Source organism: Pleurodeles waltl, chromosome 7 (assembly GCF_031143425.1).
Source record: "Pleurodeles waltl isolate 20211129_DDA chromosome 7, aPleWal1.hap1.20221129, whole genome shotgun sequence".
Taxonomy (NCBI): domain Eukaryota; kingdom Metazoa; phylum Chordata; class Amphibia; order Caudata; family Salamandridae; genus Pleurodeles; species Pleurodeles waltl.
The window spans coordinates 84,524,596-84,596,684 of NC_090446.1; the positions used below are offsets into that span (position 1 = coordinate 84,524,596).

At 46.6% G+C, this 72,089-nt stretch overlaps 2 protein-coding genes across 2 annotated transcripts; both read left to right on the plus strand.

Annotated features, from left to right (window-relative positions):
- Nucleotides 1-20,069: 20,069 nt before the first annotated feature.
- On the plus strand, nt 20,070-23,261 carry LOC138246848 (adenosine receptor A1-like). Its single transcript, XM_069201603.1, has 2 exons — nt 20,070-20,482; nt 22,640-23,261. Exons 1-2 carry the CDS (start codon nt 20,070-20,072, stop codon nt 23,259-23,261), a joined length of 1,035 nt encoding a protein of 344 aa, XP_069057704.1.
- A 4,301-nt stretch (nt 23,262-27,562) lies between these two features.
- On the plus strand, nt 27,563-51,776 carry LOC138246849 (adenosine receptor A1-like). Its single transcript, XM_069201605.1, has 2 exons — nt 27,563-27,969; nt 51,173-51,776. The coding sequence occupies exons 1-2, from the start codon at nt 27,563-27,565 to the stop codon at nt 51,774-51,776; spliced, it is 1,011 nt and encodes a 336-aa protein (XP_069057706.1).
- Nucleotides 51,777-72,089: the final 20,313 nt, after the last annotated feature.

Here is a 72,089-nt window from a genome sequence, read left to right on the forward strand (position 1 = left end):
AAACAAGGACCTCAGCTAAAACTGTAATTCACCCAGAGAATACCCTCCAGGTGGGGGTGTCGGAATTCCAAACTACAGTCCTCATTGCACAGACGCCTGGACAGATGGCTTCAGTGTGCTCTGCTCTTACTACCTGGCAAGAAGGAAAGAGTTAAGAAAGTTTAATTGAGGGTGAGGTTCATTGGTATTAGTAGTCAAGGGGAAGAATATTTGGAGGAATTGAGCTTGAGGAAAGGTAAGCATGCTTCAGAAACAAATTAGGGATCACAGGTTGAAGTAATGGTACTGAGTGAGGACAACTGCAAAGATGGAGCAGGATGAAAGAAGGTAAAAGTGAAGAAGGGCACAAAGAAGAAAGTTAGTAAAGAGGGAGGTCATAAAAAACATTGCCTTACATGGGCGTGACTAAACCATTGGAAGTCATTTAACAGCTACAAAAGAGAGAATGTGAAAGAGAGCATATGTTGAAGTATTTAAGTTGCTTCACAGGGACGACAGAGATAAGGAGGGGTCTGAAGAGATGAGTTCAAATTAGCCAGGCACCCTATGGTCCCACTTACCACAGAGAACTGGTCTGCAACGTTCTTGGTATACACAAGTGTATTTTGCAAAAACTACCCAGAGCATTGCGTTGTTTTTTTCAAATGCTTTGACAAATTGACAATTGTATTTTGCAAGTTTGCGCTGTTTTTGCGTAAAAAAATGACGCAAATGCGGCGCAAAAAAAGTATAAATATGGGCCATAGTGGCTACAAAAAGGAATTCTTCAATAGAGAACATTGCAGTTTTGGGCATGATTTCTCAAAATGCAGAGGTAAGCACCCCATTATGCACTGCACCAGTACACCACGAACAAGGCCGGGAGCACCAGGTGGGCCAAGGCTGGCTGATGTCATCGAAGGAGGTCAAGGCCTGATGGGAAGAGGTTCTTGAGTGAGTTAGGCCTGAGCAGGTAAGGCATTGGTTGCAATGGTATGATAAAGAAGAGGATGTGATTTTGTTATAGGAATGTTTTAATTTTGGATTCAGGTTGGGTTACAAAGGTCTTCAGTCAGTACATTGGGCAGCGAACTTATGATCGGCTAAAGAACTCTCAAGTGGTTAGGAATAAACTGATGGAAGAGGTGTAGGAAGTCAGGAACCAGCCCCGTTTGGCGTGGGGCCCTTGGAAAACGTGATTGTGTCACCAATAGAGGTGGTTCCCAAGAAAGAGAAGGGCGAGGTTGAGCTGATGCGGCACCTAGTCTTGTAGCCGGTGGGCTACCTAACAAATCACTTTATTTCAGAGGCGCCGGCACCCATGAAGTATACATAAACTTGATGTTGCTTTCGAGTTGGTGGCGAACGCTAGAGTGGGTGTGTACATGGCAAAGAGCGGTATAAAATCTGTATTTAGATTTCTTGTTAGTGGGTTCAACAGACCCTTCAGTGCCTACAAGGATGTTGGCGTGTTTTGAGGACTTGATGCAAGGCATAGGGCTGCTCGAAACTCTAGAGAAGAGGGTGGGGCCCAAGAGAATGCTAACACATTTTGGGAACTGAGATTGACTCGGTGGCAATGGAAGCAAAGTTGCCAGAAGAGGAGAGAAGAGAGTGTGGTCACAGCAAACGTTTGGAGGCGATGTTGGAAAAGTTCAATGGAAGGCGTGTGGAGGAAGCTGAATGGTTCATTCAATTTTATTTTGGCGCAGCCTGCGGCATTGTTTTTGTACTTTTTTTTACCAGGGGAATGGTGTGTAGACTTACGGATGAGTGGCCTGCTGCAAATAAAAGCGCGGGAGGGGGCAGAGCATCGATTTCATGGAATCATTCCAACTGGCGGTGGCTCTGGTTATATGGGGTGGTCATTTGAGGACAAAAAATATCCTTTAATGTGAAAAAAATGGCAGTGATGGACATTGTTAACTCAAAAACTGTGAGAGATGCCAATGTTTTGCAGTTCATGAGAGTTGGTGTGTTTTGTCGCTTGAATTACAGTATTACATTCCGAGCGAGGCATGTGCCAGGAGCTCCCAAGGATATCTCGGAGTGAAGGAGATTCTGCGGTCTTGCGCCGGGAGCGGAACTGGTGAGGACCCCAATGGCAGAGGGGCTATTGAAACAGGAGGTGGAGAATGGTCAGGTTCATTGAAGGGTCTTTGGCTCCGCCCACTAGGAGGTCATACTATCAATCATAGCAGGAGCTCTAGGCTTCAGTGGCAGAGCTGCGGGACTGGAGGGAGAGAGCGTAAAAAGCGCAGAGAAGACGTAGTTAATTTAATTATGCTGTTATTCTGAGAGGTTTGTCGACCGTGCCTGTTGGGAGTATGTTGGCAGGAATAGCATTTTAAAGTAAACTGGAGAAATTGTAAGGAAGATTTTCTAATGTTAGGTGAGTGACAGTGGTGGGAAAAAATGTTAAGGAGGCCAAAAAAGATGGCATTGTTGTGGTGGGTTGTGCAAGCACTTCAGAAGAGTGTGTGAACTATGAGTGCACAAAATGTGCATAATTTTCTTTTGCGTAATTGGGAAAATTACAACTGAATGTGCAAATTGCAAATTTATCACTTCACTCCATATTTTAGTATGAAATACATCCTTGCATCAATTTTAGTCATGAGGATGCATTCAAATAGCAGTATATCGAGCAACAATCACTCGCGCTTTATTGATCTTGTAAGTTTGTGATACATTTTTCCTGTGAATTACAGTGAATTTTGCCATTAACACTAAATTTGTATTGCAAGCAGTGCATTACTACGCGACATGGTGTAGAGGCATAATTAAAGAAATTTCATGTAGCAAGTTATAAACACTTAACATGAAGTTCCCCAAATTACAAAAATTATGCCAGCGTCATGTAAATTTCGCCCAGGCCTAGTGCGGATGAGACAGAACTTGTATTGTTTTCCAGTGTGGTTCTGTGGTTTCTCTGCTGGGTGTTTAGGGGTTGGATGCAGAGACAATGGATGGTTTGTGCAGGTCTGAGGTGAGGAGCAATGTGAATCAGGTTTGGGTGAGACTATTCAGGACAGATCAAAGGAAGAGAGTTTTGGTGGTAATGCTGAGGAAATACCCTGTTGTAGAGGTGTGTCCAGTTCAGTGGCAGTGGTTCAGAGATTTGGGTGAGACAAGAGGTGCTTGCGTTTCTAGGCACATGGACTGATCCAGATTGTTGAGTTGTCAGTTCATAGCAGGGTTTATGAAGGCTATGAGATAGTTGAACCGGCCGGTGGATGAATCTGGCACACATTCTTTTAGAAGAATGCTGCAGGCAGGTCGCTCCCCGCTCCGCCATCCGCGCCACCTCCATTCCGTTTTTCTTTCTTCTGTTTCCCCGCCACTGTGCCCCCTGCGGCCCCTCCCGCCTCCCCCCTACTCCTCACCGTCCTTTCTGCCTGGTTTTCCCGCTGCTGCGCCCCCTGCGGCCCCTCCCGCCTCCCCCCCTCCTCCTCACCGTCCTTTCTGGCTGGTTTTCCCGCCGCTGCGACCCCTGTGCCCCCTGCGGCCCCTCCAGCCTCCCCCCTCCTCCTCACTGTCCTTTCTGCCTGGTTTTCCCACCTCTGCGCCCCCTGCGCCCCCCTTCGGCCCCTCCCACCTCCCCCCTCCTCCTCACTGACCTTTCTGCCTGGTTTTCCCGCCGCTGCGCCCCCTGTGGCCCCTCCCGCCTCCCCCCTCCTCCTCCCCATCCTTTCTGCCTAGTTTTCCTGCCGCTGCGCCCCCTGCGGCCCCACCCCCCAGCCCTCTCATTCGTCAAGCCCTCCCTCTTCCCAGCTGCCACTCCCACCCTCCCCTCCTCTTATGGCAGTCGCGGCGCAATAGCAGGGAGCAACCTTTGACCCTGCTGCTGCAGGCAGGTCGCTCCCCGCTCCGCCATCCGCGCCACCTCCATTACGTTTTTCTTTCTCCTGTTTCCCCGCTGCTGCGCCCCCTGCAGCCCCTTCCGCCTCCCCCTCCTCCTCACCGTCCTTTCTGCCTGGTTTTCCGCCGCTGCGTCCCCTGCGGCCCCTCCAGCCTCCCCCCACCTCCTCACCGTCCTTTCTGCCTGGTTTTCCCGCCGCTGCGCCCCCTGCAGCCCCTCCCGCCTCACCCCCTCCTCCTCACCGTCCTTTCTGCCTGGTTTTCCCACCGCGGTGCCCCCTGCGGCCCCTCCCACCTCCCCCTCCTCCTCACCGTCCTTTCTGCCTGGTTTTCCTGCTGCTGCGCCCCCTGCGGCCCCTCCCCCAACCCTCTCATTCGTCAAGCCCTCTCTCCTCCCAGCTGCCACTCCCACCATCCCCTCCTCTTATGGCAGCCGCGGCGCAACCGCGCCGCTGGCGCGCCAAAGGCAAGCCCGTCTGCGCCTGTCCGTGCCAAGACCGCACCCGTCGCCAGTCCCCCTGGCCCTCTCAGACACACCTACTCCCCCCTCACCCTCACCCTCCACTCTCTCAACCCAGGCCCCCGCCCCACATGCACCCTGTCTAGCCCCACACACACTCATGGCCCCTTCACCTGCCACACCTGTCACTTCTCCTGCTCCTCATCCCTCACACCACACACCAACCATAGCGACCCCCCCTTCAAGAAACACAAAACCCCCAAAACTAGTCTCACCCACCCTGCCCCCACCAACCAACCCCGCAGCACACCAGCCCACAACCAGAACACACCCCGCAACAACATCCTCACGCACCACACCAACGGCACCCACCACAACCACCTCAACTGCCTGCTCCTCAACATCTGCTCCCTTCACAAACATGCCATAGAACTCTGGGACCTCATCACATCACACTCACCTGACATCGCCTTCCTCACGGAAACCTGGACCAACCCCTCCTCAGAACCCGACATAGCCATAGCCACCCCCAAGGGATACAAGCTCCAACACAAAGACCACCCCAACAGGCCAGGCGGTGGCATCGCCATCCTACACAGAGACACCATCAAAGTCACCACCAGCTCCCAAGACTCCTGGTGTGACTACTGTTTTTTCACACCAGCCTTGAAAGGTGGATGTAGCCGGATTAGTGGTCTTTCTTTTGTTTTATATATATATATATATATATATATATATATATATATATATATATATATATATATATGACATTATACGTTTTTGTTTCTGGTTGTTTTTGGGTGATGTGCCAAGACCACAGCTGGGCTTCCTTTCAGTGTGAATATGCAGACACTACGTACTTCATAAAATGGACAGCACGACAAGCAGGGCAAAGGTGTTTTGGGAGACAGTTCAGAATTAATGAATTGAAGGTGCACATAAAGTGGTATAGTAAAGGTGAGATCCGATTGGGCTAGTTATTAATTACACTGGCAAAGCTGCTAAAATGCTGCCTGTGCCCGGATGTGTTGCTGGTGCATTTGGGTTAAATTGATTTGGGGCAGTAAAGAATGTTGTCAAGAGGACTGGAGGGAGTGGAAAAGGTTGTGTTCTGAAACTTCACTAATGTAGACTTGATTCCAATGCGAGTGGCAAGAGACAAAAAGCCGGGAACGACTGTCAAAGCATGGAGGAAAGTGAACCATGAAATGATGCATTTCTGCAGGGCGGAAGGCATAACTAGGAGGGTGCAGTCTGAGATTAAGTTTGAGGAGAAGCAGTTTCTTGTGAGGGTACCTAAGGCTGATACCTGCACCTACCTCCAAGCAGTATGCTAGTCTCTTACACCATCTGCAGATGCCCTCCAGCCACGACAGCTTCTGGAGCCTTGAGACTCTGATATATAAATATATATATATATATATATATATATATATATATATATATATACCTATATAGAGAGAGAAAGAGACTCTATAGAGTCAGAGAAATCTCACTCTCTCATATATATATGTATATATTTAATATACATCTGTGTCTATATGTATATGTATGTTTATATATATTTATATACACATAAGGAGAGAGACACGCTCTCCCTATATATATGTATAGGTTTTATATATATATATATATATATATATATATATATATATATTAGCCAGCGGTTGTCTCGAGGCACGCATCTTCAAAGCAATCCACATACTCCAACTGATGCGTTTTGACCCTTGCTTTTAGGCAGCAATAAAAATGTCAAGATAACTCTTGTGATTATGTTCTTGCTAGGGAAAGAGATCAGACTTTTGTCTAGCAGCAGTTTTGATGCCATAAAGTAGTGCAGAAAGTTTACATGCCTGCTCCAGAGAACAAATCTGTATTTCATGTGAATAGCTGAGTGGATTAGTAAAGCCAGCCATTAAAACAAATTAGATGTTTGTGCGAGGGGGGCTATGGAGAGAAGAAGGGCACTTTTGCTGGTTGGTAGTGAGGGAATCCGAGAAGGTGGTCATGGGAGTGGGAGCACCAAAAATGATTGTTGGACTGGGCACAACAGGCGCTAAACACTGTGATGGTGGGAATGTGGCAAGGTGAAGTAATAGTGTGTCTTTTTTGTTTTTTCAGTGTCTTCAGAGAACCTGCTGATTGAGGGGAAAAGCGAAGGTAAGATGACTGACATTTACTATTGCACACATCACGCACACACACACATACACCAGCAATTTTGTGACCGTCTACGTAGGCTAGGGTTTTGGAGGGATAGTTTAGCCAGTAGCAGAGATGGCATCTTGTTGGATGACTGCTGCTCAAGCCGTCACTTGGTTATAGAGGACAGCTCTGACGTAGGATCAGAGACTGAGACAGCAGATACTGAGACAGCATCTGAGGGATAGGACAATGGCGCAGACTCTGGAAGTGATTTTTCAGTCGGAGGAGTCCCATTGGATAACTCCTCTTCCAGTGATTAAGAGGGAGGTGATGAAGACTGTCCCGCTGTCCCTTCTCAAGCACAGTTTTTCCAGCAGGAGAAATGCGGGTTAGCCCAACCCAGAAAGCAGGTGCATGCGGCAGCAAGCACAGACAGAGTGCTCTCTTGGCAGCCCTCTAATTTAGTTCAGCCAAAAATTCAACCTTTTACTGGTGACCCTGGATGAAAAGTCGATATGGCCAACTTTGTGCTAGTCGGCCAAGTCCATCTCTTTCTTCAGCAAATTGTGCAGCAAACAAATTTGCGTTCAGAACAATTTCTGCGGGATCATGGAGGCACTCTATGGCCCCGTTCTAGGGCACACCAGTGGATTCCCTCTTCGCTAGCCGAGTTGGAAGATATTTTTGGGCCTTATGCAGAAAATGTAGTTAGTGAAGAAACTTACTTTGCAGTCCTACTGGACAACTCGCGCACAATGGGGCACCCTCATCACTGGTCCGTGACAGGGAAGGGCCCAAATCGTATTGTGGAGACATCAAAATTATCTGTCACAAAACAACCTGGTTTTGTGAGGTGGGCACCTGCGTTTTTTGTCCTGGGCTCCGCAGCCACATAGGGAAACCTACCAAACCTAGACATTTCTGAAAAACAGACACCCGGGGAGTCCACGGAGGTGTGGCTTGTGTGGATTCCCAAAATGTTCTTACCCAGTATACCTTGCAAAGTTGAAACGTTGAATAAAATCTCTATTTTTCCTTGCATTTCTGTTACACAAACTACAGGAATATGCAGGGATCCACAAAATTCCTACCACCCAGGGTTTCTTCACTTGTCCTGAGGAAAACACTACACTAATTTTGTGCCTAGTGCCTGCATCAGGAATGGATTACCACAGGGTCAACACTAACCCTCATGTAAGGACCACCATTGACTGTTGTGTGATCCATTCATGTCACGGGCACTAAGCCAAGGCACACCAATGAGGTAGTATTTTTATTGGGTCAGGTTGGGGAACGCTGGTTGGTAAGCAGTTTGTAGATCCCTGCATATTCCTGTAGTTTACGTCACAGAAATGCAAGGAAAAGTAGTGCTTTTATTTAACGTTTTACCTTTGCAGGGCATTATGGGGGAAAAAACTTTGGAGAATCCTCACAAGTGATACCTCCCTGGACTCCCCCTGATGTCTACTTTTCAGAAATGTCTGGGTTTGATAGGTTTCCCTGAATGGTTCCCGGTCCCAGGACTAATTAGTACACTTACCTTAGTTATCATTATTGCCACAATACGTTTTGGGACCATCCCTGTCACGGGCACTAAGCCTACCCACACAAGTGAGGCACCATTTTTATTGGAGAAACCTGGGGGAGTGCTGGGTGGAAGGAAGTTTGTGACTCCTCTCAGATTCCAGAAGTCTGGATCGCTGCAATGTGAGGAAAATTCTTTTTTTTTTTTTTACACTTTTTGAGGTTAACAATGGTTTCTGGGTGACAGAACCTGGTGAGAGCCCCACAAGTCACCCCATTCTGGATTCCCCTAGGTGTCTAGTTTACAGAAATGTATAGGTTTGCTAGGCATTCCTAGGTGTCTGCTCGGCTAAGCGAGAGGCCAAAATTCACATCTAGGCACTTTGCCAAAATCAAGTCCGTTTTAGTGGAAAAATGTAATGTGGCCCTATTGCGTTTGGGGTTTCTTTGAGCGGGCAGTAGGCCTACTCACATAAGTGAGGTACCATTTTTATCGGGCGACTTAGAGGACCACAGAATAGAAGAACAAGTGTTATTGCCAATTGTCTTTCGCTACATTTGTGCCTTCCAAATGTAATGCAGCATGTAAGGAAGAAGTCATTTAGAGTAATGCCCTGTAATTCACATGCTATCATGGGTAACCTTGAATTCAGAGATGTGCAAATAACCACTGCTTCTAAACTCCATATCTTGTGCCCATTTCAGAAATACATATGTTTCCTTGATACCTGTTTTTCACTTTTTATATTTTACCAAGTGAATTGCTGTGTACCCGGTATACAGTGAAAAGCCATTGCAAGGTGCAGCTCATTTATTGGCTCTGGGTACCTTAGGTTCTTTACAAGCCCTATATATCCCCACAACTGGAAGGGTCCAGCCCACATAACAATATATTGCTTTCAAAAATCTGCTGTCGCTTGAAAAAGTTACAGAAGAAAATGTAGACGGAAATGGCTGGTTTTTAACTCAATTTCAATATTTTTTTATTTCACCTGTTACTTTCTATAGGAAAACCTTAAAGCATCTGCGCAAATGACCCCTTGCTGAATTCAACATTTTGTTTACTTTTCAGAAATGTTTAACTGTCCTGGATCCACTATTGGTTTCATGCCCATTTCTGTTCCTAACTGGAAGGAGGCTGAATGCACAAAAAATAGTAAAGATGGGGTATTTCTCAGTAAAATGGCAAAAAGGATGGAAAAAATTGGTTTTCTGATTCAAGTCCACCTGTTCCTGAAAGCTGGGAAGAAGGTGATTTAACACCACAAACCCTTTGTTGATCCCATTTGCAGGGAAAAAACAGATGCTTTCTTCTGAAGCATTTTATTCCCATCATTTTAGCTGTATTTTGGCTAATTTCTCAGTCTCCACCAGGGGAACCTACAAACGCTTGGTACCTTTAGAATCCTTGGGATGTTGGAAAAAAAGAATGCAAGTTTGGCTTGGATAGTTTACGTGGATAAAAAGTTATGGGAGCGTAAGGGTGAAATAACCAAAATAGCTCAAAAAGGGCTCAGAACTAGGGAGGAAAAAGGCCCAGCAGCTAAGGGGTTAATTTATGCATTATGAAGGGTTTTAGGTTAGTTCGTACGTGTTAGAAATGGGGTTTTTGGTTGGCAGTCAGATTGCCCTCTGTCCAAGCAAGAACCCTCACTCTAGTCAGGGTAAGTCACACACAATCCAAAATCAGCCTGTGCTCACCCTCCGATAGCTTGGCACGAGCAGTCAGGCTTAACTTAGAAGGCAATGTGTAAAGCATTTGTGCAATAAATCATACAACACCATAGCATAACACCACAAAAATACACCACACAGTATTTAGAAAATAAACAAAGTCTCTTTCAAACACAAAGTACCTGGTTTCTGGTGGAAAATCTCCTCAGAGGGCCACAGGAGAAGAGGTGCGTGGAAAACTGGTGTGTGCGTCGATTTCTCCTCAGCACACACGGACTTGCGTCGTTATTTTCCACGCGGGGGAGTCGGGCGTCGTTTTCCGGCGCGCGGACAGTCTCTTACTGTGGTTTGCGGGGAGTACCAGATGTCCCGGGTCTGTGCGTGGATTTTCCTGCTTGGTTTCCGGCTGCGCGTCGTTCTGCGGGGCTGCGCGTCGAAGTTTCGATCTCACGGCAGGCGTTGCATCGGTTTCTCCGGTGGAGTCGGGCGGCGTTGTCCTTGCGAGGCCGTGCGTCAAAGTTTTGATCTCACGGCAGGCGTCGCGTCGATTTCTCCTGGAAAGTCGGGCGGCGTTGTCCTTGCGAGGCCGTGCGTCAAAGTTTCGATCTCACGGCAGGCGTCGCGTCGATTTCTCCTGCGGAGTCGGGCGGCGTTGTCCTTGCGAGGCCGTGCTTCAAAGTTTCGGTCGTCCCGAAGACGTCGCGTTGATCAGCGTCGGTGTGCGGTTTTTCTTGCCGCGGAACAAGCTGTGCGTCGAAAAGTTCGGCGCACATAGCGTCCAAGAGGAAGAGAGAAGTCTTTTTGGTCCTGAGACTTCAAGGAACCGGAGGCAAGCTCTATCCAAGCCCTTGGAGAGCACTTTCACAGCCAGACAAGAGTTCAGCAAGGCAGCAGGGCAACAGCAAGGCAGCAGTCCTTTGTAGAAAGCAGACAGGTGAGTCCTTTGAGCAGCCAGGCAGTTCTTCTTGGCAGGATGTAGTTTCTGGTTCAGGTTTCTTCTCCAGCAAGTGTCTGATGAGGTAGGGCAGAGGCCCTGTTTTATACTAAGTTGTGCCTTTGAAGTGGGGGTGACTTCAAAGAGTCTCTAAGAAATGCACCAAGCCCCCTTTCAGCTCAATCCTGTCTGCCAGAGTCCCAGTAGGGGGTGTGGCAGTCCTTTGTGTGAGGGCAGGCCCTCCACCCTCCCAGCCCAGGAAGACCCATTCAAAATGCAGATGTATGCAAGTGAGGCTGAGTACCCTGTGTTTGGGGTGTGTCTGAGTGAATGCACAAGGAGCTGTCAACTAAACCTAGCCAGACGTGGATTGAAGGGCACAACAAGATTTTAGTGCAAAGAAATGCTCACTTTCTAAAAGTGGCATTTCTAGAATAGTAATATTAAATCCGACTTCGCCATTCAGCAGGATTTTATATTACCATTCTGGCCATACTAAATATGACCTTCCTGCTCCTTTCAGATCAGCAGCTGCCACTTCAACAATGTATGAGAGCAGCCCCAATGTTAGCCTATGAAGGGAGCAGGCCTCACAGTAGTGTGAAAACGAATTTAGGGGTTTTACACTACCAGGACATATAACCACACAAGTACATGTCCTGCCTTTTACCCACACAGCACCCTGCTCTAGGGGTTACCTAGGGCGGACATTAGGGGTGACTTATGTATAGAAAAAGGGGAGTTCTAGGCTTGGCAAATACCTTTAAATGCCAAGTCGAAGTGGCAGTGAAACTGCACACACAGGCCTTGCAATGGCAGGCCTGAGACAAGGTTAAGGGGCTACTGAGGTGGGTGGCACAACCAGTGCTGCAGGCCCACTAGTAGCATTTAATCTACCTGCCCTAGGCACATGTAGTGCACTCTACCAGGGACTTACAAGTAAATTAAATAGTCAATCATGGATAAACCAATCAGTAGTACAATTTACACAGAGAGCATATGCACTTTAGCACTGGTTAGCAGTGGTAAAGTGCCCAGAGGTCAAAAGCCAACAACAACAGGTCAGAAAAAATAGGAGGAAGGAGGCAAAAAGTTTGGGGATGTCCCTGTCAAAAAGCCAGGTCCAACATGACCCCCTACCAGCCTAAAGCCAGGGGAGAACAATAACTATCCTGATGTACTTCCCTGTTTGAGGCGACAGAACAAGGACCCAGGCCCACAACAGCAGGGGCATGCTCCAGTTCTTCGCCTTCCTGACTCCAATTGGATCACTCTGTCCATACTCTCAGGGCCCACTAAGCCAACCCATGGGGAACCTTTCTCCTTACCTGCGGATCCCATCTGTGCAGCACCTAACCTTACTTTGCTCACAGATGTATCCCAGGAGCAGGATAGTACCACCATGACCAACACAGTGGTGTTGCCCACTCTACCCCCGGGGTGTGACACTTGTCCCCTCCCCAGGGATAACTCTGTCCACCCGGACAGCAAGCCACAGTGATTACTGACAGCTGCCAGTGATGAGAGCCAGGCCCCAGGCCTCTCAAAGCTCTCCAACCACTGTGGCTGTGGAGAGTGGGGGGCGGTAGCCCCAGGTGCTGGGCACCCTTTAACCACTCTCCCTTCCACCAGGTCAGGGATGACAGCCTGAACCTGGTCCTCCCCTCTGGGGCTCTGTACCCTCCCTCCTGGAGCGGTACCCCCAGAGTCCAACATGGTCAGGGTGCTTACCGAAGTCGCCCTGTACCATTCCTCCACCAGTGCAGGGCTGTTAACCTGCAACTGGCCCTCCAACCTGGGGCCTGTACCTTCAGGTTGGACTAGGGCCCGGGGTGAGGCTTCCCTCCCCCTGCCCTCCCTTCTGGGGTCCAGCACCCTCCAACTAGGAGTGGCCTCCTCAGAAGACAACATGGTAGGGGCACTGTTATCAGTAGCCCCTCCCTCCAGGTCCAGGGGGACACCCTGAACCTGGTCTTCCAGCCCAGGGTCTGTACCCTCAGACTGGATCACTGCCTGGCAAACCAGGACTTCCTGGGGGGCACACCTACTCCCCACTAGGTCAGAGTTTAACCTCTGCACCTGACCATTCAACTCAGAGTCACCACCCTGAAGTTGAACAATTGCCTGGCAAGCCAGGACTTCCTGGAGGGCACACTGACCCTCCACCAGGTCAGAGTTTAACCTCTGAACTTGGCCATTCAACTCAGAGTCACCACCCTGAAGTTGAACAATTGCCTGGCACGCCAGGACTTCCGGGAGGGCACACTGACCCTCCACCAGGTCAGAGTTTAACCTCTGGACCTGGTTCTCCAACCTAGGGTCACCACCCTGAGGTTGGGCAACTGCCTGGCACGCCAGGGCTTTCTGGGGGGCACACCTACCCCCCCACCAGGTCAGAGTTTAACCTCTGAACCCGGTTATCCAACCCAGAGTCAGCACCCTGAGGTTGGACAACTGCCTGGTACACCAGGACTTCCAGGGAGGCACACCTACCTCCCACCAGGTCAGAGTTTAACCTCTGAACCTGGTGCCCCAACCCAGGGTCACCACCCTGAGGTTGGGCAATTGCCTGGCACGCCAGGACTTTCTGGGGGGCACACCTACCCCCCACCAGGTCAGAGTTTAACCTCTGAACCTGGGTATCCAATCCAGAGTCACCACCCTGAGGTTGGCCAACTGCCTGGCACACCAGGACTTTCTGGGAGGCACGCCTACCTCCCACCAGGTCAGAGGTTAACCTCTGAACCTGGTTCTCCAACCCAGGGTCACCACCCTGAGGTTGAACAATTCCCTGGCACGCCAGGACTTTCTGGGGAGCACACCTACCCCCCACCAGGTCAGAGTTTAACCTCTGAACCTGGTTCTCCAACCCAGAGTCAGCACTCTGCGGTTGGACCACTGCCTGGTACACCAGGACTTTCTGGGGGGCACACCTACCCCCCAACAGGTCAGAGTTTATCCCCTGAACCTGGTTAGCCAATCCAGAGTCACCACCCTGGAGTTGAACCATTGCCTGGCAGGCCAGGGCTTCCAGGGAGGCACACCTACCTCCCACCAGGTCAGAGTTTAACCTCTGAGCCTGGTTCCCCAACCCAGGGTCACCACCCTGAGGTTGGGCAATTGCCTGGCACGCCAGGACTTTCTGGGGGGCACACCTACCCCCCACCAGGTCAGAGTTTAACCTCTGAACCTGGTCATCCAACCCAGAGTCAACACCCTGAGGTTGGACAATTGCCTGGCACAGCAGGACTTCTTGGGAGGCACATCTACCTCCCACCAGGTCAGAGTTTAACCTCTGAACCTGGGTATCCAACCTAGAGTCACCACCCTGAGGTTGAATCTTTGCCTGGCATGCCAGGACTTCCTGGGGGGCACTCTCACCCCCCACAAGGGACATACCGTCCCCAAGGGTCACACAAGAGTCTGGTTGGCACAGGTCTCCCGACCTCTGCCCATCCGGCAGAGTCTGGGTTTCCCCCAAACCAGAAACGGTTTCACCTGGGTCATTCCTGGGGGGCTCTGCTCTCAGAGCTGTCCCCTGACTCTCAAGGTCCTCCACTGGGGTCTGCAACCCCCTCTCAACCCTATGTCTGGACTTCTGCACCCCCTCACTAGGAGGGGTACTGCCAGACACCAGAACTGTTGGGATGCTGGCTACAGTCACACCCCCAAGTTCTTCTGACACTGCGGGGCTTCCCTCAAAAGGTGGCCCTACGGTACAGGCTAGGCTTCCCTCCTGGTGTTCCCTCATGGAACCCTCTAGGACCTGGGACCTACCTGGGACACTACAATCCTTTCCCACCACACTCGGTTGGGAACCACCTAGACCACTCCCTTCAGGAGCACCCCCAAATGCCTCTTCAGACTCTCTGGTACTCACCCAGAAGTCTGCCTCCATTGTAAGTTCCCTGGGGTCAGAGAACTCACACTCCACCTGGTGTTGGCGTAGCTCTGGAAAATAAGGACCAGACATATGCTCTCCAGCAATTACATCATTCTGCCCTTCACATGTATTAACCACAGTACCCTTTACCCAACCACCCAGTAACTCAACCTTGGAAAAGCACTCTACTTCACCCTCCTGAGACTGGTGAGACAGTATCTGTCTGTCCCTGACACTCAACCCATACTCTTCTGGGATGTCTCTACACTCTATATCCAGGACGTCCACCAGGGGGGAACCCTTTTCTCTGTCACTCTCTGCTAGAGTCAGTAAAGTGTCCCTCCCCCCAGTAGGAATATGACTCCCTGTGCCAGTTCCCCAATCCTTCTCAGGGACCCTGTGCATAACGGGAACTACCTCATACCCTTGAACCGCCTGGGGTGTGTCAACTCCCTTCTTAAAGTTGGGCACCACATCTCTGGGCTTGTGCCCTTCTTCAGCAGTACTGGATGCAAGATTTTTGCTGCCACCATCTGAACTGGACTCAGCCCTTCCGGCCTCCAGTTTCAGCTCTTTACAGCTCAGCTCTTGAGCTGCAATCTTTTCTTCTTCCAGGGCTAAGAGACTTGCTGCCTCAGCCCTTTCAAGCTGCTCATCTAGCTCTTCCATACACCGCTGTAGAGCTAGGAGCCCTTCATCTCCCCCTAGTTCTCTTTCCTCATCTGAGTAGTCTTCCTCCTCGTGTGAGTAGTCCTCCTCCTCATCTGAGGGGTACTTAGTCATTTGGTTTCTTGCTGCCTCTCTCTCTGCCCATCTTTCTTCCCCCCAGACTATGTAGGCATGTAGCATCTCCGCCTTAGTAGATCTCCTTGCTACAGGAAGGCCCCATTTTCTGCAAAGCTTCCTTAGGTCAGCCTCAGTGAGGTGGTCAGTAGGCACAAAGAATGAGTAGGTAAGCAATCTCATTGCTGACAAAGTCTTACTGGCAAGAACCAAAATCCAAAGTCCAAAATATCAATAGTATATCCAGGAGGACATCAGAGAACCAAAAGCGAAAAAGATGAAAAATCAAGTTGACCTACAACTGTGGGTAGGTAGTGAAATACTTAGCTACTGTATGTCACTGCACAAACACAAGTCCTATCCTCACCGCTGATCACCAATGTTAGAAATGGGGTTTTTGGTTGGCAGTCAGATTGCCCTCTGTCCAAGCAAGAACCCTCACTCTAGTCAGGGTAAGTCACACACAATCCAAAATCAGCCTGTGCTCACCCTCCGGTAGCTTGGCACGAGCAGTCAGGCTTAACTTAGAAGGCAATGTGTAAAGCATTTGTGCAATAAATCATACAACACCATAGCATAACACCACAAAAATACACCACACAGTATTTAGAAAATAAACAAAGTCTCTTTCAAACAAAAGGACCTGGTTTCTGGTGGAAAATCTCCTCAGAGGGCCACAGGAGAAGAGGTGCGTGGAAAACTGGTGTGTGCGTCGATTTCTCCTCAGCACACACGGACTTGCGTCGTTATTTTCCACACGGGGAGTCGGGCGTCGTTTTCCGGCGCGCGGACAGTCTCTTACTGTGGTTTGCGGGGAGTACCAGATGTCCCGGGCCTGTGCGTGGATTTTCCTGCTTGTTTTCCGGCTGCGCGTCGTTCTGCGGGGCTGCGCGTCGAAGTTTCGATCTCACGGCAGGCGTCGCGTCGATTTCTCCGGCGGAGTCGGGCGGCGTTGTCCTTGCGAGGCCGTGCGTCAAAGTTTTGATCTCACGGCAGGCGTCGCGTCGATTTCTCCTGGAAAGTCGGGCGGCGTTGTCCTTGCGAGGCCGTGCGTCAAAGTTTCGGTCGTCCCGAAGACGTCGCGTTGATCAGCGTCGGTGTGCGGTGTTTTTCTTGCCGCGGAACAAGCTGTGCGTCGAAAAGTTCAGCGCACAGAGCGTCCAAGAGGAAGAGAGAAGTCTTTTTGGTCCTGAGACTTCAAGGAACCGGAGGCAAGCTCTATCCAAGCCCTTGGAGAGCACTTTCACAGCCAGACAAGAGTTCAGCAAGGCAGCAGGGCAACAGCAAGGCAGCAGTCCTTTGTAGAAAGCAGACAGGTGAGTTCTTTGAGCAGCCAGGCAGTTCTTCTTGGCAGGATGTAGTTTCTGGTTCAGGTTTCTTCTCCAGCAAGTGTCTGATGAGGTAGGGCAGAGGCCCTGTTTTATACTAAGTTGTGCCTTTGAAGTGGGGGTGACTTCAAAGAGTCTCTAAGAAATGCACCAAGCCCCCTTTCAGCTCAATCCTGTCTGCCAGAGTCCCAGTAGGGGGTGTGGCAGTCCTTTGTGTGAGGGCAGGCCCTCCACCCTCCCAGCCCAGGAAGACCCATTCAAAATGCAGATGTATGCAAGTGAGGCTGAGTACCCTGTGTTTGGGGTGTGTCTGAGTGAATGCACAAGGAGCTGTCAACTAAACCTAGCCAGACGTGGATTGAAGGGCACAACAAGATTTTAGTGCAAAGAAATGCTCACTTTCTAAAAGTGGCATTTCTAGAATAGTAATATTAAATCCGACTTCACCATTCAGCAGGATTTTATATTACCATTCTGGCCATACTAAATATGACCTTCCTGCTCCTTTCAGATCAGCAGCTGCCACTTCAACAATGTATGAGAGCAGCCCCAATGTCAGCCTATGAAGGGAGCAGGCCTCACAGTAGTGTGAAAACGAATTTAGGGGTTTTACACTACCAGGACATATAACCACACAAGTACATGTCCTGCCTTTTACCCACACAGCACCCTGCTCTAGGGGTTACCTACGGCGCACATTAGGGGTGACTTATGTATAGAAAAAGGGGAGTTCTAGGCTTGGCAAATACCTTTAAATGCCAAGTCGAAGTGGCAGTGAAACTGCACACACAGGCCTTGCAATGGCAGGCCTGAGACAAGGTTAAGGGGCTACTGAGGTGGGTGGCACAACCAGTGCTGCAGGCCCACTAGTAGCATTTAATCTACCTGCCCTAGGCACATGTAGTGCACTCTACCAGGGACTTACAAGTAAATTAAATAGTCAATCATGGATAAACCAATCAGTAGTACAATTTACACAGAGAGCATATGCACTTTAGCACTGTTTAGCAGTGGTAAAGTGCCCAGAGGTCAAAAGCCAACAACAACAGGTCAGAAAAAATAGGAGGAAGGAGGCAAAAAGTTTGGGGATGTCCCTGTCAAAAAGCCAGGTCCAACAGTACGCATGCACCAAGTGTTGTGATATGCACCTACTTCATGATAGCAGGGTCTGGAATCGAGGCGGCATCAAAGAGCTTGTGATGGCTCCTCTGCAGCAGAGTTCCTATTTTCCACTCTTCACCCTGACACTCGTGCAAAGACGATGACAGATTATTATTAATTGCCCCTGTCCACACATAGATAGCGTACAGCGCAAGATAACAAAAGCAGCTGTCCTCCCAGCAAACACACGTGACTCCAACTTCCTGGATCCCTCGCTTCTTTGGGAAATTTTTGTTCGCTCTCCTATGTTCTTCCAATATTGACTTACTGCGCAGATCCTCTCACCTTGTAACCTCGCTTACTCTCTCTGTCCTACCTACAGACACGAAACAGAGAAACTTAGAACCAGCTGGACCTGGCCCCAGACCCTGAAACAGGCGGGTGGGGCGGTGGACACCAACGCCCCTCCCCTGGGCCTTGAAACATCCTCCGTCTCCTTCAGCGGTCTCTCTCGATGACTGCTCTTTTGGCGGGAAAGTGAGAGGGACCTTTGTTAGGTAAGTGGAACTTTCCATTTTAGGGACATGCTTGAATCCTAAAACCATCTTGGTCGATGGGAGGTGCTGAAATAGAAAGTTGAGGGACGTGTCCCAGTCCAGCGGTTTCTGTTATTGACTGCTCGTCAAGGCATTATCATGTCTCTATTGCATACCTGTGAGTTATAATTTCTTCCTCCATTTAGATCTATCCCCACTTTTTTACCTTCCCACTCTAGTCTTCCCCCACCCCAGTCTTTGCATTGTCTGGCCTGGTTTCTCCTAACCTTGCACTCTACCCTTAGTCACTCACTTCTTCGCCTCTGTATCCCAGTCCCCCTTTCACATGCTCGTCATTCATCAATCTGGTCCAGCTCTCGTTCTCATTCCTGTGGTACCTCTGTGGATCTCTCCTGCAAGCTATCTCATCTGCCACGCCCACTGTCTCTCCTCCCCCTGAGGCCCCTCTACATCCCTTCCCCACTCTCGCTCTTCGTGAATCCAACTTAATGCCACTATTGCATGCAAATAGAAGTAGTTACAACCCCCTTCCTAAATCTTTTGCCTACTTGAACCAAAGTATGCAGTTTAGTTCATGTTCTAAGCAGAGAAAAACATTGTAACCACAATTAGAACACTGACATGTTGAGAGATCCGTTGGTTGGCGAATAATGGCTGGAATTAACCTCCGGTTCCTACATCCCAATGTGTGTCTTTGTGTTTCTAGCTTTTTAATGTAGAACATTCTACCCTCAGTAATCTGAATGTTCTAATAGCCTCATAGCCCTTCTGCCTTTGGCTATACCGGTTGTTAAAGGTCCTTTCTCTTGTTATAAGCCCTCACTTGCCTATAATTCAGGGTCAGGCCCTTTAACAACTGGTATAGTCCTTGGCAGCAGCCTAAATGGTTATAATGAGGGCTCCCGGTTTTATTGTATTTATGTTTTTTAACAACTGTCTGTATTTATCCATACACATTTTTTTGACCCTCTGATTAGTATTTATCCATATTTATTTTCTGGTTTTCAAATAAGTGGAGTAAAAAATTGTACATTTCCACATTTATTTAACTGGTAGACATGCACTCATACTTTGGTGCCTGTCCTTTTTTGAACAAATTAAGCAGCCAAATATAGCAAAACACTACACCCACAGGTAAATATTAGCAATTTATTACAAATATATTTTATCATATGCCTATACTTAAATAACCTGTTTTGTAACTTCCCATGCTGCATATCTGCTAATCTGCTGTCTTGGAATTCACAACAGACAGCATGGAAAGTCATAGATCAGAAGCACAATTTTCAGTATTTTTCCACTTTTACTGATAAATACAGACAGGAAACACATTGGTTTCTGTTTGTATTTATCTATAAAAATCAGTATAAAACAGAAAACCGGAAGCCTTAGTTATAATATGACTGACACGATGCCCTCAACCACAGAACAGCCATGATCTAAAGAGGTTGATGGTGCATACACTATCCTCTTCCCACTCAACTCCACAGAATTTTCTCCACATTAACAAAATGTTTGAAGTTTCTGAAAGTTGGCCAACTCAAACTTGTGTTGGCTCAATAAACCCAACTGGCTGCACCACCCAAAAGTTAGGTCACCTGCTTGATGTTCAAGATCACTCTTGTTCGAGGCCATCAGCGTAACTAACTGACTGTGTGGGACCATTGCCAAGTTGTACACTGTCATCTCATGAACAATGACAGGATGAAGTTATACCAGCCACTATCTTAACGTCACTAGATAATTGATTTCTTGTTTGTAAAAGCTACAGCATTATGTTTATTTTATCTCCCCCCAGCAGCCGCTGGACTACCTAAGGCTGATACCTGCACCTACTGCCATGTCATACGCTGGCCTCTTTGACCATCTTCGGATGCCCTCAAGCCACGACAGATTCTGGAGCCTTCGAGACTCTGAAGGGTTGGGACGCCAGGTCTTCGCTGCTGTGGGATTCTCAGTCTCGGTGCTGCTCGTCCTCTTCATAACCCTGGCCAATGGCCTTGTGATGAAGGCCCTTTGGTGGAAGCGCCGGTGCTCCTTCACCGCGGCTGCACTGGTCTCCATGGGTTTGGCCGATGTGGCACAATGTTTATTTGCCATGCCACTGCTCAGCTTCACCTGCCTGCAGCTGTCCGTGCCCTTCAAGGGATGTCTTGTTGTGGCATGCGGCACGTTGGCCGGGTCGCTTGTGTCCTCATTCCATCACCTGTTGATCGCCACTCATCGCTGGTGTGCTGTGGCCTTCCCAACCAGGTGGGTCAGATCTTCCAGACTTCCTTTCTTGTCCAGATCTCTGTAATATCAGCCGATGGTCCTGGTCACAACTGCTTCACATAATGGGAATATTGGTGCACACAACCCTCAGGGGGCTGCTTAAGGGGCTTCCATTGTAGGATTACGTAAGAGCGTACACACCAAACAGCCATTGTAGTGACTTTCTTAGCAGAGGAGGTGTGCTAGGGAACTCGGTTGACCATATTATAGGAAATATTGGCATGCCCACTTAAGCATCATGAAAGAATGCCACTGCACTAAAAACATATATATATGAATGGGAATAGTGATAGTTGGTTCTTCATTCCATAGTCATGCATTTGCTTGAATTAATCATTCCACCACCAGTTGACTTTAGTTAGGCTGTCTGAAGTCTCAATTGTTCCACTGATTTCATTACAGTGTTATTTGTTTTTAGGAATAATGGGGTGTCCACGCCAAAATTACCAAGGCTGTGCATCATGTTTGGATACTTCACAGGGCTGAGGCTCATTTGAGCTTTCTGCAGTCGGCTCATCTTGTGTAGACTTGGGTATTAGCTATACTGGGTTCCACAAATAGGAATGGTGGTTGGCAGCCATATTGGAAAGGGACAAATCAGTTTACTGGTCTAGTGGATGAGATCTTTCACAGTGGAAACCATTAGTAAATAGCTTTATGTGTTTTGGATATTTACACAAGGAATATGTCTGTATCTACAAGACAGTTTGATGGACAGGTATTAGACTTCCTGTTGGGAGGAGTCAAGGGCCCACTCCACTATTACTTAAATTTGTGGAGTTGGACATTATATGAGAAAAGTGGGAATACTAGAACATCACCTGTTGTTGCATGGACAGAGAATGGCTGAAGTGTCAATTTTTCTACTTTTTTTACTGCAATGCTATTTCTTTTTTAAGAAAAACCATCTAAACTTGGGGTGAGATGTCATATTGGGACTAATGTAGTACTTCTTCCCCCTAGCTGGGCATGTGTCCAAAGTCATACCTAGAACACTTGAGAATCTTCTCTGGTGAAATCTGGACTACTATTATTGGTCATAGTGGAATGCTGGGGAGTCCTCTCTTCCTCTAGCTAGACAGGGCTTTGTCGTCATGGTAATGGCCTGAACTGGGGATAGATGCCAGAGCGGTAATAACAGAGCCCCCACCGGGTGTCAGGAATAATACCAACTACATTACAGAGTCCTTTCTGATATAAACAGAACTTGTAATCTAATATTACAAAAAGATGCAATGGTCATTTAAGAAATGCCTAATTCAGGCCAAAGCTTACCTTCTATGCAATGACTATGTATCACTTTTTGGAGTAACACATGCTTACTTGTCCACATGCGCATGCCAGTTATATTGGATAAGGAATCTTCACCCACATTTAGTGACATGCTTCTTCTTTGGGTACCCTCATGGGTGATTAGTGCACGATACAAATCAACATAACATCCCACCCTTGTAAGATGGTACTACCAGGGCGGACTCAACCTCGAGGCGAGGGAGTTCATGATATTAGATATACTGGTTAATCAAGGTATCCAGGTGAGTTAAATCAAATTAAAAATACCTTTAGGTAAACCCAATGATATCCCTTTATTATTGGGTACCCCAGGTATGTTAAGAAATCAGATAGGTGGTGTGGTGGATTCTCTTTGGGTTTAATGACCCACGCATCCATGTTGAGCCAACATGTTTCTTGCTTCTCTAGTGCTGATATCAGCCAGGGGCATTCATCAGGTCAATAAGGATCCCCATCTCTTATTCTAATCGCTTAAGAGACCAAGTGCACAATTGCAATAAAGGAAATTACTACTTTTACACGAGGCATAAGAGGGCTCCTAAAATAGATATACAATTTAGAAAGCAAACATTTTTCACATGTTCTCGAGCAACCAAATATACTGTGGAGGGGCATGTAGGGGTTATGTGTGTAAACTTTGGCAGGAAATGTATACTTTATAATATTTTTATAAATTTAGTTAAGAATCACAAATGGTAGGATAACTGTTTGCAGTGCAGTGATATAAACTTCCTCCAGCAGTCTGGCCCCACCGTGTGACTTGGGACCCTTGCATGTACTTTAGGTGCAGTGAACCTCTAGCCCCTTTCATCCTTATTTTGCTTTTTCTTCTTTTCCCTTCAGATACCACTTCATGTTCACCTCCCGTTGTGCCAATCTCCAGTTTGCCTCTTGTTGGTCCTTTGGTATCATGATAGCTGTGATTCCAATGTGTGGCTACAACACCTTGCCACAACTTATGTCTCTTGTCAGCGCCAACACTTCATCTTCGTCCATGGTGACAGATGTCTTCCTGGATTCTGGAGTGTGCTGGGTGGCTTGTTCCTTCGAGATCACTATGAATCTGGAGTTCATAGTCTACATCCTCTTCTACCTCTGCATCCTTCTGCCTTTGCTCATCATCTCCGCGTTCTACTTCATGATCTTCAAAAAAGTGAAGGACATTGTTGATGGAAGGGGTGCTGGGAGTGGCAACGAGACCTTCTATTCCAAGCAGAGGAATATGGCCACCACCATGGCCCTACAGGTGGCTGTAGTGGCCATCACCCGGATCCCATTCTACCTGCTCAACATGACCAAACTCTACTGCCCCCAGTGCTCTGTTCCTTCCTGGGCGGTCCTGGCAGCTACCATCATTGGAATCCTCAGTTCATCCAGCAACCCCTTTCTCTACATCTTCAGGGACAGGAAGATCCAGTCTGCCATCAATAACACCTTGATCAGAAACCGTGTAGACACAATGTAGGCGTGAGTAGTCAGCAGGAGCAGGGCCTTGTCTCGATGTCCTGGAAAGGAATGGTGTTGATGGTAAGACACTAATGAAAGAGGACTAGAGAGTAAATGATTGATAGATGAGAGAAGGTGTGCTCACACCCTGTGGGACCACAATAGCGTGGCCTAAATATCATCTGATTAACGTATTGCGCCCTCAATTTTGTTGACAAAAATATCACCCGCTGGAGTTTATAATAGAAAATCTAAACCCAATGGAGCGATCTGGGAGTGTTTTTTTTTTTTTTGTAAACTTTATTTAGGCCACAATATTTATGTGAGACTACATTTTTGGTATTGATATTCTGACATTCAACCACTCAGAGGGAAGAAACCTCAGAGGACATTTTTAATGCTCAAATATATTGGACCTTTTGTGATGAACAAATAAGAGTCTGAGAAACCACTAAGACTACTGTGAAGCGGACTCAGTCAGATGGTCCATCTTGTACCACTCGTGTGTAAAGGATACTGACCAACAGATAAGCGGAAGGTCTACCTGTGCCTTGTGGTGGTTGACTGGGTCTCCTGCCTCCTAACATCAGGTGTTTGAAAGAAGGGACTATCTTGACACCGGCTCTGCACTGGCTTCTCATCTGGATGACAATTTCGCAATTTTGACTCAACTGGGTACTTCTCTCTTTCACTAGAGTAAACGAGCATTTGGTGGGGCTCCCTGTGCATTTTTGGGGGATCAGAAATAACAGTTATTAAGATCGTAGTCTGTTTTGACTTTTTAAAGAAAACAGAACTAAATTTATAATTTAAAAAGCATCCCTTACTCTGATGTCATGATGAAGAATCTAGGCAGTTGCAATGAAACTCAACACATAAATACAGAAAACCCTTACGAATGTCTTTTAGGAGATGTGATGAGTGTAAGGGAAGAAATGTCAACGTTTCAGAGTCAACCTAAAGTGTGATCTGTGGACTCAGTGACATCCCCAAAGTGTAGAAGGCCATGCATCCTTCGGAACACCTTAGGTCAGTCCTATTTTAGGTAACAGCTTGGTGGATTCGGGGTTCTGTGGTTTCCTTTTAACTCCTATAAGAAATTATTATAAATCCCAGCATGCAAAGTGCTGTTGGATAAAAAGCTAAGACTGGCCAAGACATGTGGCTGCACATATACCTGTTATGCTGCGGTCATTACTCCTTCCTTCGTATTGCCACAGTGTGATGTTTATGTTCCTGTAAAGCCTAAGGGCTCCCTTACTTGGGTTTGTCAAAAATACCCTCCTTAGAAGGGAAGGCAGACATAATTCTATGACCAAGGCAGGAGCAGTATGATGGGTCAGGAGCAGAAATACAAAATTAATAAACCATGTTTTCTGTACTCTCCATTTTTTGCTGATACTTTGATCAGCTCGCCTTCCATGGTTGTGCAGAACCTCATTGATTAAAATAATCCCTCCTGCCTTGGCCAGTAAGTGATTGAAAATGCCTCAAGCCAATGGCTGAATGTTCCCGAGCAAAAAAGGCTTTGGGTCTGACCCACAGCCCCATAAAGTAATTTGTTGCGTATTGTTTCCCTTCAGCTGCACATTGGGGGCGGCGCCTCCTGGCAATGCAGAATTACAACATTTCAACCCTTTTAGCAGATCTGGGGATTTTTTTAATTTTTCACAAAATATTCCAGAAGAGGAACTGGAATAGTATATAAAGCTACTGGACTATTTTGGGGAAAGTTGTTCTTTTCCCAAATATTCTAGAGCTTGAGTTAGAATACTAAATCAGCATTCCCAGCATCCATAAATCATCTGCCAGCCTGGCATGCTTGCCATCAACGGGGTAGGTACCATATATGCTGTACTTAATTTGAGCCGGTAATTGCCGGTGGAGGGTACCGGCACTTATTTTAGGAACCGGCACTTATTTCTTCAAATCAGACATTTGCTGGGACCAACAAAGGGAAAAACAAACAAAACGAAAAGACGGATGAAATGAAATATAGAAAATCCATCACCGAGGGAGAAAGCAGACACCTGCAAGAGTGAGATAGCAGGCCAGGGAGTGCCTGGTAGTGAATTAAAGAGGCTTGGTGTGGATTGGGGACCGCCAATCCCTGCTAGTCGCGCGCATACATTTTATAGCGCCAGCCGCGGGTCTGGGCAGCACGTTGGGCACCGGCACAAATAAAGCACTTCATAGATGTCAAACTTATTGGAACAAGAACAAAAATAAGTTACAGAAAATAGTACACATATCATAATGTCACAGTCACAACAACCACTGTCACCAAACAGAAGTACAAGAGGTCACCAACAAGAGGGGCCCAATGTGGGAGAAAAGCAAGAGAGGGGGGAGGATCCGAAATAGTGAGAAAGTGGAACCAAAAGGAGGTGTAAAGATGATATAGAAAGGGAGGGATTCTCAGAGTGAGATGGGCGGGGTGGCATCTGCTGAGACTGATCGATAGTAAGAGATTAAACTTTGTTCTCAGTCATAATCTGTGACTTTTAAATCAAGTGCCTTTAAAGCACTTTTTAAGCTCCTTGTTAAAAGTTAGAGACAGAGAGTTGTATGCAGAGATGGTAGACCTGAATTCCAAGTTCCTCTGGCCCTGCCAGAGAGGGGTTTGTTCATAGGGCACTCTTTTGGTGTGTAGGAAGCTCGAGGAGAAGTCATTGTACAGTGTAACACCAATGTAGACTGGCGGGGGGGGATGGGGGGGGGGGGGGGTAATTTCAGGCCGAAGAGTGGGGTGTGCACGTGTCAACGTGTCCTTTCTTTCCCTTGTTTACTCCCTTTTCTATTTTGCTCTGGGTCTGACGAAAAACAAAGTCCCAGCCCCCAAATATGAGTGTCGATGCCCAGCGCCTGCAAGCACCGGCACAAATTAAGCACTAGTTATTTGACGTTTGTGATGGCGTTCTATGCCCTCGATCATGTTCTTTATATACATCTGTTTCGTGAAAACCATTCACAAATTGTTGTGCACTGTTATGTTTCTGACTCCAGCTGTAACTATGTCACCAATGAATATGATAAAATAATTCTGCAGTATAGAGTTCTGTGTGTCGATCAGTTTATTAGAGGTCTGCTTGTGACTGAGATGAAGAAACTGTGATGTTGCGGCGCAGATGTGGCCGGGGAAGGGGGGTGGTGGAGCTGGATGTGTGTGTGTGGTTTTGTTTCCTGCCATTTATGCTCCAGATGTTTCGAGTGTGTGCTGTGGAGTTTGCACAGCTGCTGCCCGTGCTCCAGAGGTCCCGTGTGTTCCGGAAGGATGCACCCCTGCTACCCAGACTGAGCCGCTGAGACTCACTAAACTATTTTCACTTTACAACACCAGTAAGGGTTGGTTTTGCTTGTGCTTGTTGTGTTGGCAATTGACTGCAGGAAATTGTGGCGAATTTGATTACAAACCGAAATGCTGCTTTCTGATTCAGTAATTAGTGTCCATTTATTATTACGGATGAAAGGCGGAGTCGGCTGGGCCTGGTTCTATCCCAAGACCTGCTGGTAACTGACGGGGGTGGGGGGGCGTGTTGGGGCCAGCTCCATCAGCTTAAGGATCCAAACCCGGCAACAGGTGCATTCACCCACTGAGCTATCTTACTGAGACTGGAGTTTATGCCACAAAAGGCTCACACACGTGTCAGCGTTGGGTGCATTAACTCACTGAGCTATAAAACGAGGGATGAATTTTGGACGTGTAGGCTATACGGGCATCAACCCTGGCAGGTGCATTAACCCACTGAGCTGTCCCTCTAGAACTGGAACCTGTGGCTTGCAGTTTATAGAGAGTTTTCTGCTACAGGCATATCAAGCATTCCTTCGCCACGCTCCTAAAAGTAGACTCTGGGATTGTCCATCTGGTATACCGCACCGGGCTGGTGGTTTGGTACCTTCGATGATTTACTGGGGGGTTTTAGGGAGCAGGCAATGTCCATCGAAATCGCACCTGGTCACTATTCAGGGGCCCTTAGGGGCCGGCCACGGAGAGCAAAGAATGACTAAATCTGGAGAAATTTAAAATAACTTTTCCGGGCCCTTCCGTTACTTTACATTGTTCATTTCATCTATAAACGTGGACCGCGCTGCTCTTTGTCTGGTGTAATTGGGGGGGGGGGGGGGGGGGGGGGGGGGGTGGAGGGGGGGTGGAGGTGTGGGTGGGGGGGTAGCACACTGTATCTTTCCATCAGGGGTGGGGTGGTCCAGGCCCTAGTGATGCCAGGAACACCTGCCTGGAGCGGAGCAGAGCTCGTCCAATCTACCTCTGTCAAATATTGATTCAAGACGTGGCCTTTTCTTCGCTCCTGGACGCCACAGATGCAGCAGCCTCACCAAGCTACCTCCCGAGGCCACCACACTGCTGGACCGGACAGCGATGGCGAGAATGTTGGCCAACCAGTCTTCCGCACCATCATCCTGGTGGCCGGGTTGACCTTGGCGGTGGCCATGGCTCTCTGCAACTCCTTGACCTTGGCTGTGGTCTGCAAGAGGTCACGCCGGCGCCGCTCAGGAACTGCTGTGGCCATGATGTCCATGGGGGTGGCGGATGGCATGCTGTGCTTGTGGTCGGTGCCCATGCTGGTCTTCCTGGAGCGGGATGTAGTGCTGCCCTACTCGCTGTGCCTGGCACTCACCTGCTCTACCCTGGGCTGGGCCATTGTCTCGTCCTTCCACCACATCCTCATTGCGGTTCAACGCTGGCGCATTGTTGCTTTCCCCACCAGGTACGTCATCAGCCGTGCAATGTGGCAAGCGCCTTGCTCCCACCAGGTACATCTTTGCATCAGTGCACCACTTGTGCAATGTTGTTGCATTCACGCAACTATTTAAGCCATCAACACCCATAGTACATCACCAGCTTACTCCCACCATGTATATCCTCATGGATCACTGGTGTATCATCATTGCATGTCCAAGAGGTGTGTCCTCATCACTGCGTACCACTGTGGCACTGTTGCCTGCCTGTCCAGGAACCTAATCATCTCTTTGCATAGCTTGTTCCTTGATAGCCATCTCCATTAGATATGTTATCACTTCAGGTAGGTACATCAGCGTGTATTCCCACCAGATGCATCCCTGCATCCGTGCACCACTTGTGCCATGATGTTGCATTTCCCCAACTATTTAAGACTTCAACACTCATAGTACATCACCAGCGTACTCCCACCAGGTATGTCCTAATGGCCATGGACCACTGGTGTATCATCATTGCAGGTCCAAGCGTTGTGTCCACATCATGGCATACCTTTGTGGGACTCTCGCCTTCCTATCCAGAAACCTAATCATCACATAGTTGGTACCTAGGTACCCATCCCCACAAGATTTATTACTTCAGCTACTAACATCAGTATTCCCACCAGATACATCTTACATCTGTGCATCGCTCGTGCCACGTTGTGGCATTCCCCCAACTCGTTAAGTCATCAGCACCCCTTGTATGTGACCACCTTGCTCCCACCAGGTATATCCTCATGGCCATGAACTGCTGGTGTATCATCATTACATGTCCACCAAGTATATCCCCATCACTGTGTACCACCGCAGCACTGTCGCTTTCCTGTCCAAGAGCGTCAACCTCATTGGGTACAGCTGGTATCTAGGTAGCCATCCTGACTTTGTACATTATCACGGCAGCTAGAGTGTCAATTCTATGCCCACCAGGTACATCCTCGCTAATCATTGAATGTCACATTGTCACAACTGGTACATTAGAAATACCCCATGTGCTCTTCGTCGTCTCCACCAGGTGTACCCTCAACACCGCCGAGGCACCTTTCTTGACCTCGTGAGGTATGTCCTTGACCCTCCTGGTGCAATATCACCTTTTGCATCTGTTCTCATGACCACAAGTCCTTGGTGCTTCGTGACTTTACTCACCGGGTCACTGGTGCTTTGCTCACATGATTCCCCTTCATCGCGATGACCCACTGACACGTCATCATATTCTACGTCAGGAATGTCTTCAGGCCACGCACCACTGGGACATCGTCACCCTGTCACCATCCTCACCTTTTTAACCAGGTACATCTGCTTGACTCTACAGTGAATACGGGTAGGAACATAAATTCGACCAGGGCATTAACCAATTACCACCTCAGACAACTAACCCAGTTAGACTGTTCTTAGAGGAAAGTCTGTGCGCAGCAAAGGTCAGGGCTACAGTCTGGGCTGAGAATAGCTACTGTAATGGCTTGTGTATGGGGGCACTCAAAAAAGACATATAAAAACTTCAATTTCTGCCAAATGCAGCAGCCATGGCAGTGACTGCCACTGACACAGACAGCATATCACACCCAGGCTTCTAAACCTCCCTGGCTGTCGGCCCAGAACAGGGTGTTGTTTAAAAAACGTCAACTTGACTCATATAATAATGTATGAAGAGGCAACACAATATCTCAAAAACACGGGACACAAATGTATAAGCTGAATAGAATTTTAAGATCTAAAGACACAATACTCCTGAATCAAACAAAAAGAATAAGGAAAAAAGCAAAAGACCAAAATATTTACCTGCGCAGATATCTTAGCCACAATATCAGCCTGCACAAACAGCACCTTCACAAACCTGCACAGATATTAGCTCCACAATATCACTCTACGCAAGATACAACTCCACACCATCAACCTACACGAATGGCAACTCCATAAACCTGCCCAAATGGGACTTCAAAATATTGACCTGCACATATATTGGCTTCAAAATATTGATCTGCACATGCATTATTTCCACAATATTGACCTGCACTAATAGCATCTCCACAAACCTGCACAAACATTGGTTCTACAATATCGACACGCACAGATATCGACTCCACAAATATTGACTCCATAAAATCAACCTGCACAGATATTGACTCCACAATATCAACCTGCACATACATGGTTAGTTAAATAGGTGTAGACCTATGAATATATATATATACACAAATGTAAATGTATATATATATATATATATATATATATATATATATATATATATATATATATATGTATACTTCCCTATGTACTTGGCAATATGATGGCCCATACTTTGGAGTGGGTATACGTGTAGCTTGACATTTCTGTCCTCGTGACGAACAGCATGGGAACTCAATCAAATCTCAGGAGGTGTCCAAGCCTACTTCTATTCAGGAAAGAATTATAAAGCCATCGATTCCCAATAGATTAGGAAAAAATGTATGAGAGCGCTTGGATGCCTTACGGTTTGGTTTAGTGCTGTATAAATCTCTCTTGCCTAGTGACCAGGCACTGCCAGGCACTGTTGTCATATTCCATAGGTGCATCCTTATGTCTGCAAAACTGGCACTTTGCTACCATCAGCACCAGTTACTTCCTCCTCGTTGTGCATATCGGACGCGTTATCTCGTTCTGCAATAGGAAGAACTTTAGGATGTAAACAATTAGTGCATAGCCACCTTAACGACCAATTATGTTTTCATCATTATGTATAATTGGAGCATCATCTACTTTCCTTGGTGTGTGCACAATTAGTGCAGGCTCGTCGTCACCACCAGTTATGTCTTCATCAGGGTGCATCGTTGAGGCATCCTTCCTTTCTATAAAGAAGGTCCTTGAGATTTGCACAATTAGTGCATGGTCACCTTCATCACCAGATATGTCCTCCTAATTGTGCACAGATTGTAAAGTGAAACTGACCACAGGAAAAACATGGCAAAGGTGCACCACGTATTCTGAATTTTAATTTTGAATTTAAAAGCGCATAAAAGCAAAATGCATCAAAGCGCTGTCACCAACAAAGCTCCAGAGTGGAAGGGCATCTAACCCCAGCAATGAAGTTGCAGAAGTAGCCAGGATCTCACCCAGGGCATTACAGTTGTGAAAATAACCAGGTTTTAGCTGCCCTCAAACCATCGGATAAGAATTCAGTCTCCTAATAACTTCCGGGTGAGACCTACTATATTGCCCATCTAAGAGCACTTTATAACCTAATTGTTAATAATACATTTACTTCGTAACTCCAGACCCATTCGTTTTTCGCGATGATTCATTGTTAGATTACAGGAGCTGCACGATTTTACAACCGTTAGTTTTAACTTCACCTTATCGTAAAAGTGCACGCATTCCTCAATTAGTAACTCAAAGCTGTATTTTAAAATGCGGTACAGAAAAGGACACCCAATTGCTTTATGTCACCGAGCTCACGTTACTCCCGCTCTGGACTCCCATTTAACAACCAGGTGTATTCCGGGAGTTGTAGTCTCGGACCACATGAACTGCACTGGAGTACTTGATTAAATAAATTTGTAAACGACATCCGCAAGGCTGAACAGGGTTTTGTTGCGGGGATGGCACCAGCTGGCTACCACAATCAAACAAGCCTGCCGAATCAAAAGGGAAAGCGAGGGTTGCGCCTCGTTTTATTGTGACACATTACTAATGGATTAACCATGTGATGCATAATTCCGTTCCAAACTGCCCTCAACCGAAATGCACTAATCCTTGTTGGGTTCCGGAGTAGTGTGTTTCTCGCCGAAAAGCGCTTCGACGCCTTTTCAGGAGTAGTAAGCAGTGCTTAAATTGAGCCGGTGGTTTTCGGTGCGGGCACTGGCACTTATTTTTGAGGGCCGCCACTTATTTTTCTGCACCAAGCGAGCAAAAGATGTACATGGGAAAGGCGGGGGAAGAGAAAAACGAAAAAGTGTCACAAAGGGAGAAAGCTCCAAGAGTGAGCTGAAGGGCAGGGAGTGGCTGTAAATGGATTAATGAAGCCCGAGATGGCTTCAGGATTATGCTGCCACAGTATTTCCTGCTCCCACATTTAATTGCTGCAGCCGCGTGTATCAGAGGAAAGCTTTGTGCACCGGCACGGTTTTTATTTACAAATTAAGCACTGGTAATAAAGCGCTATATAAATACAATTACAATAACTTTGGCGGCGTTGAGTAACGCCGTTAGGGGCGGGCAGTATCTGTTAACGCTCATTGAATTACCCCCATTAACTTTTAATCATTCAATAACGGTTTTTTTTCCCGCACAAAACGATTGCCGGCCACTCACTCACGCACCGGTGCCCGTGTCTGCCTGGGGTGAATCAATGTGCACATGAAACACCGAACCGCAGCCTGGTTTCCGGCGGTTGTAATATTAAAAGGCAAAATCTATCAATGACTCACTGTAATTTGTCAATTACTGACCGCAGTTTAATGTTATTGCACAAAACATCTGGCCCGCGCCATGATCCCGTGCTGCACAAAAGGGGTCTGCGCGTTTCTATTGGCGTCTTCCGCAAACATTAAATCACATTATCTCCTCGTTAGTGTATGTTTACAGACAACAAAGCTCCAAAACACAGGGCACTAATTGCCTCTGGGTGTTTCCGAGCTCTCCTGTCAGCAAAACATGCACCAGCGCTGAGATATTAAGGCCCGTATTTATACCTTTTGACGCTAAACTGCGCTAACGCAAAGTTTTGCGCCGGCTAACGCCATTCTGAAGCGCCATGCGGGCGCCGTATTTATTGAATGGCGTTAGCCGGTGCAAGCAGACCGGTGCTGCCTGGTGTGCGTGGAAAAAAACCACGTACACCAGGCAGCGCCGGCGTTGGGAAAAATGGCGCTAGGGCGTCTTAAAAATGGTGCAAGTCAGGTTGACGCAAAAAATCGCCTCCACCCGATTTGCGCCATTTTTAACGACGCCCAGACGCCATTTACATGACTCCTGTCTTAGTAAAGACAGGAGTAATGCCCCCTTGCCCAATGGCCATGCCCAGGGGACTTATGTCCCCTGGGCATGGTCATTGGGCATTGAGGCATGTAGGGGGGCACAAATCAGGCCCCCCTATGCCAAAAAAAAAAAAAACCTAAAAAAAAATTATACTTACCTGAACTTACCTGAATGTCCCTGGGGTGGGTCCCTCCATCCTTGGGTGTCCTCCTGGGGTGGGCAAGGGTGGCAGGGGGGGTCCCTGGAGCCCACAGCTCCCTTAACGCCTGCCCTGACCCAGGCGCTAAAATCCGGCGCAAATGCGGGGTTTTTTGCCCCGCCCACTCCCAGGTGTGATTTTTGCCCGGGAGTATAAATACGACGCATTTGCGTCGCAGTCATTTTTTTAGACGGGAACGCCTACCTTGCATCTCATTAACGCAAGGAAGGCGTTCACGCAAAAAAATGACGCTCTTTCCTCATACTTTGGCGCTAGATGCGTCTAACGCCAAAGTATAAATATGGCGTTAGTTTTGCGCCGAATTTGCGTCGAAAAAAACGACGCTAATTCGGCGCAAACGGAGTATAAATATGCCCCTAAGAGTTAATGGGGCATTTTTTACCCTGTTTGTGCCGTTTGTGCGTCATTTTTTTACACAAAAACGGCACAAGCGTAATTCCATATCTATATTTTGACACTAGACCCATCTAGCGTCAAAATATTGGCGTTATCGTAATTTTTGGGATGCGTGAACCCACTTTGCATCCTGTCCAAAAATGACTCTAAGCCCGTAGTACCATATTTATCCCCCCTGAAAAAATTGTGCACTGGTGGGAGGCAGGCTTAAATAATGGCGCTAAGCCTGCTTAGCGCCATTATTTAATGCCTGGGTCAGACCAGACGTTAAGGTGCTTGTGGACCCATTTCCATGGCCAAACAACATGGAATGGGCCCAAAGGTGCCCACCCCAAGCTCCAGGAACACCCCCACCCTCACCAGAGGGACACCAGAGGACGGGGACCCCATCCTGGGTAAGTATAGGTAAGTATTATGTTAAGTTATTGGCTGTGCCTTTGGGGTCCCTTAAATGGGCCCCTGCATGGCACTGGGTCAAATGGCCATGCCCAGGGAACATGGGGTGGTGGGCATGACTCCTGTACTTACTAATTCAGGAGTCATTTTTGGGTGCCATTGTATCAAGTAATGATGTTAGGCTGGTTAACGCCATATATATTGGTGTTAACCAGCCTAGCGTCATTTCTGGCATCCGAACGCCATTTCCTCCTACCGCCACCCCCCCGTTTGCACAGTTTTGCATCAAAAAGTATAAATATGGGCCAATGTGTGTGATCAGTGCTCCGAAAAGAAGACCCTTGTTGACTGGCGCAGCGTAACACACAAATTGACGCAGTGGTATAGCCGTTGGTAAAAATAACACTCTTCCTTGTGCACTGAAGAGTGTTAGTATTTTCTCCACCATTCACACAACTGAAAACTCATGTTCTAGCAGCCTTAATAGACCGAGTGGACTGAGACCCTGAAGGTTACAGTGAAAAATTATTTACTCTGCAGTGGCAATGAGCACCTGACTTGCTGAAGGAAACAAACCCTTACAGATGCACCAACATGCCCTACATCAGCAATAGGTGTCGAAAACATGTGGCTAGCGCATCACTGTTTAGCTTATGGTTCTAGAATACTGTGGCCCAGTGCTTAATTTGGGAAAAAAAAGTATGTGTGGGGCCCTTCCCGGAAGACCACTGCAGCTTGCACCACCCATTGCCCCTGCCAGCGCTGCCACTGACACCACCAACACAACTACTCACCATTGCACTCTGTTAGTGTGAGAATTTGCACCATTTCCAGGCTACCCAAAGCTATAATAATGGCATGAGCAGCAGGCATTATTCATTATAGATGCATATTGACTTAATAAACACAATAGTTGTACTTATCTCAAAATTAGACCGACAGTGCCACCATGTGGTGGACTATCCCTAGAGCCAGCACTGACAATTAAGTGCTGAGCACTGGAAACCACTGGCTCAAATTAAGCACTGCTGTGGCCTGTACAGTGTACGTAAAACATGCTTTGCCCTAAATATCATTGCCAAAATTGGATCCACATTGAAGATAATTATAGAAAATGTATATCCATTGGAGCAATATTTTTGTAAATTACATTTCGGCCACAATATTAATGTCAGGTGATATTTTTGTTACTGATATTCTAATGTACAACCCTGCTGAAGGTGGAAACACTTACATATACATTACAGGTACATGCAATACAGATCCGTAATAAGACATTAAGGGGGTTATTACAACTTTGGAGGAGGTGTTAATCCGTCCCAAAAGTGACGGTAAAGTGACGGATATACCACCAGCCGTATTACGAGTCCATTATATCCTATGGAACTCGTAATACGGCTGGTGGTATATCCGTCACTTTACCGTCACTTTTGGGATGGATTAACACCTCCTCCAAAGTTGTAATAACCCCCTAAATGTAGCCCGGAAATAAGGAAGACACAGCAGTCCTGATGAAGACTCAAAAAAATCTGTTTCTGGGATGACAATTGAAACGCATTACATTGTAAATCCCCAGGAGGGACCTGACTATATCAAGCAGGACTGGAATTAAATCCAGTGAACCTTCTTTAAGGGAAAGTTTCTCCAGAAAGAGCTGGCTGAGGTAGAGCAGAAGTGAAAAACCTTTCAGAAGAATAAAAAGTTACAGAATTGACATCAATTTAATATCCACTTGTGATAAAAAGAGGGCCCTGCCAGACTATATTTGTAGATGCTGCAATACTTTTTAAAAACTTAAAACAATTCACCTATCCAAAATGGTGGTTTGTAATAAGTGATTTTTTGCTATAACAATAAATGGCAGTAAATCTTTGACCGATTGGGTGATTTAATGCCATAACCTGACAGAAACCCAACATCAGCAAAGTGGTCCTTTTGCATATTGTCAAAAATACATAATCAAAGACTAACATAGGCTCTAGAATGAGAATAAATGATTCAGCCTTGCACTATGTTAATAAAAACACGTAATTACCTGCTAAAAAGAGGAGTAGGGGAAATTTTCAGTGAAAGTCAAAAAGACATGCTTGAGTAGTTACAACACCACTCGGACCCTATTAATGAGTGTATGCTTCCAGCGCTGAAAAAGGTCTGCACCATGTGCGGGGTTAAGTGCTGAGAGATGTCTGCATGGCAAACATAAATTTGTGTATGTCACTATATTGGTGATACCCATGGGCATGCATTGGGGATAGTCAGTAGTGGCAGCTACTACCCCTTTAGTAATGATGACACTGCCCTGGGTCTCAGGGTTCAAGAAGTCAGTGACAGGGTGAGAAAATAACTGGAATGTGGGGCCTGGTTTGATTTCTGCAAACCCCTCTCTATACAGTGCTTATTTGTCATAGTATAAGTGTGTAATCCCAAAGGTTTGCTCAAAATTCAGCGATCGTTGCTACTGAATGTTGAGTACAAAGGATGTCTTGTCTTTATTCCAACAATGCTTCTTTTATTCACCACCAGGCACCGTTGGCCCCTTTATCTCACTCTTGCAGGTTCTCTCTCTCTCTCTTGCTCTCTCTCTCTCTCTCTAGCTCTCTACCCCTTTTTCTCCCTTCCCCTCTTTCTCCCTTCGCCTTTCTGTCTCTCTCTGTCTCTTTTTCTTTCTTTTCGAGAGAACAACAATGGTAAACAAAATTGTTATGACAAGTGAACAGGGGTACATAAGGATGATTTGGGTGAGTTCTTTAAGACATGCTAAAGTATGTTGAAAAACAAGTCTCGAGATCCAAAGTTTTTCTTAAGAGCACTTGGGCCCTCCTTCTCTGTCACCTGCTGTTTCTCATCCCTACCCTGCATTGTTTCCCACCACCTACATCCTCCATGTTGCTCCACCCACACTTTACAAAACACTGATAATTTTTTTTTATATTTTCTGATACAAGTTGGATTGGCAACTAAAACGAAAGCAAAGAGGGTGCATCATTTTTTAATGCATGCATATTGTGTGTCTACTAACAAAATGATATCGCTGGCCAAAATGTTGCCCTTTAGTTTCTTATTTATCAATGCAGTATACCATGGCTAAAACACAATGACAACACCAACAAGTCTCAAAGAATAGACCTATTGGCTTTGTCAATGCTTGTTTAATCAGCTTCTCAAACATTGAGTATTGTTCGCTAAGTTGGAATTGAGAAGTAATTTTCTGTAAAATACCTTCAAAGCCACAGCCTCCTCTTTGGACACCGATGCAGACATGTTCTTAATGCTGTTAGTATGTGACCCAAGTAATTCAACCTCTTTTGGCCAAACTTGCACTTTCCCACCCTAAGTGTGTGGCCATTCCACTGCAGTTTTCTAGTACTTGTCTCATGATCTTATCATGTTCTTCTTGAACCTGCAAAAAAAAATAACATCTTGGTATATGTTTATTCCATATATCTTTTGTAGTATCTTTTCTATTATTCTTTGAAAAACCAAGGCCGCCAAGATGAGATCAAAAGACAATTGGAAGAACAAATGGGGTTAAACCCCCCATCAAGTCGTCTCACCTGGTGGTTTGAGGTCCAGTATGTAGAATATGTTTGCACTACCCCATGGACATATTTTCTCTGAAGTTCCAAAGACAAAGTTTATCCACCACTAAGAATTTGTTGAGTTTCACTAGATCCACACATAGCCTATTAACTCCTACTTGTTTTCGAGTAACGACCATGGGAGTTAATCATTCTGTTGCCCCTCTCTTTTCAGTGATGTCTCCTGAGATGAGTCTCTTAAATGGTTTTGTTATTTCATATCTGGTGAACAAAGCCTTTCAACCAAACTAATTTGTTACTGAAAACTTCCAGAAAGTCTCCTTCATAGTTAACCTCACACGTTTCTGTTTGTATAATGGCTTCGACTCCTGCCATCTCTTTCAAGAGAATAGATTGTTTTGAGGTGGAATTCATAAAAAAAAAAATCTAATTTCTCTGGTGCAACCAACCAATTTGTGCAGTGCCCCTTCACTGATACATAAACCTTTCACATCATGTATCTTCCTTTGTACTCTATGCACCCTATAAAGTAGCCAAGACATTTTTTGGATTATCCTTCTTATTCTACAGGTCTACTGTCTGATTTAAACAGTTTAACCTTCTCTCTGATGAACCTTTCAAAGAATACTTTGGATGCTTTGGTTAGTTTAGGCCTATGAATAAATAGCATGTTTACTTCATGTCTTCCTATTCTTATTGTTTCAATGGGTCTAATTGCATGACCCTAAACATCTAAACATATTTGTTAAGATTGATCTTTCACTTCACTAACTCTTTTTTACCATTTATGTGACTTGCACACTAGTGCAAAATGGCCCTTTTGCCATAAAGATGTCTAGGCCAGGCAGGCCATTCATTCTTTATGATTGGCTAAATCTTAATTTTCACATCTTCAACATCTCATGTTCGACTTACTTAATTTCTGGGCCTTTGTTTTAAAACTTGCACACTCTCTTTACTCATGATCTATTTTTTTTATATCTCCCACACATCAGACTCTCTTCCATTTTTTACAATCATTTTTTACAATCTTTAATACCTTTATGAGATTAGGTTCATCTTTAAGTCATAATTCATTTCTTACCTTATAAACATTACAACCCAACATAAATCGATCTGTAATAGGAGTGTGCAAAACTTGTGTAATTTGCTGTGGCATGGTTATATGTCATTAAAGCAAATTTACACAAAATTACCTGTAAATATGCAAAATGCAATCCATCATTTCATGCTGTTTAAGTATAAAATGCGGTCTTACAATAATGGTTAGTGTGAAAATGTATTTAAACAAAAGCACAGCGAGCGATAGCTGCTCACGTTCTGTTGTTCATTTCATGGTAAATTTTTAGTTTGAATGGCAGAAAATTAAGTGAAATGGCCTAATGGCATGATTTCTGGAATTTTGCGTAACAATTGTAATATACAATTCCTGAAATTACATGAATTAAAATTTTGCCTAAGCCCAATCTTTAATCCTGTCTCTTTGGTTTTCCCTAAACTTGTTATTCATTCCCAACATCCTGAAGGCTGTTTCATACTGTTATATAGCCTCTCCTCCCTTCTGGCTCTCTTGCAAAAATGAATTGTCTCCAAGATTGCACAAACCTTTGGATAAAAGAGTATATTTATTTATTTCCACATATCTCAAACCCATTTAGAACATTTATCTCTTTGGTCAAAAGTTCAGATAAATGGTCATAAGCTTCCTGTCCCATGGGCCTATGAAATGTATTAGGAATGAAGTCTTTCTTCCTGCACTAAAGTTCATTACAAAAACACATGGCATGTACAAGTTTCCTTGCACCAAGGCCAACTCTCCGGGAGAGCACTTTCTCCTTCAGGTTACTTATCCCCTATCTTGTCACCAGTTGTAGAGTCTTGAAATATCAGGGTAATCTACAAAGTCCTTAAAATTCACTGTGGGGTTCTCCCAAGTTGATTTTAATTTTAAAATTCAACAAGATATGCCACTGACATAAAAGAGAAAACACAACAACAGTAGCAAATATTGAGAACAAAGCCCTTGGTGTCGAATGTGATAAGTGACTGCAACACTTTGGCCCTCATTACAACCCTGGCGGTTGGTGATAAAGCAGCGGTAATACCGCCAACAGGCCGGCGGTAAAAAAAATGGAATCATGACCACAGCGGAAACCGCCAACACAGACAGCCACTTTAACACTCCAACCGCCACGGCAGTAGCAACAAACACCGCGGCGGTAACCGCCAACAGCCAGGCGAAAGACAATGTACCACCCACTGCATTACAACACACCTATCCGCCACCTTTTCCAGGGCAGTACCAACGCCATCAAAAGCACGGCGGAAACAGTACTCTGAAGGTAATTGACTCACCTCTCGACACTCAAGGACGAATCACGACGCCATGAAGCCCGAGCTGCACTTCCTCCCAATGCTGGTGTACCTTCTCATACACCAGGAACACGAACGCCGGCGAAGACGACCACGGTGAGTACTGCACCTAGCACACAAGGGAGGCGGGAGGAAAAAGAGAGTGACACACGCAACATGCAACACCCCCACCCCCAACACCATACACACAAACAGATGCAACAACATTACATCCCGTAACCCTCAGGAATAACGCCCGGACAAAAGGAATGGAATAAAATGAGTGTAATAGTACAGTTTTAGAACAATACGTACTAAAATCAATAAACAGTATGTACAATATTTACAATATATACAAAAGGAGGGACAATGCCCACTCCAAAATGTCAGTGGCCCACTGGGCCAAAACACATAGGCCAAGGCCACACTTGACTCCTGCCTCAATACTGAGAGAACACTGCAGGGACATCAGGTCGAAAAAACACAGGCACCTCAGGGGGATGGGGAATAGGGGGGCATCCCAGCCGGAAGATGGTACAATGCCACTGGCCTGGAGGGGGCTCCATGCCCACTGCTTGGTCCTGGGGAGTGCAAAGCCACAGTCTCTCTAGTGGGTGGGTTGTCCACTGCTTGGTCCTGGGGAGTGCAAAGCCACAGTCTCTCTAGTGGGTTGGTTGCCCACTGCTTGGTCCTAGGGAGTACAAAGCCACAGTCTCTCTAGTTGGTGGGTTGCCCACTGCTTGGTCCTAGGGAGTGCAAAGCCACAGTCTCTCAAGTGGATGTTTACTTCCACTGGTTCTGAAGGGGGCTTGCTGCCCAGTGTGCTTCATCCTGCCAAGGAGGGGGTGAGTGGATGCCTTCTTCCACCGGCTCTGGAGGGGGCTTTGTGCCCAGTGTGCTTCATCTTGCCAAGGAGGGAGTGAGTGGATGTCTTCTTCCACCGGTTCTTGAGGGGGCCTGGTGCCCAGTGTGCTTCATCCAGGATGGGGCAAGGTCACAGTCTCTCACCTGTGTGTCACACTGACAGGTGTTGCAGGGGCCAGGACGCACTGCAGCCCATATAGTAACCACTACACACTGCACGCAGGTGGTGACGACTGCTCAGTGGATACCAGTTGTGTTGCAGGTGGCAGTGCTGGCAGTGGTGGTGGTAGCCTCCAGGCCTTCACCTGTAGCCTTGGATGGCTGCTCACTGGGGCTGCTGCTCCTGGCAATGGTGCTGGTGGCCGCGGTGCAGAAGGCAGTGCTGGCCGTGGTGCAGGTGGCGGTGCTGGCAGTGGTGGTGGTAGCCTCCAGGCCTTCACCTGCAGCCTCGGACGGCTGCCCACTGGGGCTGCTGCTGCTGGCAGTGCTGCTGCTGGCGGCGGTGCCTATGGCGGTGCTCGACGCGTGCAGGTGGTGGTGCTGGCCTTGGTGCAGGTGGCGGTGCTGCTAGTGGTGGTGGTAGCCCCCAGGCCTTCACCTGCAGCCTCGGATGGCTGAAGTGCCATGGGTGGCGTTGTGCACCCCTTCATGCCTTTGGCAGATGGTGGTGCCTCCTTGCTTTTGCCAGCTGGTGTCTTGTTCTTGCCCTTGCTGGCTGGTGTCCCCTTCTTGCCCTTGCAAGGTGGCGGACCCTTCTTGGCCTTGGCAGGTGGTGCTGGCACACTGGCTGGGCTGACGGGTGACTCCTTGGAGCCTCTCACACCTGCAGTTGCTGCAGAAACCACAGTGGCCATTGACTGGGTGGCTGAGGTGCTGGGGTGGGTTCTGGCCACCCTGGCCCAAGGTGAAGGACGGAGGAAGGGGGCAGAGGGTAGGGAATAGGTTAATGTTGGCAAGGAAAAGCTTCTTAGGGACACTGGGGCGGGAAGAGGGTGAAGGTTTGGGAGTGGAGGAAGAGGGAGTGGTTGTAGGAGGTGTCTGTCTGCTGTGTTTGGGTGCAGGTGCATGGGTTGGATGCTGTTGTGAGGTGGATGGCTGTCGGGTGTCTGTGTGCTTACGTTTGTGTCCTTTGGGAGGAGGGGTCACAGACACAGTGGGAGAGGACACAGGAGACATGTGCCTGCATGTGGGGGTGGTGACTGCCAGTGAGGGGCATTGTAGTGATAGGCGTGCTGGTGATGGAGGTAGTGGATGAGGATGTAGTGCATGCAGGTGTGAGTGGAGATGCTACTGGGAGGGAGGTGGACGATGAGGAGGAGGGGGACACAATGGAGGCAGTGGATGTTGGTGTGTCTGCATCTGGATGGTGCTTGTGTGAGTGCTTGTTTGCCGGAGCCACTTCTGTGTGTTGATTTGGGTGATTGCTGGTCTAAAGGTGTGCTTGGGATAGACTGGGATTGAGGGGATTGGGACTGGGTAGAGGAAGTTGGAGGGGGGAGGCTGGTGACAGGGACAATGGCTGCCATCAGTGCGTTGGCCAGAGCCTGGAATGCTCTCTGTTGGGCCGCCACGCCACAGTGAATGCCCCTCCAGGTATGCAAATGCCCTGCTACACCCTGGATGGTATTCAGTATGGTTGACTGTCCAACAGAGAGGGATCTCAGGAGGTCAATAGCCTCCTCAGTGAGGGCAGCAGGGCTGACTGGGGCAGGGCCTGAGGTGCCTGGGGTGAAGGAGATGCCCACCCTTCTGGGTGAGCGGGCACAGGAAACTCACTGAGGGGCTGCTGGGAGGGCGATGCTGGTACGGGGGTGGCAGATGTACCTGTAGTTGGGGAGGACACAGAGGTGTCCGCCACCCCCAGGTAGCTGCCATCGGAGGAGGTGTCGCTGTCGGTAGTGTCTCCTCCTGTCTCTGTCGTGGTGCGCCCCTCGCCCTCCGTCCCACTGGTGTCCTCACCGTCGGTGGATTCAGCCTCCAGGACCATGTGGGATGCAGCTCCCTCCATCGCCGGTGCCTCTGCTCCTCCACCAGCCCATGGGGTACAATGCCTTACGCCATTAGCTGCACACCTGAAACCCACAGGACTCTGCCCGGTAGTAGATGCCCACTAACATTATTGGGGTTGGAGTGCATCTGAGCTTGCACATCATTGAACATACCCTGCCATGTTCGCCCTGGCCTAGGGGAACCCACAGCCCACAACCCCCACCCAGGTAATACCTTAACGCGTGCAAAGTCATGATTCAGAATCTGTACTCCACCCCTTGTGGCTGCTGTGATGCCTTCAAGCGCCCATCCAACTCCGGATAGGCCACCGCCAGGAATGCGGAACATCAGGGGGGTCAGGGTACGATGGGCACCCCTTACTCGTTGGAAGGCCAGCCCCAGCTGGGCCTCCCCCGTCTTCCTTGCCCAGCCGCATAGGTCCTCCCACCGTTTACGGCAGTGGGTGCCCCGCCTGTCTAAGACCCCCAGGGTCCGCACATCCTTGGCGATGGCACGCCAAATACCCTTTTTCTGATAGGCGCTGACCTGCAGAAAAAAAACAGCAGAAAAGGTATTAGTCATACCGTCCAGATATTATACTCAGGCCCAACATATCCCCCCAATCCCCTTACGCACATACATTGCCCACCATACATGCAGCACTCTGCCCAGGACCCCTCAGACCCCCCTCACACGAGGCTTACACACACAGCAATCCATACATTCATGGCCCACGCATCATGCTCACAGTGTACTCACCTGTTTGTCTGGAGGACCATAGAGTAAAGGGTACTGGGGTAGGACCCCATCCACCAGTCTCTCCAACTCCTCCGAAGTGAAGACAGGGGCCCTTTCCGCAGACACTCGAGCCATTGTCGCTTCCAGACACAGGTCACAGCAGCACTTGCAGTGTAGGTCCTCTCCTGTTGAAGGTCATGTAGCAAGTGAGTGAACAGATAGGAAATGGCGGTCACGTCCGCGGCAGTGCGTACCATTACCTGGAAGACATAGGGCCCAATGATAACCAATGCAGTGTTGAGCGGCTGTCGTCAAACTCCGACCGCAACAGTGCACAACGCCAGCGGAATTACCTCATTTCCACTTGGCCTGCCTCACAGGTCAGGCAGCTGCCATTTCAAGGGGGCACAGGCCATGGCACCTAACTGTGTCACAGCAGACATTGGCACATCAACTGACTTACAACGTCACATACTATTTCTGTAAAGCAAAAATTGCATGTTAATTTTGACATATGTGTGAATATGACCTTCTGCTCACCGTTTTTCACCCTAGAGTTCAACCGCTGAGGATGAATATGAGATGGAGACATCCCTCCATGTACAGACCCCTGGTGGACCTGGCGACAATGGAGGACAGGCACATAATCCTGACCTACAGACTTGATAGGGCCACAATCCAAGAACTGTGTGCCCAATTGGAGCCAGACCAGATTTCAGCTATCCGCCACCCCACAGGTATCCCCCCTCTAGTGCAGGTACTGTCAGTGCTCCATTTCCTGACAAGTGGTTCCTTCCAAGCGACAGTGGCAATGGCATCAGGGATGTCACAGCCTATGTTCCGAAACGTGCTGACCAGAGTATTGTCTGCCCTGCTGAAACACATGCACAGCTACATCATATTCCCCCAGGTTTAGGATTTGGCCACAGTGAAGGCTGACTTTTATGCACTGGGACATATCCCCAGCATCATTGGTGCCATTGATGGTACACATATTGCATTTGCCCCCTCCCCCCCCGGAGAAATGAACAAGTGTTCAGAAATAGGAAAAGCTTTCATTCTCTGAATGTGCAGATGGTGTGTTTGGCGGACCAGTACATCTCCCATGTCAATGCCAAATATCCTGGCTCTGTGCATGATGCCTTTATCTTGAGGAACAGCAGCATCCCATATGTAATGTCTCAACTCCAGAGGCACCGAGTGTGGCTAACAGGTGAGCCCATGGTCCACACCCAGTTGATGTAGGTATACGGATGTGGGTTTGGCCTAAAGGGTGAGTGTGTGGCTAACAGGTATCCCTTGAATTTTTGCAGGTGACTCTGGTTACCCCAACCTCTCATGGCTACTGACCGCAGTGAGGAATGCCAGGACCAGGGCAGAAAAACGTTACAATGAGGCACATGGGCAAACACAGAGAATCATTGAGTGAACCTTTGGCCTCCTGAAGGCCAGATTCCGGTGCCTCCATCTGACAGGTGAATCCCTGTACTACTCACCCAGGAATGTGTGCCAGATATTCCTTGCATGTTGAATGTTGCACAACCTGGCCTTGAGATGCCAGGTGCCTTTTCTGCAGAAGGCTGAGTCTGGAGATGGTCATGTGGCAGCGGTGGAGCCTGTGGACAGTGATGAAGAGGAGGCAGAGGAAAAAGATGTGGACAACAGAACTACACTAATTCAACAGTACTTCCAGTGACACACAGGTAAGACACTGTAACCTCACCTTCCATTGCATTTTTGTGTTTGACATTGAACATGGCAGCCCTATTTCTATGGCCACCTACTGTACCCTTTGGCATCTCTATTTTCAGATCTCTGTGCCCCACTCTGGCTCCTGGTGTGTTTACTGCTGCCCACTACAGGTCATACCACGTAAATATTACAGTACATTGGAATTGCAATGTTTACAGTTTGTGAAACTAATACATTTGACAAACAATTGCCAGACTCCATATTTGGTTTTGTTCCAAGGGTGTTAATTTCTGTGATAATAAGTGTAGGGGGTATTGCAATTGGCTGGGTTGCTGATGGAGGAAAGTCCAGGGTAGAGTCCAGTCTATTTGTATCACAGGTGCATTGTCAAAGGGGGCATAGGAAGAGGAGCTATGGCAGTTCAAGGTGGACAGGGTGACAGAGTGGGACAGAAGGGTGACAATCAGGAGAGTCTTATTTCCTGGCGGGGTCTTGGCAATGTTCTCTGGCTTCTGCCTGGATCGCAGGGACCGTTTGCGGGGTGGTTCTCCTTCTGCAGGGGGTGGGGTGCTGGTGGTCTGTTGGTCCTGTGGCAGGGGCCTCCTGTCCACTAGCGTCGGTGGAGGTGGAGGGCTGTTCTTCGGTTTGGCTAGTGTGAATGGCCCGTTGGTGTGCCACTGCCTCCCTCATGGTGTCGGCCACGTCAGCCAGCACCCCTGCAATGGTGACCATGGTGGTGTGGATGTCCCTCAGGTCCTTCCTGATCCCCAGGTACTGTCCCTCCTGCAGCCGCTGGGTCTCTTGCAGGTTGGCCAGTAGCTGGCCCATGGTCTGCTGGGAATGGTGGTATGCACCCAGGATGTTGGTGAGTGCCTCGTGGAGAGTGGGTTCCCTGGGCCTGTCCTTCCCCTGTCACACAGCAGTCCTCCCAGCTTCCCTGTTGTCCGGTGCCTCTGTCCCCTGAACCGTGTGCCAACTGCCACTGACCCCAGGTCCCTGATCGTCCTGTGTTAATGGGGTTGCCTGGGGTCCCTGTAGTGGTCGACACACTGCTGATTGACGTGTCCTGGGGACAGAAGGATGGGCCCGCTGGGTGAGTGCTGTGGTGGTATTTCCTGAGGAGGGGGGGCTCTGTGGTGGGTTGGGACTGTGCCTGGGTCACCGACTGTCCAGAGGTCCTTGGTGGGCCAGGTTGGTCATCATGATCCAGGCGTGCAGAGCTGCTCTCATCACTGTGGGCCTCTTCGGGGGGGACTGGATGTTGCTGGCACCTCCTCTCCGGTGACGTTGAGTGGGGGTCCTGTGGGGATGTAAATGCAGTGTTATTGTATCTGCGTGTGCCATATTGTGCATGGATATGTTTCCCTCTATGGTTGTTATTAGCAAGGCAACTTTGACTTGTGTGAGTTGTGCTTGGTTTGGATAAGTGATTGTCAGTAGTGTGCATGCTGTGGTGATGGGTGTCCATGCAGGTCTGTGATGGGGGTCCATGCATTGGTGTTGCATGCAGGGCTTGGTATTGGGATGGGTGGGTTGTGATGGTGGGGTATATGTGAGGTGGTGGGGTGATGGGGGTGAGGGTAGGGGTTGTTGTTTGTGATGGCATGTAGGTAGGGTGGGGGATAAAGTAGCAAAGATTTGACTTACCCAAGTCCAGTTCTCCTTCTACTCCTGCCAGGCCCTCACGATGCATGATCGCCAAGACTTGCTCCTCCCATGTTGTTAGTTGTGGGGGAGGAGGTGGGGGTCCACCGCCAGTCCTCTGTACTGCTATCTAGTGCCGTGCTACCACGGAACGTACCTGCCTCCGTAGGTCGTTACACCTCTTCCTGCTGTCATTCCTTGTTCTTGGGTGCTGTCCCACGGTGTTGACCCTGTCCATGACTCTCCACCATAGCTCCATCTTCCTTGCAATAGGTGTCTGCTGCACTTGTGATCCGAATAGCTGTGGCTCTACCCGGATGATTTCCTCCACCATGACCCTTAGCTCCTCCTCTGAGAACCTGTGGTGTTTTTGTGATACCATGGGTGTAGTGTGAGTGGTATGTGTGTGGGTGTGTGGGGTGATGTGTTGGGGTGTGTGCTGTGAGGTGCGTGGATGGTGTATGGGTGATGGTGTTTTGTGGCTCAGATTCAGTGGGTGCTCCTGGCTTGTGTCTCTCTCACTTGCCCAAATCTTTGGGTCGTAAAGGGTTGTGGGTAGTGTGTGTGTGCGTTTTATATTGGTGTGGGTGTGTGTGGGCGTGGTGTGTATATGTGTGTCAGGTATGTGTATTTTGAATTGTCCAATGTGGTGTTGTTTTGTTAGTGTGTGTGTATTTTGAGCACAGCGGTGTGTACCGCCAATGGTTTACCCCGGTTGAATGCCCGCCGTGGTGATTCGTGGGTCATGATGCTGTGACGTATTTCTGCTGGCGTAACGGTGTGGGTTTTGGTACTGCCATTTTATCACTGACCTTTGGGCTGGCGGACTTGTGTGGGTGTCTGTCTAGTGGCTGATTTCTATGTGTGGGTCATAATACGGGTCGCGGTATACCGCCACGGTCACGGTATGTTGGCGGCAGTCAGCATGGCGGTAAGCGGCACTTACCACCAATGTTGTAATGAGGGCCTTTGTTATCTGATACTGTCCCTGGCAGTATTTTTTGCACTTTGCAATGATTTTGAATTTATTCAAGTGGAACATATGGTGAGATTAATTGAAGATGGATCACTTGTTTCTATCACGAATTGTAGCCCACATCTGCAGCCTTTGCTGAGACCTTTAAGATGAAAAAAGAGCCTTAGTAAGATTTTACCTTCTCATGAACTACAACACTACATATGCGTGAATAACGAGGCCATCCACTGAGCTGTAAATCACACGCCTTTAGTCCTCTCTATGTACCTGTGATCTCTAGCATTTTAAACTAAGCTCTCATTACATTCGGATTCTAGCGATTACGTCACACTGATGCAGAGTCCTCGGGGAGCAAGAAAGGTTCTGTCCTAAATCATGCAGAATGCACAACCTGACCCCTGGAAGAAAGCTGTACTGCAGGATGCCATAACACATGTGAGTTGTAGATCACAGACATCTTCAATGCCTGAGCCTTCATGTCCTTAAAGACAAAAGTCTTCCATCAAAATCTCACAATAACACCTGAGCCCTGATTTTTATCCTCTATTCTAAGCCAAAAATATTATCCTCCTAAGTAATGCTTGTGATTTTTGATTAACTTAGGGAGGGGTTACTACGATCGGTGGTGTCTGGCAATTTACGTTTTCCTTCTCTAATACACACCATCCAATTTCTATTGCTACAAGATGTAGTTTGGAAAGCGAAAAATGAAAGGGACGAAATATCAGAAATAAATTGACTGTTAAGTTACCCAGTTTCCTTCAAACGAGCAGTATTTTGTTTTCTTAATGGGCCAGGATCAAATCAACTGAAAAAGATAATGTTTAATACACCTCCACCTGCCACTGGCCCAACTCAGCAATGTCTCTTCCAAATTTTATAGTTGGCTGGTACTACCTCATGTAATAAAAGAATGTGGTCCTTGGATAGCCATGTTTCAGTTAATCACAGTAGATCAGGGGAATAGAAGGGAAATTGGATGGGAGCTGAAGTGTAATCTTAAGGATTTTGGGGGGCCAAGGGCAAAACATACTTTAGAGGCCCTGTTCAGGACAGCTTCAAGCCCCATGATGCCAACCAACATTGAATAATACTTAAAGGTTGAGACTGAGAAATAGAAAGATGGGAGATAGAGAGAAACTTCACTTTCCCAGGGCCCCTTTGGAAGGTGGGGGCTCTGGGCAATTGCCCACTTTGCCCATGCCTTAAAACATCTCTGGGAAGCTGGGTGCCTGAACCGCACAAAGATCTCAAGCTATGTGACACTGAAGTGCCTTCGGCTTGACTGATAGCTGAAAAGAGGACACTTTATGTAGTTGTATTGAGTGATCAAAGTTCTCACATTTAAGCAGCAGATAATCTCACATTTATTATCCCTCTGGGTGAAAACAGGGACAAGAAAATACAAAGCGATACATTTTTTATTACCAAAACAACCGTCACCTCCACCAGAACCAACAGTATCAAATTAGCACCATCACTATCACCAACATCACAAAACTAATTTCACCATCTCCAGTTTCACCAGTACAAATACCACCATCATCAGTACCAACACCACCAATATCTCTGCTAATTCCACCAACTCTACAAACACCACCAATACCTCCACCTCCACCACCACCACTATACCATCTATACTACCACCACTAGTATCACCACAAACACAACCACCGGTACTAGCACGACTATCAGTTCCACTGGTAGCACCAGAACCACCCAAATCACCACTTATTCCACCAATGGCACTGTTACTATCAATAATACCACCACAAATATCATACCGCTACTAATACCACACCACCATAATAAGAATTCACCACCAACAACAACAGCCCATAATAAACCCACACTACCAACATTCCCATAACTAAGCACTGGCAAGTTCAATTGATCTGGCTTTAGTGTGCTGTTATATGGGTACATTGTTTTTGCATAACTATTTATTTACATTGTCACATTTAACCTGACCTGTTGCCGCTGCCAATGCTTGTTTTTTGTCTGGTGGCTGTGTCAGCAAACAACCATGCTGGGGAAAGAAGGGATGCAAAAGTCACGCAGCAGGTGGCAGCAGGAAGGTGGTGTGGCTAAAATGGGCACAATGGGTGCTTTATGCCAGTCTCCCAAGCATCAGTCCCATTGTTAGGAACTTCACCAGACACGCAGCAAGCCTGTCAAGTTGTGTAGCCATGGCAATGCCTCAGTGGAAGGAAGACTGGAAACTGAACAATAATAGGCAGTGTCACATTTAGAAATTAAAGGTAAACAAAAAAGCTGTGTGGCAAAGAATGATCTTTGGCATGAAGAGGGGAAACAGGTCCCCTAACTAAGAAGATGTCTCCCTAGATGACACAGGACATAAGGGCCCAGATCTCAAATAAAATCTGAGCTTCACACTCTCAGATTGCCATCCTATTTTTGGAGTAAATTTCTGGCTTTTGGAAATTCAATGAGGTATCTGGGTGTGTTCCTGGGAAGCTGTGATAATCACATATTTCCAGGAATAAACCACAAATACCTTTATGAATTCTATGTAAAACCAGGAAGAAACATATTCGCAAGTGTAATTGTACACTGTATCAATCTACATAGTCTTCATCCCAACACTGTAACGTAGGGTAATTGCACCTTTTTCTTTCTTCTCCCCATGGAGAAAATCCTTACCCTAAACCTGCACCAACAATGGGGGTCTTCCCTCCCCATTCTAAGCCTGGCCACAAATGTACTAACACTTTTGAAAGAGAAAGGTGTGCACCCTAAATATGGACACCAGAATACCGATGGGACACAATATCAAGGACAAAATATTGAAAATTAAATATCAACAGGTAAAGAAAGGGTAGCTTTTTCCATACCTAACTTCACATATATGTACCTTTTTTGTACATACATCTCTAAGGTATGTAAAGTGGAGTTAAGTTTAGTAAGTCTATACTTTCCTATATGCCCCTCGATTTTGATATTCTTCCCTCAATTACTCTTGTACAAGGATATTCCGGGGGGTCGATATTCAATAGTCCAACCAAAGAGCAGATACCTCACATTGACCATGGTGGGGATAGGCTAAACAAAGGTTTCTGAGTATTCACAAACATGCTTGCATGTGGGAGTGCACAAACTTCCACGGAATTCTCATCCTGAAACACACATATCCCCCGTTCCTGGGAGGTTTACTCTACAAAAAATATAACTAAATGTTTTGCAATTATAAACTGACATTTGAGAATACCCAAAACTGCTTATGCTCCATGCTCACCTTAGTTAAACTTAAATGCACAAATTACTTTGAGACTTGGGCCCCAAACTCTCAATATGTATACTGATACAGCGATAGCTGATTTATTATGGCAGTATGCCATGGAGCTCCCTGTTATTAAACCACAAAAAGTAGAAAGTTGAGTTCTAACTTTACCCAACTTATTTCTCTCTTTCTGCAGGCACAAAGACTCCCAGCTCTGCCTCAGCCTGCAGATAGCAGTCTGCTGGGTTGCTGGTGGTCTTGTCTCCTGGCTTCCAGCCCTGGTCTGGGGGTCCCAGCACATCTGCCACTTACCATCACCAGCTTCCTCCTGTATCGTCCTATGTGCCTACCAGAATGTGCTCAGCATGGACTACTTGGTCTACATTGTCTTTGACGGCTGTGTGCTGGTCCCCTTTCTGACCATTGCTGCGCTCTATGCCCTGGTCTTCGGAAAACTGCGGAAGCAACAGAGGCACCACCCACGGCACACCAGCTACTACCGCCGTCAGCAGAATATAAACCGCAGTCTTGCCGGGCTTGTGGTCATTTATGCTCTCAGCCGGCTTCCCTTCAACGTGGTGGCTATGTTGCGCCTCTACTGTCCTGGCTGCTGGTTTCCTCCTTGGCTGGTGCCCACCTCCCTCATGCTAGCCACATTCTCTGCTGCTTCCAACCCCTTCATGTACTACTTCCGGAGCTCTGCGGGGTACGGCAACCTGTGTCAAGTCCTCTTCCCCAATCGTGTGGGGGTCATCAACACCGTAGATAAGCCTGACATGGCACAACAGAGGGTCAGTTAAGGCTGGAGCAGAAAGACTAGGACAGACAACTGCAGACTACAGCTCAAACCAATCAGGAACTAGCGATGAGGGAAAGGGTCCGCCCATCACCTAAGACAATGACAGGATAAAATTATCATCTCGCGGTACCATGGAAAGGGGGGATCACAGCGAATAAGTGCAAGTAGTGTGAACCAGCCCAAAGCAGCACCAGTATTTCATTTTAGAGAATGATATGAAGGGATTCAACACTTTCCACTGTCTCTCCGAATAGATTAGGCGTTCACTATGTCTTGCATAGCCCAATCATAAATAGACCACACAACTCAAAACAATGGGTACCCATGCCTGATTACTGCCCACAGACAGTTCAAAATGTCTGCTCTTATGCAAGCACCCTGGATTCCCTCTGTTTCACCCAACACTAGCCTCCACTATTTTCCACACCAAATTCAAGACACCGACTCTCTCTTAGACAGTTAACAGTTGTTTCTGCCCACTCACCCTTGGCTCATGCACCACTCATTCATCATCCATGCCCCTACCATGTGGGATCATAGGCATTACAATGGATCCTTTACGCTTGTTTCTCTGCACCTTGTCAGCAATATCTCCTTTTACCTTCTTATACCACGTCTACAACCACAAAACATGTCCAATCTGGAGTTTTCAGCCATTCAGCAGCATTCTCATCATTGGGTGGTCCTTTGTTCTCTCTTGCTAACCTCTTCAAAAACTGAGATCATAGGTGCCCCAGTGTCCTCTGCCCAAACCAATCTGCCCACAGAACTTTCTGTCATGGGAATGTCAGTGTTGAAGTTTGTGAGAAGATAGATCTTCCTAAGACTCTTTATTCATCTGAAGGGTCTGACAGGCTCTGAGATATTTCCTTCAGACTTTAGAACTTGGAAATAAATAGCATCTCACATTTTTAATGAGACAGTTTTGATGCCATACCTTACTTTAGCACCAGGTTGATGAGCTGTGAAGACGTGTCCAGATTTGAAGTAGTCGGTTAGGTGACGGATATCCCGTCCACTGTATTACGATTCCATTATATCCTATGGAGATTGTAATACTGTGGAAGGAGTATCCGTCACGTTTGTGATGGAGTAGTCCATCCACCAAGATTGTAATGAAGCCCTTAGTTCATTTTCATAGCAAACCTTTTAGGAGGAGTGATGGTAGAGGATGGTGGTTGGTGGGGATGCACAGACGAAAGTAGAAGGTAGATATGCTGAGGGAGAATGGGAGGGCTTCAGTAGGAAGTGTGAGGAACTTCCTATTATTTTGTGTGAATCAATACTGTAAGCGTGGATGCCTTGATTTCAGTGATTAGATATGGGAGGGAGTTGAATGGCAAATCATCTTTGCAGGAACCTTTTGTCTTGGCTGAATCCATGTCTCCTTGGCACATCATGATGGCCTAGGTCTTCTCCTGCATGTATACCCATCCATGTTCATCTTTTATCGATCTTTTTGTTTTATTTCATCCCCCAAGGATGGCGTACACATTGTACTTTGTGGAATCTGGGTTTTTATTTTAATTTAAAGGAGGAGTTTGCCTGGGGATTACCCAAAGGTAAAGGGGAAGTGTGATGATAGCCCCTCAGCGTTTGACACAGTATCTCAAAAATAAGCTTTCACACGAGTTTTATAATTTGCATGTCTTTCTTTAGCATTGCAATGAAATGCACCACAACACCATCCATTGGCCTAAGGCCACAATATTGTGATCTTCCTCTGAAAGAAACTCATGAACTGTGTGATCTCCTGGCCTTCTGTTCTTTTGAATGGACCATGTCCAGTCTCTGCCATGTCCTACGTGCAGAATTTCTTGTTGACAACATGGACCCCTGATCACTAATGTGGCACAGCATGCAGGGAAATCTCAAGAATCCAGTTATGGCAATCAATAAGAATTTGCCAATTACAATCAGTCCAAGAAAGTCAACAACTGCGTCTTACCAGATACGTTCTAGCAGCAAATAAATCACCAGGAGCTTGGCGCAGATTGATTGGTCAGACTTTGACATACATGACAGGAGCCAAGGACATCCACCATCAACTCTTCCAGGAAAGGGAACCATGCCTTCCATTTCATAAGACACTGTGTTGCCACAATGAACCTCATAGGTCATGTCTATGACCTTGTTTCACAATAACCTTTGAATGATCAGACAGGTTCCTTTCCAATGACTCATGTGCTTCTTGACTCTGTCAAGATAGCTCGAGAGCTGAATTTGGATGAGGCTGGCGAAGGCAATCAATGCCACACAAGTGGCCTTCATGACTTTACTGCTGACGGCTAGTGGACCACGCTTGTGAACTAGGCAGATACAATAGTCCTGGAGTCACAGGCCCTGTCTTTGAATGCAAGGTGGCTTGTTTACCTTTGAGTGCCCAAATGTGGTGAAAAGGGGCTGATATTCAGTTACAATTGTGAAAGCCCCTCCATACCAGAACAAATGGAGATGTTCACACACCTGTACAATAACCTACCTTTCCTTCTTATCTTTGAAATAAATCTACTCATGTGTGATCAGATTTCCACTGGCCCAGTGAATGATACTTTGGGTGAATCAGGTCCCATCCTTAGTGAAATAAGCCACAAAGGTCCTCCCAGGAACGATGCTTTGCCCCAAATCTGCTACTTAAGAGAGGGGCAATGTTATGTTTGGATCTCCATTTTCCTCTTTTTGGAGGATTATTTTAGCCGCTTAGACAAAGTCCTCTTACATGCTGACTTAAAACTTCACAAGCTTCTGTTCAATTCAGCAATTTTTTAGTTAAAACATCAACTCAGTAAAAACTTTCAACTAAATCTTTTTTAAAGTTTTTTTAAATGTATGAAACATTGAAAAAAATGTGCGCTATGTCCCTAGTAACCCCGTTCTTGCATCAGCACATTATAGCTAGATACCAGTGAAATACACTAAAATGTGACTAATTAGCAATGGTTCATATTGATTGCAGGATTTCTATCCATCAGGTATTTGCTATGTAAGTGGGTTTCCCTCCATAGCAGAGGTAGGACCAGGCGTGGTGGGTACGGTAGATCTCAATGCCATACGGATCAAGGTGGATCTCCCTGATGAGGCCCAACAAGGCTGAAACTGGTCTGTTGTTGCTCATCTTTCCATTCACTAAGGATTTGGCGTAACAGAATGTGATGACTGTCCCTGCTTCAGCGGCGCAATGTTCATCTGCTTATGGGTGGGCCCTGTCTTTAAAGATATAACGGAGCAAAGCAATTATGGAATTGAATATAACCGGTTCTTCAGATTTTTCATATGTATCAATCCATAAATCACTTTTTTGTTCTCCATCTATTACATGAAATTTGCAGTCAGGGGCCATATAGCCTTATCCCTAATCCTAGTCCCCAGTGCCCTGGCACAGGAAGACAGACATGTGTACAACCATATTCATTTAAAATATTTTGAGTTCTAAGGCAACACCAGCCCAAATCCTCCCTCCTGACCACCTTGTTTGGGTCAATCCATTCTCAGTAGTGACTCTCTCAGCTTTAGGCCCCCAGAAGAGACTTAAAAATGGCAGGATGATACAAGGTACCACGGTGCAGCAGAGATGCTGCAGCCCCTGCAAATGTTAATTCCAGATCTTACAGATCTCTCTGAATCATCAAACCTTGATTATCTGCAGGACTTGCAAGAAATAAGTGACAAGAAGACACAAAGCTCTACCTTGCTGGACTTGAGCAAAGACATTGGATGGCTTTAAAAGTCTGATGATGCAGTGTGCAAAGGATTGCAGAAAAACAAACATTTGGTTCATCATAAAAGAACCAGAAATAGCCATCACCCCAGAGGAAACACAAATGATAGCTCTACCTATTCTGCAGCATAAAAATTAAAAAGGCTAGTTCAGATAGACAAAGTGAACTTGTGGCACGTGGCCAGCTCAGCCGGTACTGCACACCCCTTGATAAGACAGCTCCAGTCACAACGACACCAGTTGCCAACTGAAGAACCAATACCCATTAGTAAATAGTCTACCTTTCTTGATCAAGCAATGGCAAACCAATTGGAAGCCAATGTTGATGTACAACCAGGTGAACATCTTCAACTTCTAAGAACATCAGCACCAAGTCCTGAACCTTGCACTGCAAAACACTAATGACAGTGAGCAAGCAATGCAAACCAATTCTGATCCCTCAACTAAAGTGGAGAGGGAGGACCTGAGTAACTAGAGACTGTTTTGGAACAGGGCATGCACAGCATCAAATATATTGTTTTATTTGTCTATAGAACCACTTTGAAGGTATGTGTGGGTGAGCTTCACCCTATGGATAACACCAGTAGTATTTATTGTTTACATGATGCATGGACATTACCCTTCAGACTTTGAAAAGCTGGAACCAGTCAATGTTGAATATCATACAATGTGCAGGAAAGATTTATGTACCTGATTCTGGCACCCACAAAGACGTTTGGAATTCCACACACATTCAGGGTCACCTGGACAACATCTTATCACCATGTCCTTGAGCTTGTGACTGGGACACCGAGGTGACTGAGATACTGTTTAGTGATCTTTAGTCTTGCGCTGACTACCCCGATGCAGATCCGGCTCTGAATGTGGATAGTTAGAGACCATTTTTGCTACAAAGGGTTGCTCTGAAATGTTATAGCATTGGCAAGTGACGGTGAGAATACTTCCTAAATGTGTTCATTGCGATCACTCTGCTCTACCGCAGGCATGAGGGGGAGAGGTTTTAAGTTAAAGTTTCCACATTTCAAGGATATAAACAGTACTGAGTTCATTACTGAATATTTAAATTCTGTTTTGTTTAAATAGCACAATACCACTCAGTCTCTTTCCCTCTGGCTGAATCTTTTCAAGAAGTTTTGAGTTCCTGAATCTGAAATGTTTTGATACTATGTGCTACGGCTTCAACACAGAACAATTTTCTGTTTTAAAAATACCAGAGAATAATTATCATCATTTTACGGATTAGACTGGGGTACACAGTTATCTACAGTAGTGTTACAGGGTACCTCCAAGAGTGCATTATATACCTTTGAAGGTATTTTCAGATGGAATATACATGGCAGTCAGTGCCATGAAGACTTTGTAAATGGCCTTGCTCATCCATTAAGGTGTCGAAGAGACGCTAGATTTATTGAAAGTTTTGTTACCATATTTGGTGTCAGAAAACTTGGGAAACAGTGTTTTAAATGTCACTCATTCATTTCCACCACTCAGCATATTGATTATTTGAATTTAAATGTGAACATTATGTTATTATTTTGTGGACAAATAAATTTGAACAGTCTTAATGTGAAATTATTGCTTTGAAACCTTGCTTCTTATGCGATGCCCACAACTTACGAAAAGAGGCAATGCAAAGAATTTTAGAGATGCAGGAAGAGAACCCAAGGAAAGGACTTTATGTTGTTAATGAGAACCTGAATATAATCAATGGACCTATTGACTCATTATTTGAAAATATCTTCTCCGTCTTTTAAAAAAAAAAAAAAAAAACTAGAGTATCACTCTAAAAGCAGACTTTGTGCCTCATTACGAGTATGGTGGTCTGATGGCCGCCAGACTCACGGTGACGGCCGGCCACTGCACTCCAGGAGGTCGGATCTCCGCATTACATCCCTGGCAGTCGGACCGCCACCGCCAGGCACAAGGTTCCCGATGGGTAGACGGCGGTCTGAGTTGTGCTCAGCCATGGCAGTGGTGAACTCAGCGCCACCATGCTGATTAGAACTCAGCTTACTGCCAGCCTTTCCATGGCGGGTGCCTGCCATGGAGAGGCTGGCGGAATGTTCCCGCCAGGCTTATAATACGATTGGTGGGTGGTCCGCCATAGTCTTACTGAGGCCCTTAGTTTAAAGCATTTTTCCAGTTCCAAACTGCTCTTGAAATGCTCAAGTTAAAACATGTACCTTGGAGCAATATTAAGTTGACAAAGTTGTTTGAAGGTTATGATCTTACTGCTGAACAGAACAGGTTGCTGTATCTAAGAAAAGAACTGTATACAATTTAAGATCTGTTCAAAAGATTGTACATCCATTTATAGACATCAAACAGCTATTTGGTCACAGAGAGCCATCATCATATGAAACCTCCTCCAGAGTCATGGTCTCACGTCTTTCCTACTGTAACATTTCGAGTTGGGGCGGTATAGTTGTAACCAGAGTCCCTAGTACCCTGACACAGGAAAACTCCCATATTTATTTACAATATTTTAGGGCTCTAGGGCAAGAGCACTGCAGAACCTCCCTCCTGAATCCCTTATTTAGGTCAATCCATTCTCAGTAGTGACTCCCAGCTTCAGACCTCCAGAAGCAACCTGGGAATGGCAGGATTTTAAAGTCCAGGTTTGTTGCGGGAAATTGTGAATAAGACTGAACAATTCAAATAGAGTTTTAAATATAATATGTATTGTATTTCTAAAGGTAAGTTATGGATCATTACTGCAGAACCATGTGCAAATGCTTTGTTAACGTGCCAAGCAATAATTCAGGTAACTGGTGCATTTTAATAGCTTCACCCATGCCTGAAACATCTAAATTGAAAATTGTATTAGAAAATGAGTTACACATAGTGAAACATAGATAAAAATGATTTAAAATGAAGAAGGGAGTAACATATATTTGAAATGTTAACATGAACTCAACCTGTTACCTTCCCCCCTGACAAAATGGATAATTGAGACTCGTTTGTGGCCAAACTCAGCTAGGTTAGATGATGTCACCTTGAATTTTCTATGAATGATAATTTTATTTCTCGAAAATGTAAAAAAAAACACATATCAACAAGAAAAAGTTTACTCAACTATTTTGGCAGAGAGTTTGAAAACTATTAAACAAGCTTCAGAGAAGAAATGGCTCCCAACTCAGCTGGGTGTTGCAACATCATGATTTTTCAGGTGTTTTTCATAAACAATAAGATAAATCCCTAAAAAGGTAACTGTAGTAATTAAAGCATGTTTTGCCCTCTCTTACTTTAGCAGTGTGACTGTTTATAATAGTTTTATTTCTGTAAACATGAATAAATTCCCATCTCCCGGTGAGTCCTGAGATAGAATTGGGTGCTATGACACGTCACCATGAATTGAGTATCTAACTTAGTTCTATGCTCTAAGCTTGCAGCGGGATTGGCCAGCACAGATAGCGCCTGTACTCATCTTCTTGAAATGTGCCAAGAACGTAATGTTGAATGTGCTATTGGAAATGGGTACAGAATCCACATCGAGTTGATGTCAACTCTTGACCCGCTGCTTCAGCATCACAATCAATGCTTCACAAAAGTGAAGGTTCCTGCTGGCGGACGAGCAGAGCTTGAGCCCGCTACCATAGCATAAGAAGAAGCGGGTCCTGCTCAACGAGATGAAGCCTCCTCCTTTCGCAGAAAGAGTTGAAACGGTAAGTGCTGTCTGTGCAGCCGGTCAGAGTTGCACCAAGTACTTCAGTGAGAGAGGGATTGCAAACTACAACGGAAGAATATCCAAAGTAATAACTGTTATTGTATTATACCTGTAATGTTTTTTTAAAATGTGCTATTTGTAAGCAGAAATCTATTGAACATATTAATGAGAAGATGAAGACTCGTGGAAGCCCCGATGGAGGCAACTAAATACAGATGTGATAGATAATAGTTAAAAATTCTGGAGAGGATTAGTTTTTCTGGCCCTTTCGATAATGTGACAACTAGTAATGAATTGTTTCCAAAATAGAGATCGGGGAGATGTACTCTTGTGATTATTAGTTTTGTTGCCTTTAAACGGTGGACAGGTCTAGCAATGTAAATCTTTCTAAAATGGGCATTTGCGTCTTTGTGCCACAAAAGATACCCGTAGTCTAGACACTTAGTATGTGGATGGAGCCTAGATAAGTATTAGGAATAGACGCGGTTCCCCCAATATGGCGCCCAAAGCGGGATACTGCAGGGAAATAGCAGCGGGCCAGTATGCGCCTAGCCAAATTGGTCTTTAAAATGCCGTTCGCTTATCTGGCCGCGTACAAGTTCCGTACACAGAGCCAAGAACGATTTATCGGCACGAACGGGGATGCTGCTGAGTTAAAGGAAAAACTAACCGTTCACTAGTAAGTGGAGTGGGTTTAAAGAGATTGCAACAGTTACGTAACGGAATATACGGACACTGTATTTGAGGAACTATCTATTTTTCCCTTTTGATAGATGACACAGACATCCAAACGCATGGTGCCATTACCGTTTAATTTAACCAGAGACGGTAGGATAATGCTAATAACCAAATAATTAATTTGACCTGATGGTTTGATACAACATGAGGCTTTGTTGACTTAATGAAGGTAGGTTTGACTAGATATCTTGGAGAATAGTTTTTCGTTCAGAACGCTTTTTCTAATACCACACTGCGTTGCATGGTGGTGAGTTAATAGTTCGTTCTCACGTTAGGAGCACCTGGGAGAGATTTAATCTAATTTAATTTAGTTAATGGATTCACATACTGGATTATTGTTCACTTGTAGTGGTGATACTTGAATTTTAACTGAGAATTCAGACATTAATACTCGATGCATCTTGGAGAAAGAATATTGTGGAATCTTGTGTTTTAAGACTTAGGGGGTCATTCTGACCTTGGCGGTCCATGACCGCCATGGTGGAGTGCGGCGGAAGCACCGCCAATAGGCTGGCGGTGCTTCCTGGGCTATTCTGACCGCGGCGGTAAAGCTGCGGTCGGAAAAGGGGAGCCGGCGGTTTCCCGCCGGTTTCCCGCTGGCCCAGGGAACCCGCCATGGCGGCGCTGCTTGCAGCACCGCCATGGGGATTCCGACCCCCTTCCCGCCAGCCTGTTTCTGGCGGTGTCCACCGCCAGAACCAGGATGGCGGGAACGGGTGCCGTGGGGCCCCTGGGGGCCCCTGCACTGCCCATGCCACTGGCATGGGCAGTGCAGGGGCCCCCTAACAGGGCCCCACAAAGATTTTCACTGTCTGCTTAGCAGACAGTGAAAATCGCGATGGGTGCCACTGCACCCGTCGCACCCCTTCAACTCCGCCGGCTCCATTCCGAGCCGGCTTCATTGTTGAAGGGGCTGTCCTGCTGGGCCGGCCGGCGGTCTTCTGGCGGTCGCCCGCCGGCCCAGCGGGAAAGCCGGAATGGCCGCCGCAGTCTTTTGACCGCGGTGCGGTCTTTCGGCGGGAACCGCTTGGCGGGCGGCGACCGCCGCGGTCAGAATGACCGCCTTAGTGTATATGTTATTATTTTTTGTAGTGGAGCCAGTGTCCTTCGACTGTCCTAAAGAGGCCACAAGTTTAAAGGCCGAAACGCGTCGACATTTTCCTTGTGGGATCAAGGGTGTATAAATAACGAACAGAACGTATAAATATTGTATAAGCACCAGATAAACACCTTAAAAGAGTTTTAGGTGTGTGTAGAGGAGTGCTAACCCCTTGGTCACCCTAAGTAGACAGGATCACAATGAGAATTGTACCAGAGTGACCTGGATGAGTTATTTCGTTGGGCATTTTCTTTTTGATGTGTTTTGTTTATGTTTAGTTGTAAATACTTGTATAGTACATTTTATGTTATAATTCCTTGATTTGACTTGTGATAATTGGAGGTTTTTTATATATGTGCTCATGATAAAGTTTACACTGCTATTTTTGTAAATAAATAAATTTATACATATGGGGAAAGTAATTGACCCTACTAACCAAAAGTGAATTTATTGGTTGGTGGAATTAATGTTTAGATTCGTTCCTGCCTGCTATTTTTTGTGAATATACAACGGAAGAATATGCAGCACTTAGGGCCAGATGTATCAAAGGGTTTTACCCATTCTGTGTCTATGGGAAAATGTGTTGGTACATATGGCCCTTAGTTTGTAAGAAAAGAAGTGCCAGGGCCCTCGAAAGGAGGCCACTGCAGCTTGCACCACCCATTGCTCCCACTAGTGCTGCCAATGATGGTACCAACACCAGTGGCGGCCGCAGCTTTAGGGGGAAGGGGGGCGGGCAGGAAGCACACACACACACTCATTCTTTCACACACGCACGCACATCCATTAACAACACTCATACCATTCAAATATGCACGCACGCACCAAACATTCATTTTAAAACATCACACACACACACACACACACATTCTTTCACACCCACGCACATCCATTAACACTCATAATATTCAAACATGCACGCACGCATCAAACATTCATTTTAAAGCATCAAACACACACACTTACCTTCAGCCTCGAGGTCCCAGGAGGGTTGGGACTGCTGCCTTCCCTCATTGGCTGACCTAGGAAGGCAGCAGTCCCAGCCTCGTCACAGAGTGGGATGGGGTCAGTTAGACTGCTGACCCCACCCCATTCTGTGACGAAGTGTCACGGATTGTCACTCGCCCTGGGTGCTTCAGGGCTTAAAACTGAAGCGCCCAGGGCGAGTGTCAATGGGTGACACTTTCCTCGTCATCCAGGGGAGGGCCTTGAGGCACCTTTGCTGAGCTGAGGAGGTCACGCCCATAGGAGCTGTGACCTCCTCAGCCTAGCAAAGTTCAGCTCAGGTAGCCAGGAGCCTGCGCAAATCGCGCACGTCTCACTCCTGGCTGTCTGAGCTGAAAATGAAGAGTGTCTGTCAGGCTGACCTTTGTTCGCCTGACAGACAATCTTCATGAGGGGCAAAAGGTGGGGGGTCGTGGCCCCTCCGCCCTAAAGGACGGGCTGCGCCTGACCATCAAAACTAACCATCACACCCATACAAGTGTGACAATTCAAAATTTTAATATACACTCAAATCACTAATACATGCCGCCCAAGTTATTTTATAGCTCTGGGTGGCAGATATTAGGAATTGTAATCTATATTTAAGTATGCAACAACTGTTGCTGTGCTCTTCACAAAATTGGACACACATCGCCACCAGGTGGTAGGCTGCAATGTGACAATAAAGTGCTGGTGCCGAGCACTGGAAACCCCTGCTTCAAATTAAGCACCAAAGATATCACTGTAGGTGTCTCAAAATTAATACACACTGGCTTGATTGACAATGATCTGCTCCAACTTCTGTCTCAGCTGAAGAACTGATTCCATCACCTCTTCTCGTTCTTGAAACAACTGTTATGGTGTGTAAAGCCAACAACTAATCTTGAACCAGGGAGGCATGATAGCATATGTTTCTAAGGGCAGCGAGGGTCAAGGAGAAGGACATTTGCTGGAATCGAATGGGGGCGCCCAGCTGACGGATGTCGTGTCACCACTTCTTCATGACAAATCTGTTGCTTTGCTTCAGAACACCATTGCCCAAACTCCAGAAACTTTGTGGCAGTCTTTTATGTTACCATTGCCAGGTGAAGAAGAATATTGTTTTTTTCTTTTGTCCCCTACATTCATACATGCATTTATTTATTCACATACATACATATTATACATTCATGTTTACATGCAAATGGTCATTTAGACTTACATACAATTCACCTACATAGTAGGCGTACATATATACTCATATACATTGTTACAATCTCATATTTAACATAACGGAAATGTCACTCTTAGTAATTTGAGGACTTCGATTGTTGAGGAGGTTTTGTGAACTCATTTTTATGGGTCAACCATTCTAAGATGCTACTATTTACTTTGGTGTTAGAACATAAAGTAATTCAAAGTTCAGTTAGTACTCATAGAGGGTCATTCTGACCCTGGCGGCCGGTGGCCGCCAGGGCCACCGACCACGGGAGCACCGCCAACAGGCTGGCGGTGCTCCAACGAGCATTCTGACCGCGGCGGTTCAGCTGCGGTCAGAAGCGGAAAGTCAGCGGTCTCCCGCTGACTTTCCGCTGCTCGTTTGAATCCTCCATGGATGAGGATTCTGACCCCCCCTACCGCCATCCTGTTCATGGCGGGAAAGCCGCCATGAACAGGATGGCGGTAGGGGGGGGTCGCGGGGCCCCTGGGGGCCCCTGCCGTGCCCATGCCAATGGCATGGCCACTGCAGGGGCCCCCGTAAGAGGGCCCCGCAAAGTATTTCAGTGTCTGCCACTGCACCCGTCGCACCTTCCCACTCCGCCGGCTCGATTACGAGCCGGCATCCTCGTGGGAAGGTCGTTTTCCCCTGGGCTGGCGGGCGGTTTTTCAGCAACCGCCCGCCAGCCCAGGGGAAAACTCGTAATACCCGCCGCGGTCTTTTGACCGCGGCGCGGTATTTTGGAGGGCGGCATCCTGGCGGGCGGCCTCCGCCGCCCACCAGGGTCATAATGAGGCCCATAATGTCTTTGGTTCAGAAGGCTTTGGCTACCTTCCTTGGTGATTGACGCTGTGACACCCTGGGACTGCAACCAGGGGTTCAGAACAAGCACAGAACAAATAACTTTACAATGAAGAGATTCATTTGCTTCTGGATGTGATCTATTTCTGCACAGTTCTTCTGAACAGGAAGGTAATGATAGATCATTCATTCTGTGTTGAACTGGCCTTTGACTGAAGGCTGAACTCAGGGGGTCTCTGTCAGCCAGAGAGGAAAAGATCCATTTGCTGTTGGCATGCTTACATTTGAGTTGTTAAGATTAGTGGTATCACTCAGGTCAGTAGCAAGTGTGTAGGTGCTCAAATCAGTCAGTGAGTGGACCTGAACTTCTGTGAAAGCCCCTGTTGACTGAAGCTAGGAAGAATGCTCTGAGGGAAGAATGAATGCTGAATGATAAGCTGCTTTAAATGATGCAAAACAAAGACACAGAGAACAGCATGCACCTCTGGTACACCTTTTTAGAACATCTGAGTGAAGCCTTTCAATCCATGGACCTGGACGAATGAAGGATAATTTAAGAGATTGGTTCATACTCTTTCCTGAGATGTGAAAGGTCTGGGATGACAAATCTCAGACAGTCATGACTGTATGCCTTTGAATCAAGAGGCGGGAGATAAAAGCAGTTAGGGTTCACTCAGTTCCGTAAGTCGTAGCTAGATCCAAGATGGTGAGGACTTTTAAGGTGCACACGCCAGACAGTTTCATATTAACTAATAGGTTTGACAAAGACTGCCCGCCTCAACGCGTACCCTTTGGGGCAGTTGCAAACCTTCTTGGTAGTTATAGGCAACAATATGCTTGTAACCAAGACCCATAAGTGAATGTACTTACCTGAGTACCTTAATTAGTATCAGTAAATAAGAGAGATCTGAACAGCAAGGTCCTGACGAAAGCCAACTGACCAAAAATGGCACCTTTAGCTGAAACATGTAGACCGTATCACTAGATGGTAAGGATTTGTAATGCATCTGACAAACATTTCTCTGTTTTTAACTTTATCCAGTTCCAGTTCCAATTCACATTAAAGACTCTCACACAGGCATAGGAGGTACTTTTATTCTTTTTCACAGATCCCATCATTATCTTCATCCATCATTTTCTGGTGGAGGCGTTACTTACCTGGAGAGCTCAAAAGCCAGGTAGGATACCCGATGATGAGGCTGTCCACTATAACTCTCTAGTGGATATAATGTACACTGCTGCTTGTAAATAGTGGTTGAGGGTTTCCGAGACAATCCTTGTGAGACTGTGGTATTGAGATTGGTGTGGTTCACTCTCAGTTTGATTATTTTCTGCCTGTACACCTGCCCTTTCCACGACATGTGTAGGTTTGTGAGTACTGGTTACTTAAGTGCTCTCTAGCTTGGGTTGTTAATATTATAACCAACATCTGATTAAGAACTAGGCATTAACTAGCTACATTAGGGTCATTGGGATTTCAGAAAACAATCATCCAATTAAAGGTTTTTGATTTTCACTGATAAATAAGTAATCATTAATATGTCTTATTTTAATGTGTTTATTAATGGTTATAATCTCCCATGAGATATAGAAAATAAACATATATAAAATAATATTGTTCTGTGTACCTAATTACAATCCCTGAATCACAAAGGTGAGCTTACACCTTTGGGTAAATGTATGCTTTTTCAGTATTCACAAAACTGCATTTTAATATCAAGCTTACGAGTGTGGAGACTCCGTGGTTGGGGCAGAAAACTAGGTACATAAGAAGATAGGCCTGAGTACTCAGAAACGTACAAATAAAATGCAGTTTTGTGAATTCTGCAAAAGCGTAAAGTTACACAAGCCTGTAAGTTTACCTTTGTGAATAGGCCCAGAGTGTCCAAAGGTTCCTCACTTGATACCCTGTAATCTCTGACAGGTACAATGTCTTGAGCAAGTATACATACTTGGTATATAATTCTACTACAAAATACACCTTTTGCGGTTGCCTTCCTCATGGCTAGGACAGGAAGCAATGACTTACTATCCTCCGAGGCTAGGAAACCTAGCAGTCGTGTGGTTTTTCTACCAAAAGGATTATTTTGGGTCAGGAAAAGTCACAACATGCTTATGATATTACCATGTGTATATGTCGGGATATCACTTATGTGGACTTGGCTATTCGTCCTAAAGTAGCCACTGAAATCACTACTTTCAACAAATAAGGTACATTGGGGTCCTGTGCAAGGGCGGCTCCTCCATTAGGGCGGAGGAGCGTCGCACCCCTGCCAGCAGTGGCAGCTGCAAACATTTTACTAATAAAACTATGTTTTTATGTTTTTTTAATGTTTTATGTTTAGCGTTTTTGCGTCAAATGTGCGGGCCACGGGCTGTGGCGAGCAGTGAGGGGGAGTGCACAGCACTCCCTCTCAGAGAGCATTTGTGTTTGGCCGGCCATCTCGGGCCGGCCAAACACACATGCGCACTGGGCTCTCTCCAGCCCGGCAACACAGCAACTGGAGAGGCCTGCACAGGCTCCCAGTCTGCCTGGGAGCGCCCTGGCTGGGCGCTCCCAGGCAACCATAACGCTGCTCTGAGCAGCAGCAGGTTTTGTGGCCGGGCAGGCTGGGAGCCTGTGCCTGCAGGAGAGCAGCGGATGGAGCGATGCGGCCATGGAAGTGTTCTTTTTTTCAATTAATTTAATTTTTATTTACCCCCCGCACCACCCGGCCCCTTCTGTGCACGGCGAGCCGCAACTGGTCCTGTGTGACAACAAACACGTTCATCACAACTGAATGCCATTCACCATTTGCGAAAGTATACGTAATGGGTCTTTCAAACTTGTAAACTGACCCCTACAAACTCACTCACACAAACTGTTTGCCAAAGTGCGATTCAATAACACATTGTAAAACTTCCTTTCAATTTGTTTCACCCCCTTTTTCTCATGAAAGCTCAATAAAGCACTGCCACATGTTCGAACATGGTGACACTTCTACTAGTATCATTCTGGTATGGACTTATATTCACAACAAATGATGTGGCAGATGGATCTATTACGTATCTGCCTATCTAAATCCATGATCTCTTTGAAACTCATGACACCCGGATTTGTTAGTCTATTTTCTTCATATTGTTATTTCTTTAGTAATGTGTATTAAAACTTCCCTTGCCTCTGAATAAATGAAATATACCTTCCTACTTCAGTGCCAATATATAAAGAGCTTTCACTTTGTAAAGAAATATAGGTTGTTGGTTGTCACAGTATGAGTTCCACCCCCTCACTGATTTCTGCTCAATACAAAGTTGAATGTGGTGGTGTAAAGTGTACATATCCAAGTAAGTGCTGCTGTATGTGGTGGTACATGGTAGTCAATAAAGGGTGTAGTTGGTGGTATTTGTGCAGATGTTCTACACAAAATTCAGGTTTAAGTGTAGTCCTGCACGTTTTAATGCCTTCTTTGAACAGGTGTTAAAAATGACACCAAAGGTCAAGTGCCGGAACACCCCCCTTGCATTCATTATGTCTGGTGCAGGCATAATGTGGTGCAAAGGGGTGCAAAGTGGCCCAATGCGAGCATTGCTCCACTTTGTAAATACGGCGCTGCAAAAACGCCTTCCTAACGCCACATCAGCGTAAAAAAATGATGCTAATGTGACGCAGGAAGGCTCAAGGGGCTTGTAAATATGCCCCAGAGTGTTTCCAAGGCATCTATATGATGTAGATGCTGAGAATATGGCGTAGATGGAGCATGGTGTAGGTATACAAGATCTGGTGTAGGATGTCAGTTGATTTAGGGTGCCGGTGCATTCATTCCACTGTGATCTAGGGTTTCTGTAAAGGGTGTAGGGGATGCGAGAGTAGACGACAGAAGGTACGTGTTGTGGGTGTAGTGCGCAGGAGCGTGAGTATATAAGTAAGGGTAATAATTGGAATTGTATTTATATAGTGCTAACTACCCCTGACGAGGCGTCGAAGCGCTTTAGATGATCATTTGACCTGGTGGTGCGTTGTCATGGTGGTGCGTTGGGTGTAGGCAGTGGAATATGCCTCAGATGTTTACGGAGAGGGCTAGTAGTGTTACCGTACGTGAGTATAGGAGTGGAGGTGCGCTGTGGTGTTTGTGTAAGGTGGTGCCTAAGGGTTTGAGGTAGCAGTGTAGGTGCTGTCAACAATGATCTTAGTATGATAAGTGGGAGCGAATAATCTCCATGGTAATGGGCAGACACTGGCGTGAGAACATGCATGTAACAAAAAAGTTAACATCACTACAACAAGTGATTACACGCAAATAGTTAATGTCGTAACGGATTAGTGTCTCCCAGTGCCATATTAACAGCTTCCTCCTTCCCTTCTGGGGCCTCAATGAGGGTGGGAGTGACCTTGTAGTGCCTGTCTTTATCCCAAGCAAGGTTTGACTGCACAGCCAATTCTCACAGCTCCACAGTAGCAAAATGGCTGCCTGGGGAGAGCCCCTGCATGCTGACACCGGCCAAGGGACCTCCGGCAGCCGGTAGCTGATAGAAGATGCCAGGTAGACTGGTGCAGGCCGAGAAGGTTACAAAAGCCACTCAGTGCACCCTCAGTCACAGAGAGGGCACAACAGGAGAGGCCATGCATGCAAGTCTGCCTACGCGCATCTCCAGAAGAGCCTGTGAATGCGGTGACAGAGTGGCTCTGGGACAAAAGAGGTGTGGCGTGCCAGCCCAGAGCCAAAGAAAAGAGCAGCAGCCATGCCACACTCATGGCACCATGCCAGTCCACTTCAACCAGAATTCAAAAGCCGACACATTGACCATAACTTAAAAGGAATGGCCAGAACCTACTTACTAAATTGAATAGCGTATCCCAGCTAAAAGGATTTTGCAAGTCACCACAAAGTTCCATCCCCTTCTAAAGACACCTGGCCTTCCTAATTCCTCTATATGATGGATCACTTACAATACTCTTATAATGGAAAGTTTGGGAGGGGTACATTACTGCATATGTGACATATGGGAGAGAGTGTGTGGTGGTTAACTAGATAACTTTGGAACCTAGAAATTGAGATCATATCCCAGCTTTGATGCTTGAAGAACAAGTTTGTGATTCTGGGCAGCTCTCTTTATCTCCCTGCATCATGATGTAAACGTACATGTTGTAGACTTCAGTTCAACCCTCTACTGTCCTAGTAAGATGTCTCCCTTTGTCCTAAGGTTTAATTGCCCTTTGGGCTAAATGTGCAAAATGGCTTAGCCCAGGGCTGAAATCAGAACCATTGCAGTGTTGAACAGAAGTGGGCGTCATCACACGAAAACTAAAATGGACCGCCAAAGAAGGGTACAAGTGCGATACCTCCGTTTACAAACCAAAACCACAAAAGTCTCCACTTTGAGACTGAGAGCATGACAGGCCTCACAACCAACAAATGTCCATCATCATCCAATTACCTTTTATTGAGTTGATATTATCAGAATTAGCACAAGTCAGACCTTGTGCTAGAGAAATGAGCGGCCAGTTCAGTCCCAGGTGAGGGCCTAGTTCCCAGTACTAGCAGGCGTGGGGAAGTCTTGCAATCTCTGTCACTTCCAAGGCACATTTTTTGCTCTATAAGGGCATTTGAGATGATGGAAAGTTTTTCCCCAGAGCATACTTCCAGATCACCAAGCTCCTCCTTTATCTCTGCCTCATTAGTTCTTTACTGGTCGTTTACCAAGCAACGGTGGTGTTTGGAGCTCTGTATGGAAGTCCATACAGCCTGCATGATTCTAGGCCGTACACCGTGGGATGAGACCAGGCTGCGGTATAGGCAGACGTCATGGGCCACATTCTCCAAGAAATTACCTAGGTAGCCGAGAGATGTGGGTTCAACACCGAGTTGCTCTAAGCAGAGCCCTACAAACACGTCTTCTAGCTTCAAGGGGGGCAGCAAAGGTGCAATGGCTAGGAGGGCTGGTGCAATCTCAGCAGAGAGGATATAGCTCCAACCGGGGCAGAAGGGTGGGAAGACTTTTTCTGGGTACTCCGCCCAAGACACGTAATATTTGCTCAGAGGGTTGCGGGTGGGTTTGTCGGCCGAGTGGATGCTGCCTGTATAAAGTGGGAAGGGCAAGTCAGAGGCTTCCAACAGCAGTCGCACTAGGCGCCAGACATTGACAAAGACATCGCTGTCTGTCTTCATGATGTACTCGGCTCTTGGGCAGTGCTCTGACACCCACTGAAAGCCCATCAGTGTCTTGAGTGTTAGGTTGACGTAGCTGTCGAAGAAGCCCTTTTGGACCAGATCATCAAAGACGGCATGCTCTGAGGCCAAGGAGTCCTGCATCTTCTGGCCATTCCTCCTGCCGAGGAGGAACACGGTCTTGATCTGCTTGCCGGATGCACTTGTCACACTCGCCCAGGTTCTGCGGATAATAGACCGTGCCCGCCGCTGCCCAGGAGAGGAGGAAACCAGAATGATCACAAAAGGGTCAATGTCTTCACAGCCCTTCCGAGGAACCAAGATATAGTCACTTGAATTTAGAATCGAAAGGTATTGGTTAGCACCATGGCGGAATGGTTCCTGCAACAGGATGATTAAGATGATGAAGGTTGCTGAGAGGTAGAGGAGGAGAAGGCAGCATCTATGTTTGATGGACCAAAGTATCAAGTGCTTGACCTGCAGGTAAAAAAAAAATGGTGTCAGCTGTGTTTGCAGGAGGGCCTAATCATGAATAAAATGGCAATACAGAGAAAAAACCCTAATGATTCACTGAGTTTGTACATGCTGCATAGATATAAGACATTTGTGATACATCAAAGTTGTTCCCACCAGGAGCTATGGCAGAGACAGACCCATATATCATCTCTTACGCCTTCACTTCATGCGGGATCAAGGTCAAAGGTACTCATTGTCAATCATATCTGCCCTTGTACAGTGATATAGTGGTGAAAGACTGGGTTCCTGGTGGTACAGTTTGTCTCCACCATTAGGTCTATTGAGTCTCTTTTCACTAACTGGTAAGAAATAGCTCTCTGTTCCCACCGCACGGCGTAACTGTGAAAGAAGGCGCACGTCTGTGTGCAATGCATAACGTAAATGCCAGAAGAGGCTCAACATTCGTGGAGTCTGTCCCCAACGCATGTTGTGACCAAGAGAAGAAGAAGAAATAGTCCTTTCAGTCTGTCTCTCTGTGTGATGTAAAGAAGACTCAAGACTTATCAATTTTATTATTTTGCATTACATTTTGGGAGTTTATTAAAACAGATAACTTTGACAATGCAATACAATGTACTTATATTTACAATAATACTGCAAAAATAAGTGGGTATAAAGAACAAGACTGTTTCAAGACAGATAAAGTACTTGAGTATATTATAAAATAGTTATTTGGTTACAACAAATACTTATAACATCAGACAGTTGAGGGTAAACAAAGCTGACATTGTCAGGAGGGGGCTTAGTTGGGAAGTGCTGTGTGAAGAAGATTTTGGTGTCATATTAGAGTAGTGGTATTCAAACTTGTTAATGCTGTGCCCCCTAACACCAGTGGGAGAAATAAATGATCGGGCCCCCCTCAGAATTTTTCAGAACCATTCTATTAAGTTGTAAATGTTTAAATACGTCAGGACTTATTTAAACATTGCAGTTATGTTCTGTTACCTTTTTACAAATGTAATAAAAAAAATTCTGCTTAAAACAAAGCACTATTATCTGCATAATCTTTCTTTTTGGCAGAGACTGGAGCCCCCCTGGGATCACTTGAGGCCCCCGAGTTTGAAGACCCCTGTATTAGAGTGTGAAGAAGATACTCGTGACTTCTTCTGTGAAACCAAAGCAGGTCAGAGCAAGGTGTATAGTCTGTGGAAGGGGCCTTCATAGTCACAAGCTAGAGGAGCAAAGGCTTATCTGCAAGTCTTCCCTTTACTGTAATTAGGCATCAGCATGTATGCCATACAATGGCTCGGTGGTGCAAAGCCTTGGTTTGAGATAGTCAGGGCAATTCACAAAGTAACTTAAAGTTGTGAGGAAGTTTATGCCTTAACGCTTTTGAGTAAATTTACTACTTTTGGCTATCCAAGTGTAAAGTTACTCGAAAGTGTAGACTTACACATCCCCACCTGCTGAAGTGCAGCCAAATTTATGAATGTAAGTTATTATTGCC

Bases quoted from the DNA above. Each gene is read 5' to 3' on its own strand.
- LOC138246848 (XM_069201603.1), top strand. From the start codon at position 20,070: ATGTCATACGCTGGCCTCTTTGACCATCTTCGGATGCCCTCAAGCCAC. The intron at 20,483-22,639 runs GTGGGTCAGATC...TTTTCCCTTCAG, and splicing joins GCTGTGGCCTTCCCAACCAG to ATACCACTTCATGTTCACCT.
- LOC138246849 (XM_069201605.1), top strand. From the start codon at position 27,563: ATGCAGCAGCCTCACCAAGCTACCTCCCGAGGCCACCACACTGCTGGA. The intron at 27,970-51,172 runs GTACGTCATCAG...CTCTTTCTGCAG, and splicing joins ATTGTTGCTTTCCCCACCAG to GCACAAAGACTCCCAGCTCT.